This window comes from Dermacentor albipictus, chromosome 6, assembly GCF_038994185.2.
Source record: "Dermacentor albipictus isolate Rhodes 1998 colony chromosome 6, USDA_Dalb.pri_finalv2, whole genome shotgun sequence".
Taxonomy (NCBI): domain Eukaryota; kingdom Metazoa; phylum Arthropoda; class Arachnida; order Ixodida; family Ixodidae; genus Dermacentor; species Dermacentor albipictus.
Genome location: NC_091826.1, coordinates 119,350,261 through 119,422,349, shown reverse-complemented (window position 1 = coordinate 119,422,349; position 72,089 = coordinate 119,350,261). Strand labels below are relative to the sequence as shown.

The 72,089-nt window shown below is 45.3% G+C and overlaps 1 long non-coding RNA gene across 2 annotated transcripts; it reads right to left on the bottom strand.

The window, feature by feature from the left end:
• Window positions 1–36,492: 36,492 nt before the first annotated feature.
• LOC139061354 (uncharacterized) lies at window positions 36,493–50,766 on the bottom strand. 2 transcript variants are annotated; one of them, XR_011515389.1, is made up of 4 exons: window positions 50,699–50,766; window positions 41,100–41,323; window positions 36,790–37,073; window positions 36,493–36,710 (listed from the first exon to the last, which is right to left on the bottom strand). It is a non-coding gene; the product is annotated as an uncharacterized lncRNA (long non-coding RNA). The 2 variants fall into 2 exon arrangements; XR_011515388.1 differs by lacking the exon at window positions 41,100–41,323 and having other exon boundaries at window positions 50,699–50,765.
• Window positions 50,767–72,089: the final 21,323 nt, after the last annotated feature.

Here is a 72,089-nt window from a genome sequence, read left to right as displayed (position 1 = left end):
TCAAAATATGGAGCTCGCTTAAGCTTCGCCTTTAAGTGTGGAACGCGATAGCATTCAGAGATGCCTGACTGCTTGTCGCGCTTCCCTGCAATCGCAGCTTTCTTGCGGACGCGCAGAGCCGAGCTCGATGGTGTTGTTGCAGGGAACCTAGCGGGCCGCGCCACTCTATGAGTGGTAAAAACACTGGAAAAGGGCTTGTGATTGAGTGCCCGCGTAAAAGAATTATGTTTTCTGGTGCATATTCAAATTAAACTCCAACGCTATCGTGTCTATAGGTTGTACACAGGTCATGCTTTACAATTTTTCTGACGCATTTTATTTTGAGGAATTCAATTAGTTCAGTAACGCCTCTGCGTCACGCGGAGAGCCTGAGTGGTTGTGGTTCGAATTGCTTTTTCGTAAAACCACGTCCAACCGTGACAACGCATTTTTTGCCCCACCGGGCACACTTAACGCTATCGCGGCCCTAATAATAGCAATAAAACATGGGCTCTTATTTGTGTTCACCGTGCGATGTCACAAGAATTGTCCATTTTGCCATTTATTGGTTGCTGTCGCGAATTCTAGCAAAAATAGGCAGTCTTAGCGTGTTTTGGTGCAGCCATGTTTTTAGGCACTCACGGAAATCTCTGCGGTTGAAAACAGTATACAAGGGGCATGCGCAGTGGGCCTCATATTTGCCCTCTCAAAGTAACATTTGACGTCAGGTTATATGTCCCCAATAAGTTACGGTGCACAAGGCTTTCCAAAGCTATATGAAGCAATACTTTAGCGTCATACATTGCGAGCAATGTTTCTATAACTACTCTCACCCAACCTTTACTGCGTGATGACTGATGGTGTACTAACGGTAGCTGTCATTAGGTCCGCTGTGTTTTCTATTTTTACTCCTTTAATTATGCGGACTTAACGCACACGTTGGGGGATGTGAAGTCATGCTGTCATGAAGCGGTCAATTAGAAGTTATAAAACCAAGTACGATGCGTATACTCGTATCTTTTTTACCTTTTTAAAAACGTGTACTTCATGCAATATCTATGTTTTTCCACCACACAGGTCACAATATGTTTTCCATACAATGTTCATGTTTATGTATAACACCATTAAAGAATATTCGGATATTTTACCTGCCAGAACCGCGATATAGTGATGAGGCATGCCGCAGTGGGTCACTCCGGATTTATTTTGATCCCCTCGAACTTTTTAACCTGCAGACAGTGCACGGTTCACGGGCGTTACTGCATTTCGCCCTCAAAGAAATGCGGCCGCCGCGGTTGTGATGCGACCCCCGCCCTCAGGCTTAGCAGCGAAACAAGAACATATACAATTTATATCGAAATGCATAAAGCAGCTTATGTGGACGCACACTATCAGTAGTCGACGTATCTCTGCCTGCCTCGTGCGCTGGGTACCTCAATCTCCCAAGGTAATTATACGTTACCGCTTGTTTACGTTTCGCCAAAACCGGGGTCAGGTTAAGTACATTGCGTGGTGAAACTGTAGTGTTCCTGAGGGAGAATTATATATACATATATATATATATATATATATATATATATATATATATATATATATATATATATATATATATATATATATATATACTTTGTCATGCAGCGGACATAGTTGATGTATTATACAGGGCTCTGAAATATGATACTAAATTTTGAATAGGACTCTCTCGCGAAGCTCTCTAAACGCTGTACTGTACGACTTACGCAAGCTGTTAATCAACGTTTCCAATTCTTCCGCTTTAGCTGCTCTGAAACATGCAGCTTACAGAATGGCGATATCTGTTCTGGTGCAGTTAAATCTTTGTTCCCTTTGTAGTTCTAGTTCGTGGAAACTTCCCGAACGTCAGAAATTCGCCTGCTCGCTACAGTCACTAGAATTAACCTTTTATCTCAAATTAGACGAATTTTATTGAGATTTGTTCAGACGTTGTCTAACTGAAGCATATCTTCATTTGATGTTTAATTGATTGTAAGGCACGGAAGTTGGCTGTGAATTGAAGCTTCATCGTAAGGTGCTAAGCAAACATGTTTACGAGTGCCTGAGTTGACGCTCCTGTATGTTTTGATCCGCGACGGTGCTACAAAAAACAAAAAACAGAAAAAGTCTAGCCTCATTGTGCGTTATTTTGGTACTCCCTGAATCGATCCCGAAGGCATCTTCCAGACTTCCATGTATTCCTCCGCAACTTAAAAGAATGAAATACACATCTCAAACCAAAACTTAGTTTTATGGCTCTTAGAAACGCTTTAAGGGAACACTTTTATTGGACATGCTCCCCTTACAGAGGCTAAGAAGTTTGCTTAGGTGCACAGAACGCGATCAATACCCGCGCCCTTCATGCTATCGCTTTCAGATTATGCAATTTCATTGATTGTAAGCCATAACGATTTATCCTTTTTTCGTTTGTCTCCTCGGTGCACGTTTCAGTGTACGTCGGAATACTTTCCGAAACGAAGCGTCCTCCACAGTGACCGATAGATTCCTCCGAGACTGAAGTTTTATTGAATTCATGAAAGTTTTAGTGTTTAGCCCTATTTCAGTCCATGACGCCCCGAATCGCATTTTCATGTGACATAGGAAACCTTCATTATTCTTCATTCCTTAACAGCCTGGTATAGCTTGTTTGGAGGAATCTATTGATTTGTTCAGTAATGTTGTCGCCATGAATGCTGCTGACACTCAGGTCAGAAAGTTCCTGTAGTCGCATAGGTTTACTTTCCTTTCACATTTATTGAGCGGAGTATTGAACCACACCTGTTAACAACATCATTTGTGCTCACCATTCTATACGACTGACATAAACTTTTTGCCTAGGCAAACTTCATCAGGTAATTCAATATTGATTTGAACCTACGAATGTGGTGGGAACTTTTTCGGATTTACCATAACTTTCTGAATTTCCTTAACTTTGACCATCACTTACTTGACTCCTGTGCCCCTACATTCTTTTTTTTTGGCGAATATTGTATTTCTGTACGCTTTTTCATTGTGAATAATGTATACGTCCAATGTATACAAATAATAATAATAATATTTGGGGTTTTACATGCCAAAACCACTTCCTGATTATGAGGCACGCCGTAGTGGAGGACTCCGGAAATTTTGACCACCTGGGGTTCTTTAACGTGCACCTAAATCTAAGCACATGGGTGTTTTCGCATTTCGTCCCCATCGAAATGCGGCCGCCGTGGTCGGGATTCAATCCCGTGACCTCGTGCTCAGCAGCCCAACACCATAGCCACTGAGCAACCACGGCGGGTAATGTATACAAATACCGTCCTCCTGACAAATCATTAAACAAACATCAAGCAACTGAATGAAGACTTCTACAAACAAGCACCTTGACTTCACCACTAGTCATGCACCGAATATCACGCTGCAAGACCACGACGAATATCGCACCACGTGCAGACCTCCGTCGAATTATATGGGCATGTCCATCAGCTCCAAACAGTATCACACACAGCATAAACCACACTGTTAATATAAAAAACCCTGTGCAGTGGGAGGTTATACTGCTCAGTGAATGCCCAGAACACCAGCTCTGGGCTGTCCGCTTGGCGGAGGGCACTGCTACGGTTCAAGGCCTGGCCTACGTGTGACGGAAAGGGGAGCTTTACGGGGCTAGCCCTCCCGCCTCTCCGTTCCCCTTTCGAACCCAGCAGGGACCTTTCAATAGTGTTGTTTCATTTCACTCTCTCAGCCTCTGTTTTGTGAACCCGTCGTAATATGAAGAAGTAAGCCTAGGCTAATAAGGGACTTCATTCAACAAGCATGGATGGGCAGCCTAAAGGCACTCGGGGCGTTAGTGCGCCTTCTTCGTTGTCGAAAAAAAAATGAAGTGGTGCTTCTAGGGTTAGGTCTAAACGGATACATCATTTTCACATTCTGTCTACCACATGTACTGCGCCATAAATTCTGCATATAAAGGTTCGTTCCACATCTTTCAATCAAGTTTATGAATGCAGCGCTCGCGTGCGTCTCATTCCTTGTACTCTTCCGTATTAACGTTCGTGCTGCATATTTCATTCCGTGCCACCGAGACCAGCCTGCTGCTCTCAAGAAGCGGCTGGTTAGGTCACTGCTTGGATAACACATGACATATTTAATCAATTATCTATAACTCCAGAATCAAATGGCAGTCTGAATACCGGAGGTAACGTACCATAGTATAGTGACCTGCTCCGCAAATAGAAGTCTTGACAGCTGCCGTAGAATGGCGAAGGTTCGTCAGGCAATTACCTGCTCCTCAGCTCATGTGCTACCTAAAGCCAACGGGTAAAAAGATGCCCCGCGATTACCGCCTTGGCCGTGAGCGGTACTAACACTCCCCGGGCTAGTATTTTACGCACACGCAACTACCCAGGAAAATGGGCCAGTAGATTCCGCTGAAGTAGTTTAACTGGTGAAGTACCGCACGTGCCATGCAGATGATATCTGCTGCACACCCACCAACGGAAGGATGTGTTTTCACCTACTTTCGTTTTTCAAGGTTTCAACACATCTGCATTTGAAATAAACAGAGAAATTAGGTTTCTCTGTGATTTCATAGAGATCGTGCACTGTCCTCTTTCTTCACACGATTGCAAATAACAAAACATTTAGCGCCTGAGAACTACTTAATCTTCTCGTATATCGGGAGCTATAAAAGGACACAACCAATAATTTTCAGAAATTCTAGATTTCTGAGTGCCAACAACACATTATGAATATAAGGCAGGCCGTAGTGGGGGACTCCGAAGTACTTTTGATGACCTGGGATTCTTGAATGAACACCTCAATTTATGTTCACGATTGGCTTTTGCATTTCGTCCTATCGAAATGCGGCTGCCACAAACAGGACCGAACCTGTGCCCTCATGCTTAGCAGCAAAACGTCACAGCCACTGGGCCACTGTGGCGGCTGAAAAAGCTAACAAAATATAAGGTGTTCTTACAGATGCACCAAATTTTTGAAAATTTCTTTTGGCAAATAGCATAATTCTAACCCTGCCGCTAAATAGCCTTATGAGTGGGTCATTACTTCTACGAGCAATCAAAATGCTAATTTGAATCATTAATCGTATTACACTAATTAACCCTTTATTTATTACTTTACGGCACATCCTTGGCACAAGTAAAAACACACCTGCTGTATTGAAAATATATTAGGCATAACAGTCATCCGTTTATGTGTATCACCGTTCGGGTATCCATTCACGCAGGCACCAAGGAGCGTAGGTGTTTGTGTGTGTGCGCGCGCGTGCCTGTGTGTACGTACGTGTCTACAGTTGGTGTGTGTGTAAGTGTGCGTGCGTTCTTCACTTGACTGATGTGTCTTCGCGATTTAGTTGCATGCAACCACTTACCTATTATTATTGACCTATGCTAAACAGTGATGCTGTGCTTCACTGGCATTGCTCTCAGTAAAAATGTGACTCCGAATCGCCAACGAATAAGCATCCATGCGAAAGGAAGGACGCATGCATTGCGAACGCCACCGTCTCTTTCACACAAGATGACGGTATCACAAAGCAAACTAGGGAAGGAACTAGGCTAAGCTGCAGAATAACAGTGGTGCTAAGATCGATGCAATCGCGTTACTGTTACCAGGAACCAGTATTGCTTAACACGATATCTCCTAACTAGGATGGCAGTAACATAACTGCCCTGGTCGGAGCGGCGGAGGCGATGCTTGACTACACGCAAATTTACTTCAACCTCGAACGAGTGGGCAAAGCATCAATATTAAATAAGAGAGTACGCTGCGTCGACACGAATGTACGTCGATACTTTTGCTTCATTTCGGAACGTTTCGAAGGCCACAGGTCAGTGCGTCCGTGAGCGCAGTGTGCCTGTGTGTGTGTTCCCTTAACAGTCTTATGACGAATCCATGTTCCTTGCCCTCAGCAGTAAAATTAGTGTTCGGGAATATATCAGCCCCTTTCTTTATGAAAGTTGCAATTTTGATAAGATTGTGCTGTTTATGTGTCCGACAGTTATGCACAAGGGCAGTACCATTTCTCATTGTGAGAACACTTGCAAGTGAATTTTAGGTGACTCAATGAATGAGAGGAATCATAATTGAAGCAATTGGCAATAAAGTTATGATGGGAAGAAAGAAGAGCTACAGTTAAGGCACAATCACAAATGAGTTCTTTAAAAAGTACGATTTGGTTATGAGGCAAGCCGTAGTTGGGGCCTACGGAATAATTTGGACCATCAGGGGCTCCTTTTTAACGTGCACCTAAATCTAATTACAGCGGTGCTTTCCTATTTCACCCTCATCGAAATGCGACCGCCGTGGCGAAGATTCGAGCAACCCAAAACCATAGCCACTAAGCAACCACAACAGGTGGAGTTCTATTTTGCGTCTGTGCGTCGTGCGTTCTATCGCATTTTTTGCCCCCGTTGAGTTTTGCGATTTCTTCTAGTAATGGGGCCATTCCACGCCAACTGTCCCAGCCTTGGCGATCGACCATCAGCGATTTCTTTGAAAAAAAAAATGACGACTATCTACTTGAAGCAAGAAGCTTTTCTGTAAAACATTTCCGCGAAAAAAAAATTTTCAGCACCGCTAGGAATATGTGAAGTTTTTTAGAAAGCTCGAAGTAAAACGCATTGTCACAAAATTTTTTCTTCTTAAATTAGGCGAGCACATGATTTTCTCTTGAGAATGAAGATAGGCTTTTAACCTAAAAAAAGGTGTTATCGATCTTTACGTTTCCGTGAGTTCATTACACGGCAATAAATCTGCAAAATTTGGGGCATATTGGGAGTTATTTTGCAGAACGATAGCTTTTACAGAAAGATTATATTTCATGGTAACTAATTGCCAGCAAATTGTACGGTAAGTTAAAAATAATTTGGGATGCATATAACGTGAAATGGCCTGTACAGCTGGCGATAAAGTTGCAAAATAGAGAGAGGAAAGGGAAAAGGCAGGGAGTTTAACCAGAGAAAAAGATCCGGTTGGCTACCCTACGCTAGGGAGAGAGGGGAGGGGGAGGTAAAGTGGTAACAAAGTAGAGATAAGGAAAGGAAGGAGCGTAGACGCACAATCACAATCGGTCACTGTAACCGAATGCTGGCATCGCACAGCACAGTGACACTTGCCGCACTATCAACAACTGTTCAGGCTACAGCCGCCTGTCCAATTCTGTCGCCCTCAATAACCGCAGCAGTGCCCTCGTCGCCCTCTGCTGCGATGGCTTATGATAGCGGTATTTGAAAATAAGTTCCTCTGTGAGAGGCCTTTGTTCAAAAAGCGCTATCGCGGTTGCGAGTGATTGTCTCTGTAAATTATATCGAGGACCGTCACAAAGAAGGTCTTGAAAAGTCTCCTCGTTACCAAAGTCCTCACACGAGGCGTCGTCGGCCCATCCAATTCGGCAAGCGAAAGACTTGGTGAAAGCCACCCCTAGCGATAGTCGAAAAAGCAGGGTAGCTTCGCGACGGCAGAGTCCAGGTGGAATACAAAGGCGTAGAGAGGAGTCAAGATTGTGGAGTCGGTAGTCGTGAAAACTTCCAGCGTTCCACAAGGAGAACGCGGTGTCACGGCTGGTCATTCGAAGTTATCGAGCGGCACCTGTCCTTGATAACGGTATCGGCTCCTCTTCGTCCCCTTGAAGAGCCGACCGAGCAGCGTTATCAGCGTGTTCGTTCCCTATGACTCGGCAGTGACATGGAAGCCACTGAAATGTCACGTGGTGTCCTTTCTCAGTTAAGGTATGAATGAGTTCTCTAATCTCAAATACCAGTTGCTCGTGTGGTCCGCGCCGCAGGGCCGATAGCAAAGATTGCAGTGCAGCCTTCGAGTAACCGAATATTGACCATCTTCGAGGTTGTTCTTGGCTGACGAGACGAAATGCAGCGCGAAGGGCTGCGTGTTCCGCGGCCATCGGTGTCGTTGGGTGACATGTCTTGAAACTGATGGTGGTGGCTTTCGCTGGAAAGACCACGACTCCAGAGGAACACTGGAGAGTTGCCGATCCATCAGTATAAATATGTACGTGTTCGGCGTACCTCTCGTGCAAACAGAGCAGAGTTAGTTGTTTGAGAGCAGGTGATGACAGCTGAGATTTTTTCCTGATTCCTGGTATGGTGAGGTGCACTGCGGGTCGAGCCAAACACCATGGAGGAATCGATGGCTTAGTTGCAGGGGTGAAGCCTGACGGGAGGCACGTGTAATATTCTGAAATCGTAGTACAAAATGCTGCCTGCGGCCTTTCTGACAGTAGTGTTGCCAGATGGTGGGAACAGGCACGGGCAACGTGCCTAATGTGCACTCACAACACTTCTAGTGCAATGTGTGTTTGTATAGGTTGGTCCCGAGCAATCGCAATAGTCGCTGCTATCGATGTGCATTTTGGCAAACCAAGACAAACCCTGAGAGCCCGAGCTTGAATAGCCAGTAGAGCACGAAAATTTGTCTGGCAGGTGTTGGTCAGTACGGGCAAACTGTATCTCAAGAAGCCCAGAAAAAGAGCCCTGTACAATTCCAACATTGCATGCACTGACGTTCCGCAAATCTTTCCTCCCAGAAACATGAAAAGTTGGGAGATTGCTGTCAGACGCTTTTTCAAGTAGGTCACGTGCGGGCTCCATAAGAGATCTCTATCAATGATTATGCCAAGAAATTTGTCGGTCTTCTCATAAGAAATTGTCTGGCCATTTATTGATATGGCGTAGGGTGTCATTGGTTTGCGAGTGAACGCCATCAGTGCACATTTGTCTGACGAGATTTCAAGACCTTGGTTGTGGAGGTATATATCTGTTAGAGTACCAGCTTTTTGAAGTCTTGCACGTATCTGAGGACGTGTCCCACCTGAGGTCCATATACATATGTGGTCGGCGTACATTGGTATCTTGATCGTTGCTGGCAGATGATCAACGAGACCAATGAGTGTGGGGTTGAATAGGGTAGGGCTTAGTACACCGCCTTGAGGAACACCTCGGTACGTGTAGTGTAGTGCAGTTTTACCATCACCGGTAGAGACAAAGAACGATCTCATCAAAAGGTAATGAGATATCCATTGGAAAACTCGACCCCTAGGCCCACCATCTCAAGAGCATCGAGGATAGCCTCGTGAGATACGTTATCGTATGCCCCCTTGACATCCAAGAACAAAGCTGCAGATAATCTTTTGCGTGACTTTTGAAGCTGGACGTACGTAGCCAGATCACCAACACTGTCTACTGAAGAGCGATCTCGACGAAAACCAGCCTTGCAATTCGGTAACATGTTGTAGTGCTCCAGGTACCACTCCAAGCGGGCAAGGATCATCTTTTCCATTATCTTTCCCACACAGCTGGCCAGCACTATTGGGCAGTATGAGGTGGGTTCAAGTGGGGACTTGCCTTGCTTCAGGAGAGGGACCAAGCGACTTATCTTCCATTCTTTGGGAACCATGCCATCCTGCCAAGATAAGTTGTAGAGACGCAACAGTTCTCTCCGTGCGCCATCAGTCAGGTTGTTCAAGGCGCGGTAGGATATTCCATCTTGTCCCGCGGATGAAGAACGCCTGCATAGAGCAAGAGCCACTTCTAGTTCCTCCATTATGAAAGGAAGATCCATGCGGCCGTCATGTGAAACAGGGATGTGACTGAGGGCTCGAAAGCCTGGACTGGTTGCTTGGCCAGCGATCCTTGCACAAAAGTCTTCTGCAACACCAGCCTCTAGCCGCCCCTGGAAGAGTGCCAGTGCTTTGAATGGGACTGAGCGTTGTTTAGGGAAGGAACGTAGACCACGTATGGTTCTCCAGATATGGGAAAGTGGCTTTCGGGGGTCTAGTGACTGGCGAAATCTTGCGTAACGTCGAGATGCCAATCTATCCATGCGACGTTGAAGTTTCTTTTGTAGTCGTCTGGCTGTCCTAAGGTCCTCAAAGGATTTTGTACACCGGTAACGCCGCTCCGCACGACGACGTGCCTCATGAAAATGAGGCACGTCTAAATATATTGCTTGTGGTAAAGATAGTATGATCAGGGCAGAACACCTTATCATCCTCAAGCATGGGATTGGGGCGAGAGTGAAAAAAGAGTATCATTGTGGAGATGCTTGAACGAAGATAAGTTCATGCCACTAAAAGAAACCAGTCAGGCGTGTCACACGTGATGCGCTCTACATGGCGCATTATGTGCATTTCAATAAAAACGGAGCGTATGTGTCGTGTGTTTCTTTCACTGTAAGCAATAGAAAAGCTTTCTTAATTATTTTTTGAAGTTGTTCTCTCTTATAGCTACAATTTTAAAGTATGGGTTCTCAGGTCGTCATATTTCCTATGATGCTGCGAATAAACAACACAGGTGCAACTCCTGGAGCCTAAAGGACCGCTTACTATTGAGTCATTGCACGCCAACTGTCCCAATCTTGGCACTCGACCATCAGCTATTGGTTTGAAAAAAATTGAAGACTATCTATTTTAAGCAAGAAGTCTTCCTGTAAAACTTTCTTGCGAAAAAAAAAATCAGCACCGCTAGGAACTTGTGAAGTTCTTCAGAAAGCTCGATAGTATGAGTCGTAAAACGCATTGTCGAAAAGTTTTCTCTTCCTAAATTAGGCGAGCACAATTTTCCTTGAGAATGAAGATAGGCTTTTCTCTTAAAAAGGGTGTTATCGATCTTTACGTTTCCGTGAGTTTTTTATACGACACTAGATATGCAAGATATGGTACATATTGAAAATTATTTTGCAGAGAGATAACTTTTACTGCAAGGTTATATCTCATAGTAACTCATTGCCAGCACGTTGTAGTGTAAGTGAAAAACAATTTGGGACGAATATAACGTGAAATAGCCTGTACAGCTGGCGACAAAGTTGCAAAAATGTTAGTTTTAGCCTATGTTTAGTCGTAAATTTAGCATTGAGGTGGTCGCGGTAAAAATTCGCTATATAGTGTATCTATTAGATACATCCATTGTCTACAAACTGAGAAACGTTTCTCAAAAAACTTTTTGTTTTAAGCAAGAAAAATTTTCTTTTGAATTTGTGTTATACTGGTCTCTGTGCTAGCACGTGTTTCCCCTTCGTAGGAAAGCGTCGTAGCGGTAAGTAAAACTTGCGGGGAGGCTGAATTTCCTGAGATGATTGAGGAACGTCTAGACAAGATAATCACCTCCTCATGTTTTTACTTGAGTGCTTTATTAGAAATTTTCAGCATGGCCAATAAAAAGCGCGAGCCCCAATAGAGCGCAATTAACCGGATGTCGCCGTACACCGACGGCCTGCATAGTGTCGTCACGCGGCATCCAAAAGTTACGCCGGTGAGTACAGAGTGGTGTTACGTACACTAAGATTAAGAAATGGGCGAAACTTTGTGAATAAGGAGAGAATCTGTTGCTTTATTACGGCAATTAGGTAGCAAATATCAGCCAACACAATCTTGTTTAAGCGACCATGTTTGCAATGATGTTACAGGAGTGATGTCGAGTCGTCATTATATGTTTTGGCATGCTTCAAATTACAGCATTTCAAACGATGATGGAGAGATATAAATACGTTTAGTTGCTCGCTCTCTCTGTCTTTCTTGTTGTTAAATGTTAAATTCAGACCGAATGAGGCAGTCCGCTGACCTTTGTGAAGCGCAGGATATAAAATCCAGTTTGCGATAACTGAAGAAAGAATAGGATGGATCGTACGAGTTGTCGACTGTAAAAAGGTTGCGCCTCGAATCAGTGGTTCTGCAGCTCGCCGGAGCAGATGGGAGCGAAGTTTGAACTTGCATTGTTAGAAACCGCCGGAAGTGTGTGCTGCCGACGCGCGTCAAAACAAAACCTACGAAACTTCTGTAGCAGTTTTAGTGAAGCAGATGTGCTCCTGTTTTTTTCCGTGACACGTTGAAGAAGACGACGAAGACCCGCGCCGTGTTTGCTTGGGTGCATATGTTGCTGGCTGACACTCACCCTCACTGACCCAAACACAACTTTCAAGCTTACACACCACATTCCAAAGTCAGCTTTTTTCGCGAACAAAATGTGCTGCGAAAACGACACTGTCGGAAAAATCTTATCTCACTTTGCAGAGAGCGAGAGAAGAAGCGAATGCCTTGTGAGCGCGGTTGCAATGGTAATGTTAACATTTGGGGTGCTCGTCCCAGTGCTCCTTTGCGATAAACAGCACGTGACTTCCACCACACTCTCTGCAATACGTTCGTTCTGGTCGGGGCCTGTCCTGAGTTTCCTTCCACCATGTCGGATGCAATAAACGTGTGGGAAATCAATAGCATGCGTTTTTTATTCCTGCGTTCCGACATATGAATGAATGAGTGCGACCACTCTAAACACGCATATACAAAAAGACTATTAACCACAACCACGAGGAAAAGTATCTGATGCCCTTCTTACTCTGTAGCGCAAAAGTGGCAAAGTCAAAACTTTAATCCTCTAGGCGGATCTGGATGAGTCTTTCCACGCTTCAGCATTTATAGTCTGACTTCTCTGGTAGATACCACCAATAAAACTTCTGATGTCTTGCTAGAGCCACTACAAAAATACATTGTAGTTGTAGGTAATGGAAATATTTGCACTTGAAATTTCCCTCCTTTTATTTAAAGCAATTATTGTGGCCTGTTAATGCCTAAGAGACGTCATTCTTTCCTTATTCTGAGCATTGCTGCAAGAAGACAACCAGGCGATGTGCAAGCATTGAAACATACTACGTTTTGTGCGAAAAAATAGAGGAGCATAGGAGCACGTTTTAGGATTATAGCCGCAATCATTTTAAAGTCGAAAACTCGAACGAGCCTTCCCATTTTTTTCTTCAGTTATCGCAGACTAGATGTTAAATCCTGCGCTTCACAAAAGTCAGCGGACTGCCTCATTCGGTCTGAATTTAACATTTAACATCAAGAAAGTCAGAGACAGCGAGCAACTAAACGTATTTATTTCTTTCCATCATCTTTTGAACTGCTGTAATTTGAACTTACGCATGCCAAAACATTTAATGACGAGTCGACATCACTCCTGTAACATCATTGCCAACATGGTCGCTAATAAACGGTTGCGTTGGCTGATATTTGCTACATATTTACCGTAAAAAAGCAACAGATTCTCTTCCTATCCACAAAGTTCTCGCCCATTTCTTAATCTTAGTGTACGTAACTGCACTCTGTACTCACCAGCGTAACTTTCCCATGTCGCGTGACGACGCTATGCAGGCCGTCAGTGTACGGTGACATCCGGTTAAATGCGCTCTATTGGGGCTCATCCTTTTTATTGGCTACGCTAATAATTTCTAATAAAGCACTCAAGTAAAAACATAAGGAGCTGACTATCTTGTCCAGACGTTCCTCCATCGTCTGAGGAAATTTAGCGTCCGCGCATGTTCTACTTAGCGCTAGGACGCTTTCCTACGAAGGGGAAACACGTGCAAACACAGAGACCGGTATAACACAAATTAAAAAAAAATAGTTTTCTTGCTTAAAACAAAAAGTTTTTTGAGAAACCTTTCTCAGTTTGTAGACAATGGATGTATCTAATAGATACACTATATAGCGTATTTTTACCGCGACCACCTCAATGCTAAATTTACGACTAGACATAGGCTAAAACTAACATTTTTGCAACTTTGTCGCCAGCTGTACAGGCTATTTCACGTTATATTCGTCCCAAATTGTTTTTCACTTGCACTACAACGTGCTGGCAATGAGTTACTATGAGATATAACCTTGCGGTAAAAGTTATCTCTCTGCAAAATAATTTTCAATATGTACCATATCTTGCATATCCAGTGTCGTATAAAAAAACTCACGGAAACGTAAAGATCGATAACACCCTTTTTAAGTGAAAAGCCTATCTTCATTCTCAAGGAAAATTGTGCTCGCCTAATTTAGAAAGAGAAAACTTTTCGACAATGCGTTTTACGACTCATACTATCGAGCTTTCTGAAGAACTTCACAAGTTCCTAGCGGTGCTGATTTTTTTTTTTTCGCAAGAAAGTTTTACAGGAAGACTTCTTGCTTAAAATAGATAGTCTTCAATTTTTTTCAAACAAATAGCTGATGGTCGAGTGCCAAGGTTGGGACAGTTGGCGTGCAATGACTCAATAGTAAGCGGTCCTTTAGGCTCCAGGAGTTGCACCTGTGTTGTTTATTCGCAGCATCATGGGAAATATGACGACCTGAGAACCCATACTTTAAAATTGTAGCTATAAGAGAGAACAACTTCAAAAAATAATTAAGAAAGCTTTTCTATTGCTAACAGTGAAAGAAACACACGACACATACGCTCCGTTTTTATTGAAATGCACATAATGCGCCATGTAGAGCGCATCACGTGTGACACGCCTGACTGGTTTCTTTTAGTGGCATGAACTTATCTTCGTTCAAGCATCTCCACAATGATACTTTTTTTTCACTCTCGCCCCAATCCCATGCTTGAGGATGATAAGGTGTTCTGCCCTGATCATACTATCTTTACCACAAGCAATATATTCAGACGTGCCTCATTTTCATGAGCTGCAACTGCGATGTATACGACCTTTCTGTTGCAAGCAGTGTTTTGTTAGTATTTTAAATGCCCATGTGCATTGGTCACATAGGTTGTTTTGTGGTCGGCGAGTTTTCTTTTTTTAATAAGGCACGTAAGATTCAGTCATACGTCACCGTCGCCTTGCCGCAGTTTGTAGAAGTTATATGCCGACAGGACATACATATGCGTATTTATATATGTTTGGCAATGTAACTGTGTCCATTACTCTGGCCGTACTCATCACGCATATAAAAATAAATAACGCGTACTACATCAACATGACCCCCACACACACCATTGCCACGCATAAGACATTCCGCACCTTGCCGATGACCTAGCAGTGCTATTGGGATGCAGTAGATGAACACCACAAACTGCACATGAACATCCCCAGCAGCACTAGCATCGTCAACGTATCACGCAAGACCACGCTGAAGTTACGGTTCAGAGCGCTGCCCGGCGTAATTGCTCTAGACGCCTGTTCCGGACAATAAGCCTTTCTTACATTTTATTTCGCGTAGGTGCTGGTATCAACAGTCAAGAATTCGTTCTATAACTCTGCGGCTAAATGCTGCGGCCCTGTGTGACTGAAGACGCAACCATGCCCCCTGCGTCCGTCATCGGCTCTGGGGTGCCCTACCAGAGGGATCCGGTGGTCATCAACGACAGTGCTGTCGAAGACTGGCTATCGTCTAACGATAGGATAAGCGTCCAAAACCAACAGGATGACACCACTAAACTCAACAATATCATCTTCTATTTTAAATGCGTGAGCATTTCTATGCTTAACCAACAAGAAAATTTGTCTATCAGGTAAGACGAATCACTATAAAGTAAATAATGTACAAATTATTCTTTCTCTGAAGGATTTGTTGAAATATTTGGTGATGGTGGAATAAAAGCCATCCATAGAACCATATTTTGCAGAGTCGACTTGGTTCTTTGTAGACATCAGGAAAATTCCGATCTTGCGTAAAATAATGCCAAACATGCCATACACGTGCCCTGTGCGTTTGGGTGGTCGATGATATATATTCGTTGGGGCATTTCTTCACCTACCGAAATGCCACCACTCTACTAGAGCTAACGGCGCGCAAGACAGAAAGATAAGCAGTCAACGATTTCATAAGGATGATAGGGAGAGATGAGGTTATATGGGTCTCATCAAGGTTGATAGTGGTTCGACGAGGATGTGTAACCTGCTAGCGCAATAATGGCTTATAACGGTAGCATAAATTCTGATTATGTTATTATGCACTGATAACGACTGATAAGGGTCGGATAAAATCTGATAAGGTTGAAAAGGACCGATAAGAGCTGAAAAAGGTCAGATAATGTCCGATAAGGTTCATAAGGACGCGTAAGGATTGATAAGGGTCTGATAGCTAATCCCAAAAGGTTGATAATGACTTATAAGGGCAGATAAGCTTTATACTCGTTGACACAAGTTTCATAATATTGACAATGACATCAGGCTGCATGGAGATGGGCAAGCGCCACAACGTTTACGCATACTTGGACAACTCCCATAGGAGCTCCTGTGTAATTTTTTTTTCTTTTCTAATGAGGCTAACCACTGGTTCAAAAAAACACGAGGCAGATTTTCCCACTTGTTTCGCATTCAAGACCGCCCTTATAGAAGTGTGTAAACGCCCCGCCATACGACACTTGCACGTAAAACAGCGTATGCGCGAGCGGTCATAACAGCGGGGCGGGTCATTCACAAGGAATATTGAGGACGCTCTCGACCTCTCGAAGCGAGTCAATGCCTCCAAGCTCGAATCTGACAAAATCAAGCTCATCGTGAAAATAAATGACGATGACGTCTTTCGGATGGCGTTGGCAAAAAACCAGAACAGCGTAGCGCACCTCATCAAGTTGTGTCAGAGCTACGACGAGCTCCGGAAACAGCGGGCTGAGAACCGTCGCTTGGGTAGAAACGACGAGAGCAGCGCATGCCTGGCCGTCATATAGGACCTGTCAGCACTTCTGTCACAGGTCAAGGCATTCGTATGTGAGGAAGTAGCTCGGCAGCTCTCACTGGTGCAGTTTGCTCAGCCGCAGCACCAGACGCGGCCTGTTGCTTACATCTGACCCACTATTTGGCAGGTGATCGAAGCAGAAACTGCCGACTCTGTTCCAGTCTCCCATCAGCCGCATCCTGTAGTTGCTCCTATCATGTACGCCAACGTTATCACAAAGCCTCGAACGCACTATGCTTTCACAGTGCGCCAGCCATTGCAGGTGCAGACTCCTCCCCGCACCCGCTAGGCCTGCCTCGGATCTATAGCTGCAAAGCGTTGGCGTACTTGAACGACAAATCAATTTTGTTTGACTGTGGCCACTATGGCCATATAGTCCGCTGCCGACACCGCCAAATGCTACTGGCCGTCTCATACGGCTATCAACCGTTGACTTGCTATGCTGATCAGCAACCGCTCCGCTACACTCCAGGATCACCTCCAAGCCCCCGTGAACGCCATGTCTCCTTAGGCCAACGTTTTCCGTCACCACACCGGTGCTTTCCCTCCCAATTCCGTTCTCGTCTCATGCCTGCAGAAGAGGAAAACTAAATGCAGCAGTTTATTAGGCAGGAACTCCGTCCTTATCACAGTGTCCAAGTTCTCACTTTTCTCTGTTGAACGTCATTGAAATTTCTGTTGAATGTGTCTGAACTTTTGCTCTCTTGTATAGTGGAGTGTGTTATGAATGTAATACTTGTCCCTCCTCGTAGGAATTGACGATGCCAGTAGCTGGCATAGCTCTCCGTGTAGCAACAGCGCAACATCTTCAGCTGTTAGTAGCTTGTACGGCCCAAGCTGTAATTATAGACGTTTTGTGTATCATTGAGTTCATTGTGCCACCTCCTGCTGTAACGACGTCATTTTTGTATAGGATTTCCTCTCACGACAGGACGCCATCAACTGCGAGCGGCCAGAAGTCTAAATTTCTTCTTTATACGACCTCCGTTTAGACGATTCTCCGACCACATGCCTCCGCATGCCGCTGTTATTTTACCTGCGCCTTACGGAAGCATCTCTGACGCCTGTGTTTTGCTGGTCCCTTCTGAGATATTTATCTCGAAAAATACTATACTGCCCCTCTTTTTGACTCTCGATATCTCGGCTGATTTCAGCCAAAATTTTCTATGCAACCCTTTCTCCTTTCCGCTCACATCATCATCATCACCATCATCATCATCAGTCTCGCTACGCCCACAGCAGGGCAAAGGCCTCTCCCATATTTCTCCAACAACCCCGGTCATGTACTAATTGTGGCCATGCCGTCCCCGCAAATTTCTTAATCTCATCCGCCCACTTAACTTTCTGCCGCCCCCTGCTACGCTTCCTTTCCCTTGGGATCCAGTCCGTAACCCTTAATGACCATCGGTTATCTTCTCTCCTCATTACATGTCCTGCCCATGCCCATTTCTTTTTCTTGATTTCGACTAAGATGTCATTAACTCGCGTTTGTTCCCTCACCCAATCTGCTCTTTTCTTATCCCTTAACGTTACACCTATCATTCTTCTTTCCATAGCTCGTTGCATCGTCCTCAATTTGAGTAGAACCCTTTTCGTAAGCCTCCAGGTTTCTGCCCCGTAGGTGAGTACTGGTAAGACACAGCTATTATACACTTTTCTCTTGAGGGATAATGGCAACCTGCTGTTCATGATCTGAGAATGCCTGCCAAACGCACCCCAGCCCATTCTTATTCTTCTGATTATTTCTGTCTCATGATCCGGATCCGCAGTCACTACCTGCCCTAAGTAGATGTATTCCCTTACGATTTCCAGTGCCTCGCTGCCTATTGTAAACTGCTGTTCTCTTCCGAGACTGTTAAGCATTACTTTAGTTTTCTGCAGATTAATTTTTAGACCACTCTTCTGCTTTGCCTCTCCAGGTCAGTGAGCATGCATTGCAGTTATATCATCAGCGAATCGCAAGTTACTAAGGGATTCTCCATCAACTTTTATCCCCAATTCTTCCCAATCGAGGTCTCTGAATACCTCCTGTAAACAAGCTGTGAATAGCATTGGAGAGATCGTATCTCCCTGCCTGACGCATTTTTATTGGGATTTTGTTGCTTGCTTTATGGAGGACTACGGTGGCTGTGGAGCCACTGTAGATATCTTTCAGTATTTTTGCATACGGCTCATCTACACCCTGATTCCGTAATGCCTCCATGACTGCTGAGGTTTCGACAGAATCAAATGCTTTCTCGTAATCAATGAAGGCTATATATAAGGGTTGGTTATATTCCGCACATTTCTCTATCACCTGATTGATAGTGTGAATATGATCTATAGTTGAGTAGCCTTTACGGAATCCTGCCTGGTTCTTTGCTTGACAGAAGTCTAAGGTGCTCCTGATTCTATTTGCGATTACCTTAGTAAATAGTTTGTAGGCAACGGACAGTAAGCTGATCGGTCTATAATTTTTCAAGTTTTTGGCGTCCCCTTTCTTATGGATTAGGATTATGTTAGCGTTTTTCCAAGATTCCGGTACGCTCGACGTTATGAGGCATTGCGTATACAGGGTGGCCAGTTTCTCTAGAACAATCTGTCCACCATCCTTCAACAAATCTGCTGTTACTTGATCCTCCCCAGCTGCCTTCCCCCTTTGCATATCTCCCAAGGCTTTCTTTACTTCTTCCGGCGTTACCTTTGGGATTTCGAATTCGTCTAGACTATTTTCTCTTCCATTATCGTCGTGGTTGCCACTGGTATTGTATAAAACTCTACAGAAATCCTCAGCTACTTGAACTATCTGATCCATGTTAGTAATGATATTGCCGGCTTTGTCTCTTAACGCATACATCTGATTCTTGCCAATTCCTAGTTTCTTCTTCACTGTTTTTAGGCTTCCTCCGTTCCTGAGAGCATGTTCAATTCTATCCATATTATACTTCCTTATGTCAGCTGTCTTACGCTTGTTGATTAATTTCGAAAGTTCTGCCAGTTCTATTCTAGCTGTAGGGTTAGATGCGTTTATACATTGGCGTTTCTTGATCAGATCTTTCGTCTCCTGCGATAGTTTGCTGGTATCCTATCTAACGCAGTTACCACCGACTTCTATTGCACAATCCCTAATGATGCCCATAAGACTGGCATTCATTGCTTCAACACTAAGTCGAATACCTGTTCTGTAGCTTCATCTGGAATTCCTCTATTTTCCCTCTTACCGCTAATTCATTATTCGGCTTCTTATGTACCAGTTTCTTCCGTTCCCTCCTCGGGTCTAGGCTAATTCGAGTTCTTACCATCCTGTGGTCACTGCAGCGCACCTTGCCGAGCACGTCCACATCTTGTATGATGCCAGGGTTAGCGCAGAGTACGAGGTCTATTTCATTTCAAGTCTCACCGTTCGGGCTCCTCCACGTCCACTTTCGTCTATCCCGCTTGCGGAAGAAGGTATTCATTATCCTCATATTATTCTGTTCCGCAAACTCTACTAATAAATCTCCCCTGCTATTCCTAGTGCCTATGCCATATTCCCCCACTGCCTTGTCTCCAGCCTGCTTCTTGCCTACCTTGGCAATAATGTCGCCCATTAGTATAGTGTATTTAGTTTTCACTCTACCCATCGCCGATTCCACGTCTTCATAGAAGCTTCCGACTTCCTGGTCATCATGACTGCATGTAGGCGCGTAGATCCGTACAATCTTCATTTTGTACCTCTTATTAAGTTTCAGAACAAGACCTGCCACCCTCTCGTTAATGCTATAGAATTGCTGTATGTTACCAGCTATATTCTTATTAATCAGGAATCCGACACTTAGTTATCTTCTCTCCGCTAAGCCCCGGTATCACAGGACGTGCCCGCTTTTTAGCACTGTATATGCTTCTTTTGGCCTCCTAACTTCACTGAGCCCTATTATATCCCATTTACTGCCCTCTAATTCCTCCAACAGCACTGCTAGACTCGCCTCACTAGATAATGTTCTAGCGTTAAAGGTTGCCAGGTTCATATTCGAATGGCGGCCTGTCCGGAGCCAGTGATTCTTAGCACCCTCTGCTGCGTCGCAAATCTGACCGCCGCCGTGGTAAGTTGCTTCGCAGCTGCTCGGGACTTAGGGCCGGGGTGTGATTTTTGTGTTCATAAAGGAGGTTGTGGGCAAGTACTGCACCAGGATGGCCATTCCTGCTCTGGTGAGGGAGTGCGTTACCGGTTCTGGTCGCCGCGATCAGGCCACACTCCAGGGCTGTTCGTGCAATTTTATCAACTCGCGGATTTTTTTGTTTTTTTTTTAATCCGGTGGTAAATTGCCGGCACCGGGATTCGAACCACGGACCTCTTGCACGCGAGGCGGGTGTTCTACCTTTACGCCACCGCTCCACCCGCACTTAACTGCACATAACTCCGTGGCCAATATCTGCGCCATGTCCATGCCATTCAGTCTCTGCACTTCATCGACGTGCCAGATGCTACTTCTGTCGACGACTTCGCTGACATTGGTGCTCTTTGTGCTTCCGACAAGTTTTCAACCATGTTCTTTAGCCCATCCATCGCTGACCATTTTATACCAGAGCAAAGTTCAGAGCTTATCACCACCATGTGCAATTTTTGTTCTTCTTTCGATGCTATTCGGTATTCCCTTGGACACACGTCCACTGTGATGCGGCACATCGACATGACCACGCATCAACCGCTGCGGCAACAACCTCACCGCTTGTCTTCTACGGAGCTTTCTGTGATTGGTAAACATGTCAACGACATACTTCGCTGCAACATTGTTCACCCCTCTCGCACTCCATGGGCCTCGCCAGTCGTTCTTGTTAAGAAAGATGGCTCTGTACGCCTCTGTGTTCACTTTTCATGCCCAACGGAGATCACTCGCGAGGACGTGTATTCTCTACCAATATTAGATTATGTGCTTCACTGCTTACAGGGCTCTGAATCTTTCTCTTCACGTTACTTGCGGCCAGAGTATTGGCACCTACCCATGGCCGACGCTGACAAGCACAAGACTGTATTCGTAACCCCTAATCAGCTTCATGAGTTCAACGTATTTCCTGTTTTCATCTGTAATGCACTCGCAATGTTGTAGCGAATGATGGACACTGTTTTGTGTCGCTTGAAATGGCAAACATGTCTGTGTTAGACCGATGATATTGTCTTTATCGCTCCTGATTTCACGGCGCCTTTTGACCGCCTCAGGTCCCTTCTGACATACCTAACCCACGCTGAGAGCCAACTGTGTCTTCACAAGTGCCTTTGCCACTCGATAGTCGAGCATACTCGGCGACGTCTTGTCTAAGCATGTCATACAACAGGATACCGCGAATTTGCGTGCCGTTACTGACTTTCCAAGACCGATGAATCTAACAGAATTTGGCAGTTTCGTCGGCTATTGTCCGTACTCTAAAAGTTTTATTCGCTACTTCGCGTCTACCATGAGCCTTTTGACACAAGTTCTGGGTAGCGCCGGTAACCTTTCCTTATGGTCTTCAGACCGCAGCGAGGCGTTCACAACATTGCAAAGTCTTCTCATCTGGCCTCCTATCCTGCGTCACTTCGACCCTGCAGCTGCGACAGAGGTACAGACTGAGAGATACATACGCCAGCGTAATCAGTCTCGACGCCATTCTAGCACAAGGAAAACCCGGGCATCCTGAATAGGTTGTTGCTCATACCAGCCGTACACACCCAAGCAGAGACCAACTATAGTAAAACGTACGGGCCCTTAGGAAGTTTTGCCGTTATTTGTACGGCCGCCTTTTTGACCTCGTCGCGGTTCATAACGCCTTTCGTTGGCTGTCAACCTTGAAAGACCCACGTGACCGCCTTGCCCGCTCTTCGACTTCAAGAGTTCAACATCACTTTCATCTACCGCAATTGCCGCAAGCGTTCCGATGCTGATGCCGCGGGAACTGCAGCACTCCCCGCAGGCACGGTATGCGACGTCGCCTCCTACCTGCTCCCCTGTTTGATCCTCCATCACGGCCCACCTCATGAACCTTTCAGCGATAGAGGGCGCATCTTTTCGTCTGAGATTGTTGAAGCTCGTCAGCTCAGTGCCACGTGATTCATCTAAATACAACCGCCTACCACCCTAACACCAATGGGCTCACCGAACGCTTGAACCGGACCCTGTGTGACATGCTGGCCGTGTACGTTGCATCTCACTACACAGACTGAGGCGTTATTGTACAATTTGTTACATTCGCCTACAACACCGCAACCCAGAAAACCAATGGCTTTTCTCTCTACTATTTGCTCTATGGCCGTTACCCAACCCCATCATGGAAACCCTACTGCCCTACCGTCCCGATGTTTCGGAGCGCGTGCCAGTTTCGACTGTAGCACAACATGCCTAGTAACGCCGAAAGTTAGCGCGGCTCTTCACCACCACTGAGCAACAGCGCCAGAAAAGGGTCCATGATGCCCGCACTGTACAATGCGTTTTCTTTCCCGGCGACCTCGTCAGGATATCGGTAGCTTCCAACTTTCCTAGCCTGTCTTCAAAATCCTTACCCGTTTCGGTGAACCTTATCGCATTGTCGAGCGCACGTCTTCGGTGACTTATCTCATCTATGACCTCCTTCGTCGCGGAGGTGAAATTGTTCGCGTAGATTGCTTGAATCATTGCCGTGAGCCGCTCTTTGTTAGTAATGCTTGACACGCCAGAATGACCACTTTTTCTCCCAGGGGTGATTGTGATGAAGAAGAGGAACACCACGAACTGACAATGACGAACACCACCAATAGCAGCAGCATCGTCAACGTTTCACACAAGACGACGCTGAAGTTATGGCTCAGAGCGCTGCCCCCAAACCAACATCAGCAACGTAACCGCTCTAGCTGCCTGTTCCGAGAAATAAACCTCATTTTAATGCGATAGCATTAAAGGGGCACTACAACGAAACTATAAATCAGTTTAGACTAATGAAGCATTGTTTGAGAACCATGCAGGCAGTCATTTAAAAAAAAACAGTTTGATTATTAGATGAGAAAATGAAGATCCAAATATCAGTATTTGAACTTCGCGCCGAAACCCCAGCGCCGGTACGCCACCGTGACGTCAGGGATCGCAATGTATGTTTTCGCATTTCAGCCGCGTTGACTGAATAAAGGTGCCAGAAACGTGCCATATTTAATACTTGGTTCCTTTAGAACACAATGTAGTCAGCCTGTACCACTATATATAATTTGTAGGCCCTAGAAGATGCCACCAAAATCCCAGACGTCACAGCCCCGAGGTTCAGGAACTTAAGTAGGCGTCGCCACCCGTATTTCGTTCTTGCGCTTTTTCTGGCTTACCGAACGTCTTATCGTTGTAAGAGTGGTGTTTTTGAAGTTGTAGAACGGTGATTTACTGATGCAGAAAAAATCATTTTTCACTTTAGTGTCCCTTTAAGGAGCCCGTGTCGCCGAAAATCAAGCTTCGGCGTTTCGCGTCGGCGCCCAGCCCTGGACGTCGCCTCGCAAAAAAGAATGTCGCACCAAATTCCGAACCACGCATACGCAACAACTTCTCTACCACCAAAGTTGCTCATACCTTGTCTTTCATTCTCTGCAAAGTTATTCCTCAGAATTTTGAGAACGGCACTTCACGAACAAATGTAATGGGAAAAAAGAACACCGACAGCATGTCCTTTATGTTAGCTATTTTCAGATTGAAATATCAAAAATGCGAAACAATAACAGGAGATCGCCCAAATACAATAGACCGCGTTTCTAGCAGAAAGCTCTCCTTTGTGCATAGCGTTCGCAGCAGCGTGTCCCGGTAATCGTTAGAATTACATAAGCTGCAGTTCCCAAGAAGCATGAAAAGCAGTAAGGGGTCTTTGAAGGCTATGGTGTTCCAGTCTTATAGGTGAAGCTTAAGCGTCCTCTAAATTTTTACTATTCATGTTTTGGTCAGTTCCCGTACAGGGAAAATCGGTTTATTTTTTTACGTTGCCGCGCTTGAATAAATAATAGATAAATTCAAGAATCGAATATGACAACGTAAACCATGCCATTGTATTGCTGTGGGGACAAAATAGCTGCGTTTAAAAATTTCGGTGCGGCAATTTCAGGAGTAGTTTTGCCCCTGCTGCTGCGATATATCCCTTTGCTTCTACAGTAGGCAGAAATAATAATTACTACAAATAAGTATACCATAGTTACACTGCACTTTAAATTGACCTACCCGACATCGGAGCGTACAAGAGTACATTATCGCAAAAGAGAAAAAAAATACCGCATTTTCAGTAGCAAGTTAAGGAAGGCACTTGTCTTCTATGTTCAAACGAAGGGCAACAACACACAAATGTACTCAAGTAAAGGAACATTGTTTTATTTCCTTGTTTGCCTTTCGGCAGATATATTGCTAATGGACGTCACGATAACGAAGCCCATTGCATTCAAGGCCCCACCGAGTGAGTGCATTCGGATCCATTGCAATATCTCCCTGCCGTCTAACACTAAGGGCGTCCGGAAGTTTGAGGCAGCGTATACCAAGGTTGAGTTCGCTCTCCGAATTCTGCGTGGGTTTGTACTGTGCCGTCTGCGCAGGAGCATTTGCAGCTGCTCAGAGGACGGCCGTGTTGGGATTCGCCGAGTCGCTCCTCGTGTCCTTAATAAAGAGCACAGCGGGAGGTGCCTGCACGGAATCTCGTAACCTCTGTCCGCACACTATAGCTTGGGCCTATAGCTTAGACTATAGAAGGAGGCTCGGCTGTGCAGGCAGCCCTCAAATGGCGTTCCCAAAACAGACCAACATGCGCTAAAGCACTCAGCCATTAACAGTCAAAACGACAACCGAGCAGATTTCGCGTAACGTCGAGAGAATAATAAAAATGTATTTGCTTCTTAATGTTTACCGTTTGTTTGAGAGTGGTGGGTCACGGTTCTTTTTTTCTTTTCTGTTGTCAGACTTACATTAGCCTCCCTATATTACGTTGTTGACAACGAACTGTATAATTAACCAGAGAAATTGTTTTTCCTCTGGGATATGCTTCTTCTTTCTCTTTCCGTTTGTCTCTTCCAAGATAGCCCAGTTACGTTGCTTTGTGTGAACAACTAAAGAAACAATGATTACTTAAATGACGAAGTTGCATTACTCCATTTACTAATAAACTATGAATTCCTTGAATAACACTGGCTGTTCTTGCACTGCTAGAAAAAAAGATTACTACTATAATAAGCTGAAGATGAACGAAACAAACGATTATTATGAGGGCCAATTCAAATATTTCAGAGATCAGTCCTTTAGGATGATGCATAAAAGCAAAAATACCTATTTTTCTGGTCTTATTAATCGTTGCGACACAAAACAAACGTGCCAAAAAAACTTCTGCAATATAACTAGTCTTACTAATTATTATAATAATTACATTGCTACTGGTGGTGACTGTGCTAAGAAACAACTTAGCAGTTCACAGCCCACCACTCAAGCTGAAAAGAAAATGAAAACGCGTTGAGTTTTCAGCTCATAACAGAGGAAGAGGTGACCTCTGCTATAGTGGACTACCTGTGAAAACAGGCCACAGGAATCGACGGCATATAAATTAGTGTACTGAAAGATAGTACGCATACTTTGAGTGCTCCACTTGATCATTTATTTAACCATTCGTTACCTGCCAGATCCAGATATAGGAAAAATCGGCCATAGTCCTGCCAGTATACAAAAGCGGCAACCACAACATTCCCGGTAGCTGCAGATAAACAAGATATTAAGCAAGATAAAGAATATTTTTTGAAAAATTGGTCGCACTACAGCTGAAGAACTTCCTGAGCAAAAACAACGTGAGTTGCTTTGAGCATTATGGTTTGGTCCTAGGAAGGTCCACATCTACTGGGTTCCTTAGTCTCCGAAACCATCAACTCTGTCCTTAACTAGCAAATGATTGTTATCGGAATTTTCACCGCTATAGAGAACGCACTGAGTACCATTTGTCACTCGGCACTGTTAGAAAAACTTATGTGCTACGCTATTGTTGGTGGCTCTCATGACTTATTTTCTTCTTATCTGCATCGTGAAAGCAACAAGAAGAAATTGACGGGTTTATATCCACATCAAGTATGGTCACATGTGGTGGGCTTCAAGGGTTTGCATTGGGTCCCATTTTTTATCATCATGCGTTAATAATTTGCCGTCAGTAATGCAGGCGTCAAATGCTTTTATTTATTTATTTATTTATTTATTTATTTATTTATTTATTTATTTATTTAGTTAGTTATTTATTTATTCCTCAAGGGCCCCGATGGGCATTACATGAGGGTTCGGCATACATACGGCACATCGGGTTATCGCGAAACATCATGGGCGTGCTTCAATGATTTGCTTAAAACACTGCGAATCGATGATAATAGCGGTTCCGGCTGGCAGGTCATTCCAGTCTCGAGTAGTGCGCAGAAAAAACGATTGCTGGAAAGCAGTGGTGCGGCCATGCTCAGAATACACTGCATTGGGATGGGTGGTGCGAGAAATGCGGTGGGCTCTTCTGATGTACTTATTTTCAATGGGCAAAGAATGAAAAAAAAAAGCTTGTGATACAGGTAAAGTCGTGCGATTCTGTGGCGGGAAACAAGAGTGAAAAGGTTAAGCTGGGTTTTCAGGTCGGAGATGCTTGAACCACGAGAGTACTCGGAAAGTATGCATCTTCTTGCGCGATTTTGGACGGATTCAAGAACATTCATCAGGTTAATTTGGTGAGGATCGAAAACAGCACTAGCATATTCAAGCTTAGGTCGGATAAAAGTTATTTAGGCGAGTAATTTAACTCAAGGAGACGTCAGGACAAGATTACAGCGGAGATATCCAAGCACTCGGTTAGCGGAATTTGCTAGATGATTAACGTGAGTGGACCCAGTTGAATCAGATGAAATATAAACATCATGTTATTTTAACGAAAAAGTAGTGTCGCTCAGCTGGTTGTTAGTGATATAATTCGATAAGACGTAATTACAGCGATGCCGAAAAGATATTAGCTTTGTTTTAGAAACGTTTAGCGACATGAGCCAAGCGTTACAGCACTGTTGGATGCTATTAAGATCGTCTTGAAGAGCAGTGGTGTCAGAGCTCTTGATGATTGAACTATAAGTTACACAATCGTCAGCAAAGAGACGAATACCAGAGGAAATATTAGAAGGCAAATCATACATATATATTAAGAAAAGAAGGGGTCCCAGGACCGTACCTTGCGGTACACCTGAGAGTGCAGGTGCTAAAGATGACGGGTGTGAATTGGCATAAACGAACTGCTGTCGGCCTGTTAGAAAACCACGAATCCAGTTAAGTACGTAGATGATACTGCGATATCACAGGAAGTGGACTTGAATTCTTGCAACACACTGCGTCCAACATACTGCTAGCTGTTTCATATTGGTTTCGCAACAATCGAGTGTTACTAATTAGGACTAAGTACTTTATTTTCAATTCACGAAGGGAAAACTTGAATTACACTTTAAATAATAATCACAAAACATTGTCACAGTAATCATAAAACAATCGAACAATTAAACGTGATCACATGAATAAATACCTGGGAATTATATTTGCAAGTAATCTTATTTAGAAGGACCAAGTGAACGCCGTTTGTAAAATGTAGTCCTTCAGCTCTTACGCTTTCATATCGACAGCACTTTGAAATTACTTTGCTACAGTTTGTGATATGAAGTTTGTAAACAGGAATAAGGTGCCTCGGAAAGGCTGTCCTACGTTTCGGTGGTATTTTAGCCTATTTCGCTGGCCACGTTAGCTGTTGTTGTGAATCGTGTACTCAAGCGTACGGAACTACCTCATACTTACACTGTTTACAAAAGCAGGCTGTGCGTATCATGAATTTTTGCCCGCTGCGCCATACCCCAGTGCTTTCATTTATTACTATACGGAACTAGTAGATATCCTGCTTAGTAAGCAAGGTAACAAACGCTAATACACCTCTGCCTCCTAACGTCTTCATTTTCCTATCGCTAAACACATGACACGCAAGCAACGGCAATCTTAATATCGATGTGTGCTTCAAGATATGCGGTGAAAGGCTGATTGTAATATACCGGTGCTCAGATGTCGAATAACTTACCTTTTCAAAAAAATTTGCAAGAAAATTTGGCACAATTTTAAGCGCTACTTCCTCTCCAACCAAGCGCTGTCTATACCGTAGCCTGGTGTACTTTTCATTTTGTGTACTGCCCATAGTTCGTTCTCTTTATTTTTCGTTTTCCTTAGGTGTGAGTTTTGTTGTTAGCGTACATTAATATGTGATTATTCATGTTGTAAAAGTAATTGTTTACTAATTAGTAATTATGTAAAGCAATTATCTGTATTTATTACCAGTAACAGTTTGTACAAGATTGCTCATCCTTTTTTTTATTGGGCCGGCCACTAGCCAATGGGCCAGATATTTCCGTATCAACTTTTCCTAATCATATATAAAGTTTTCTTTTTGATTCATTAATTGACTCAGTGATTGATGACCGTTTCAGTTGCTCAGTTCAGGCTACACCTTGAACTTCCTTCGCGACGGCGCCATGATCAGCTACTGCGAAACCGAAGAAGACCTGTGTGGGTGGCTGAGGCACGCGGAAGAGAAATGCTAGCGCTTCCGGCCTATGTGGGCGCGCCTCCTATAGGTACTATATCGCCCTCCCAGAATCATCGGCATCAGGTGGCCGGCTTCAGTAAATTCAGCTCCGCCTCCACCGATTAGATGACCTTCGACGTCGGGAAGATGGCGCAATGAGCCTACGCAAACTCCCTGTGGAATAAATGTTATAAACAGGGACAAAGCACTTCAGAAAGGCTAGCCGACGTTTTAATAGGAGGATCTATCTTTGTCAAAGGCTAGATTCTCATTCTCGGAAGGTTAGTTTTAATGGTTAGCAGCGTGACGTCATGTGGGATCGTTGTCAGTGGCAGCTGTCACTTGGCGTCGCTAGGCGTGGCTTCTAAAACGAAGGGAGAAGAGCGGGAGAGTGGAAGGCGGCAGAAAAGATGGAAAGAGAAAGAAACGTTTATTATTCGACACATTGACCCGAGCGAGGGCTGATATCACCGAAAGGTTCACCCTAAGTATCACCTATCACCCTAAGGCTTCTTAGTCCAGGAACCCTCTGGCTTCGAATGCCTTCTTGGCCCTGGCGACGAGTTGTCGTTGGTCATCCAGGTTCCTGAGGGCGAGCTTGGCCTCCCACGTTTTGAATAGGTGGTTTGGTTCTTGCGCTCGTTTTGCGTCAGTTTCCGGTTGCATTTCACTGCCTTCCTGCCACGGGCATTCCAGGAGCAAGTGTGCCAAAGTGTCGGGCACGTTGCATAGTGGGCAGAGGTAGCCATGGAACGTCAGGTTGAAGTAACGCATTATGGTTCCGTGAGTGTACGTGTTACTTTGCAGGTGTCTGAGGATCACGCTTTCTTCTCTGCTGAGTATAAGGTGCAGTGGAAGATACACTCGGCGCTCGAGCCTGTCGTGCTGTAATATGGCCGAATAGTTGGTGAGTACGGCCTCCGCTTCTTCTGTCGCGGATCGTAGAGCGCGTGGGGAGAGGGGAGCCCAGCTGAGGTGCTGGTGGGCAGCGGCGTGGACCGTTTCGTTCCCCTCTAGTCCCTCGTGCCCGGGTATACGGCAGCGGAGTGTTCCGTCTTTTTAGCATCTTGAGTGCATCGGCCGAGATACGGCCACTCGAGAAATTTCTACAGGCGGCCTGAGAGTCGGTGAATATAACCGCTGCTTCTGTGCATGTTGTGGTGGTGAGAGTGATTGCCACTTGTTCAGCTGTTTCTGGGTTGCATGCCCTGACGGTTGCCGATGCTAACTCGCAGCCTCGGGAGTCTACGATGCTGAGTACTTACGCGTTTCGATCGGGATACTTGGCCGCGTTGGTGTGTCGGGAATTCGGGTCGTGCTTGAAACTTCGTTTGATGGCGTTGGCTCTAGCCTGTCTTCTACTCTTGTAGTATATGGGTTGGATGTTCCGCGGAACAAATGCGACGCAAATGCACTCTCGAACGCTCGGTGGGATTCGCTCTTTCTTGTCCGTGTCTGCGACGTGCACCTCGCTGTAGTTCAGGTGTCGGAGTACTAATCTCCCTGTGGGCATGAGCTTCAATCCTTCCAGTTGGCTGTTCTTGTGCGCTTCGGTGAGCGCTTGCCACTTGTTATGGACGCCCATTTTAAGGGCACGTGAAGTGGATACCATGGTGGGGAGTCCCGGGGCGACTTTGATTGCCTTCCTTATCATGATGTTGAGCTTTTCTATTTCAGCGTTCTTCAAAGCTGGTGAGGAGTGCTTGTATTATTCTTAGCGTGTCTTGCCCCTTGAGCCCGCTTCTTTGGCTTGAGATTCGTTTGACGAGGTGTATGAGTTGCGAAAGGGTGCGTTGTAGTCTCGTTAAGCTGGCAGCTCCCGCTCCATCCTTGTGGAAGGAGCGGGAGCCGCTCCATCCACAAGTGCCGAAACAATGCCGAAACAACAATGCACAACATCCACAACAATGCCGAAAGTCGGCAACAATGCCGACTTTCGGCATTGTTGTCCCGTTGATGGTGACGCTCGGGTCGGGCGTATCATAGTTGGGTGGCCAGCCTCTCGTTCTTGCTTTCAGGACGAGGTGCTCAGACTTCTCGGGGGCACAGCGGAGGCCGCATTTTCGGAGATAGCTTTCGATGGTGTCTACGGCTTCTTGTAAGCTGCTTTCTTGCCTTCCAGTGTTCGTAGCTCTGGTCCAAAGCGTGACGTCATCAGCATACATCGCGTGACGCAGATCTGGTATGGTCTTGAAGAGTGTAGGTAGCTTGAACATAGCTACGTGAAAGAGTAGCGGTGAAACGACCAACCCTAGCGGGGTGCTTCTGTTTGGAAGTAGGAAGCTTTCGCTGCGGATGTTGCAGATCCCGACTGTTGCCGCGCGGTCTCTCAGAAAGCTGGTGACGTCCGTGGAGGTCCTGGTGCCGCAGCCGGCGCCTTCGAGGTTGTTGAGGACCGCGTCATGGCTCACGTTATCAAAGGCTCTCTTAGCGTCTACTGCCAACATTGAGCATGTGCTTCGATTGTTTAGGTTATCTAGGAGGCCTTCTTTTAGTTGTAAGAGTACGTCCCGAGTTGAGAGGTGCTGCCTGAAGTCGAACATGGTGACCGGTAGGTGGCCGGTGTCTTCCAGGCACTGGGTAATGCATTCGGGCTCTATATGTTCGAAAAGCTTTACCACGCACGAGGTGAGGGAGCTCAAGCGTAGGTTCTCCAAGCTAAGAGGTTTGTTAGGCTTGGGGATCATGGTGATATCCGAGTGCTTCCATACTGCAGGCAGTTTTCTTTTTTTCCCAACACTCGTTGTAGTAACGGAGGAGAGCCTCGGTAGCCTGCCGCGGTAGGTTGCGTAAGTGTTTGTTTACGATCCACTCTTTGCCAGAGCTAGTATTTCTAGTCAGCTTGGATAGGGCTACGTGGATTTCGGCCTGGGATAAAGGGTCGGTTGAGTTCTGGATTCGGTTTTCCAATGTAGTCTTTGCTGAGAGTTGACGTGGGAGAGGGTGCGTTCCCGCATAGTTTCTTTCGTATTTCTAGCAGGAGGTGTTCTTCTGAACCGGCGTAGTTGCGGATAAGACTGTGGAGGTGTTGCTTCTGTTTTGTTTTGGTGGGTTCAGTGGCCAGGAGTGCGCGTATGAGGTGCCAGGTCCTCTTCGTGCTCAGAGTCTCCTGTAGCTTGTCACAGAAAGCGCGCCAGTTCTGTTGAGCAATTCGTGTCTTTAGCTTTTTGTTAAGCTTTTGTAGCTTCCACCTCTTCAGGAGGCCACTTCTGGCCTCGCAAAGATGGAGGAGGTTCGCGTCGACCGTGGGTGTATCGGCATCCTGTTGTATGATCTTGGTGTGGCGTTCTGCTGTGTCTAATACGTTTTTGAGCCACTCGTCAATGTCAGTAATGCTTGCTTCGGAATCTAGCTTGTCCCTAAAGGATTTCCATTCGGTTAGCCGTGCATTTGTGGTCTTGGTCTGTCGACGGGTGTGTGCTACATCTAACTGGAGGATATGGAGGATATGGTGATCGCTACCTAAGGCTTCTTGGAGATTACTCTACTCTGCCCAGTGGACGTCCGCAGTGAAGGTAAGATCGGGGTTTGTGTCCCTGGAGACGCTGTTTCCGTATCTCGTAGTTTGGAGAGGATCATTCCAGGGTGTGAATCTGTGTTGCTGGGCTGCATCGTGCACTCTAGCACCCTTTTTTGTGGTGGTAAGATAGTCCCATGCCGCGTGCGAGGTGTTGAAGTCCCCTTTATGACGAGTTGGTGCCCATTCGTGGATTTCCTGATTTCTCATACAAAGTGATCGAAGTCAGGTAGCTGGTCGCGAGGCGGGCTGTAGACGCCGGCCACGAATAGGCTTTTCTGCGTCTTTCGTTCCGGTAAAACCTCGATTGAGGTGTGTTCGGCCTGGGTGCTCTCTACGTCATGTTTTTGGGCTGTGAGAGTTTTCTTCACCAGTACGGCAGTTCGTCGGGTTTGTGCATATGTGGCATACCCTTGCAGTCGGACGTTCAGCGCGTTGGTTTCCTGCAGTGCTATGATGTCAGGTTGAATCAGCTTGACGAATTCTTGCACCATGGCGTATCGAGGGCGGTATGACCGAAGTTCCATTGCCACATGCGTATAGTTGAATGCTGGTACTTTGCCTTGTGGTTAGGGGTCACCATCATCGATAGATTCGAATTCGCGCCTGCGATATGGACTGAGCGAGACTGAGTGAGAGTCGCTGTGGCTGTTCACCCGCGCCTTCTTCCTTGTCGTTGGGCGCGAATGGTCTAGTTGTGCCTTGGTGATATAGTTGTTCTTTACGTGCGCGATAAAATTGTTGAGCTGTGGCGTGATCCAATCGATTTTGGGGTCTAACGTGGCGATCTTGTTTTCGAAGGTTGTGGATGTTCTTTACATTGCTGAATGTACAATTTTTTCATTGTGGCGTGAATACTCTTCACAAAGGTTTCTTGAAATAGCCGGCACCTTGCATCTACTATGGCTTCAATGTCGGCTTTGGTCAACGTCGTCCCCGACTGTCTGCTTATGTTTTCGAGCTCCTGGCATTTTTGATGCAGCTTGTCTGTGAGTTCATGTTGTTCTTTGCACTTTTGAAACAGTTTGTCGGTGAGGTCTTGCTGTTTCTGTTGACTGCGGAGTAGCTTGTCTATGAGGTTTTGCTGGCTTTGCAATTGGCTGTGCTGATTCTGCAGTTTGCTGGTTCTGCTGTTGGTTTTCAAGGAGCAGTATGACTGCGGCTTCGGACGATGCATCTAAGCTGCTCGTACCAACCGAGTATCTCGAACCGCTTACCGCGTCAGCGTATCTCGTGTGCTTGACTAAGCGGGAGCGAGAGGCAATTCGCAGTATTGGCTTGGCGCTGCGGCGCCTGTGGCAGCTGCCCTCACTGACACTGCTAGAGCTGGTGGCCGAGGTGCCCAGTTCCGGGAGCGCTTCACTGCTGGAGCTCCAGTGGTTGTCTCTTTCTTGTAGTCTGTTGAGGCGCTGTTGCCGTATATTGTAGGGTAGAGGATTTGGCTTCAGTTTTTTCTTGCACACTGTACTTGCCGTTCCCAATCTTCCCAATCAGCTTCCCAATCATGCTTCCCAATCATAGTCTTGTGGTTGTCCATTCTTGCCGCATTTGTAGCAAAAATCTCGGATCAGTCTCGGACAAACGTCTTGGTGGTGACCCGTGTTGCCACAGGTGCGGCAGTACTGGACTGACTTGCGACATGGTCTGCAGCGGAAGTCTACGCTCTGGAAGATGATGTAGTAGGGAACGTGCCGTCCTTCGAAGAATACGACTGCCGCGGGCAATTGACCCATCATCGGGACGTGAAGAACGGTTTACTGTGCCGGTGCTCAGATTCCAGCCATGAGTTCTGTGGTGCTTGTTCCTGGTATGAGACCATTGATAACGCCGCGGCAGACGGGGTTCGTATGTTGCCGTTGACGTTGTGGTAAGTGCCTCCGAGCTGTACTCTGCTGATGTTGACCAGCAGGCTGGCGTCTTGCTTGTCAACCGTGCTTCCGATGATTAAATTTTCCATTCTCTGTACTTGTACGTGTACTTTGTCATTGAAGTACTGCTTTGATAGTCCACTCGCTCTACCAAAGGCGTCCGTGACTGTGACGGTATTGCCTTTGGCGAGGTCGAGACCTGCTTGTGGGCGGTAGGTAATCTTGAAGTCATCAAGTGGCAGGGGTGGCATCCTGGGTCTGCGTTGTTTCTGTGGTGGTGCTGGATTGACGTTTGCAAATTGATTTTTTTCCCGGCGTCTTTGAATTCAAGGTGCTCTTCTTGCTTTTCTTTTTTCTTCTTATCCAGGCGCTTTCCGTTTCGATTGTTCGGCCGATTTCTGCGTCATAGTTCCAGGGAGCTTCCCCAGTGTTTTCTTCCGCCCAGTTTGTTTACATTGCATTTACTTCATCTTCTTTCTGGACCTTTGACATTTCGCTTGCCGCAGCTGCTTCTCGGCTCATCGCAGGGGCTCTTCACCGCGGCTTGGGCAAGCGCTCGTGTGCTCGTGCTGATGCGGCGCGCGCCGCCAGGGTGCTTTCACCGATGAGATTGCGGTAGCTGGTTTTGGCGTTAGGCTTAACCGGCCGGATGTATGGGCGGTTGTCGGGAATAACGTTTGATATATTGAGATAAGGTGCTCTCACCCGGAAGTGGCTAGTGTACGCCGATTTCTCTCGTCTTGTCGGTTGCACCAGTGCAAAACTTGGGTTCGTCACTGGCCTTGTTGCGGGGTGAGAAGCACGAGAAGCGGGAGCTCATGAGAGACGCCTCTGTACTCCACGGCCCCTGGCGGGTTTTCCCGAAAAGAAGGAAAGGAAGAAGAAAATAAGGCCCCTAAAACTACGTAAAGTAGTGAGACGCCTTGAAGAACACCGCCTTTTCGCGCGCTCTGGCCGAGGCCAACGCCGCGTCGCTCTATACGGCTAAAGGCGTCACGTAGGCTCTCGCGCCGGCTTGGTTTATTTACGGCTGCGCTGCACCGCATCTTCGCTTGAGAAGCATCTACCGACTGGAGGAGGAGCGCAGTTTGTCGCCGTTGCTGTTCCGTCTAGTTTAGGTGGGCGAGCGCCTTAAACTAAGTTTTGAGGGCGATTGCGACGTCGCTTCACGGCATTTTCCATCACCATGACCTCCTAAGCCTTCGTATGCAAAATAGTTTCAGAAAAGGCAATAAATTCTCCTCGATATCGTCCGGTAAGCGCGGCGGCTTAAGAAAGACCTGGATTCATCGAATTGGAAGGGGGAACTTATTGAACAGTTCGCTGAGCGTCTTGCCATTTGTGTGCACGCTTTAACGCGATTACTATGCGACATCTAGTTGTATATATAAGCAGTGCGTGGTCGTATTTGGTGCCCTTAATTGTGTTGCAAGCCAACAGGCTTGAATACACCGCATTGCTTTGCGTGCATTCACCCTAAGATTGTCTGCTATGCTCAAGCGTTGTAGGAGGCGCCACGGTCGAGGAGGAAGCGAGGAAGACAGGAGAAACTAGGAGGAGTGAAAGCGAAGGAGGAGGATGTCGCTACTTTACGAACTTTCGAGGGCCTTAAGAAAAATGTCATAGGAGGGTGTTGGGGAAGGGAGAGGTTAGGGAGCCATCAGAGAAATGAGAAGTCGTAAACATCGTAGGCGACGTGCATTTGTGGTTTTCGAAGAGCCGGTCAGCCGGACAGTGCGCTAGTAACACAAAAAAGCTAGTTGAAAGAATGACTTGAGCAGCGTAGCAGTAGTTCGTCGAGTAATCATGAAGGTTTTAAGATGGCGACATGAAGTCAAAGGGCTATGGATGGGGTAGATGGAACGCAGCGGTTTGATCTTTCACGGGACGTTAGTGTCAGTAGTTCGGCGTAGGCGTTGTCCCGGTGGTAGGCGGCGAAAAAGCTATTCTCGCGTGTCGTACGATGGAGTGTGCCACTGAAAGCTTTTAGAAATATATAAAGGAAAAAATTAAAGAAGGAAAAAAGAAAAATCATGAGCCATTCCAATGTGTGAAGGTTGATTACCTGCGAAGCTGTTTAGCACACTGCGACATAGATATGACAAAGAATTTAGATCAAAGGCATACGCAAACTTTATTTCTCTTGAGCTTTGACGGTGGTCATTCCGAAGAAAGACACACACACACACATAAACGTACGTTTATTTTGATCGGTGGTCTTCATCGGCAGCACACAAAAACTTGATAGGCGGTGTCTGCCGTCCGCTGCCACCGATCAAATTCTCGTCTTTGTTCTCGTCGTCGTTCTTCGTACGCGGGCTGCTGCTCGAGAGAGTGCACTAAACACGACCTCCCCGTGATGAAGAGAGAAGAGAATCGAAATTCATAATGGAGAATGGCAGCTTGTCTTTCTCGTATTATTTACATACCTGGGCGGCGAGACGCCCACCGGCGCAAAGTAGACGCGTATGACAGTGCCGCCGCCGCATGACCTTGGAACGAAGACAATGAGAAGGCGGTGTGAGGGTAGGAGTGGCCGATGTGGGTTCCATAGTGATGACAGCTTCGCTGTTTACGCGCACGACTGTGCCTCCAGCCCGGGCGAGTGGTAGGAAAATAGGGACGCAAGCGGTTGGAAGGAGAAAGAGAGGGCAGATGACTTCTTGCTCGCAGGCGGTAAAATTTTCCAGAAGGCTTGCCATATACAGCTTCACTGTAAAAAAATAAAAGAAGAGAAGAAAACAGAAAACAAATGAGAGGGTAACAGCAGGAAAAGCGGGAGGGGGCAGGTGTACATAATAAGAGCTGTGTTGTTCGCGAGTGTAACAACCTAGATGCATCTATAACTAACACAGTATCGCAGTCTGATTTTGTTAAGTAATTTGAAGTATAGATAACTAGTTAGGAAAAAAATAGTTCTTATGCATATATAATCGTCAGAACTGCTATTTTCTGAAGTATAGTTAAACATTTAGCGCCTTAGTTCTTCCTTTGTCTTTTATAACATTGTAGTAATTTTACGTACATGTAACCTGAAGTGTACTATTTATGTGAGTGGCTCTTCTTATTCATAGTATTATTGTTCGAAAATTGTGCATTGAACCTGTTTGATGTGTTTCCATTTACATGTTTTGATGTTCTTAGCGTTCGGTTTATCAAACATGCATTGTACGTATAATCATATGCCCACCTTCTATGGTCTCGATATGAGACTGGCAGTATTGTAAATGACCAAATAAATAAATATTAATTAATGGGGTCGTAAAAGCGTGGAAGAGAATAATAAGTGAGTGTTAGGAGCGATGCAGGCAAATTTTATGATTTCTTTTATTATTGCATTATTCCCAGGTACTGTTGGCCGATTTGTCCGTTACATTGTTGGGGTAGAAATATGGCACAAAACCCATCATTCCTAACATAAAGCAGCAATGTGTAGCTAATAAATAGAATTACAAATCACGGCGTGCCATTATACGTAACTATAATAGAACGTCTGACCTAACAACCGGCGCGTCAAACATAAAGTAGCAATGTATAGCCAAAAGAATGCGTCATGATACTACTTTCTGCAACTTACGTGATACATCACATGAATCACAAAATTGCACATAACAATACTACATTCTGCAACATACACGAGATATGTAAGGTCATAAGGATTCACTTAGAAAATGTTTTGTAACTTTGGTTTCAAAATGTTTTGCAGTTTGGGAATCACATATAGCATATGGTAAATCATTCCAACCTCTTTAGTAGAACTTGTTGTTGGGCGAGTTGGTAGATATTAGCGAACATTGTTAAACTGCGCGAGCAAAAGAACCACAAAGACAGCGAGGGACCGTCCTGTCCCGTCCTTGTCCCTCGCTGTCTTTGTGGTTCGTTTGCTCACGCAGTTAAACAATGTTCATTTCAACCTCTTAGTGTTCTAGGGAAAAGGCACATGTGTTCACATGAGATAGAGAGACCAGGAATTTCTGCGGTGGTAACTTCGTAGGCTTGAGACGAGGCTAGGGGGCCAAACAGAGCGGTCACACTTCGCATGAGCTCCTGCCCCGATGCCTCATTTCACCCGGAAAACCTCGACGTCGCCGAAAATGCAGTACTCTATCGTCGTCTACTAATCAAGCGAAACCCGTGGATAACGGGTTTTCAACAGTAAGTCCATATTTCCGTTCTCTGCTTGGTCGAAGATCCGCGGAGAAGAACGCTGCTCTAAGCCTAGGCGGCATCGGGCTGTCGGCCCGATGGAACGCTGCTCCAGCTCGTGCGGGATGCGCCAGGATGGCTGACGGCAATAGGCCTCGCGTGCTCCCCCACCAAGTCGGAACTTCTTATTCTCCCCCTCCCCTAGAGTCGCACAGACCCAACTCCACCCCCCAGCATCCGTAACCAGATGAGGACGCGCTCCATTCCGGAGGTCACACAGCTACGAGTGCTAGGCATGGTCATGCAGAACAACGGCAGACACATGGCAACCGTTAACAAACTCACCACCACAGTATGCGCCTGATTAAGCAGATAGCCAATAGACACAATGTGATGAGAGAGCATGACTTGAGAAAGTTAGTGCAGGCCTTTGTCATAAACAGAGTAGTGTGCTCGCTCCCATACCTACATCTCAACCGGGCGGAAACGGAAAAAGTGGATGCCCTTATACGTCAAGCGTATAAGACAGCACTTAACCTCCCCAGGCAAACGCAAAATCAGCGCGTCCTTTCCACGGGGGTACATAACACATTTGATGAGCCCACGAAAGCCCATCGCACATTCCAAACTGAGAGGCTGTCCTCTACCACCACAGGCCGGCACATCCTGGACAAACTAGGACTAGTCCCAACTTCCAAGCCTATCAGACATGTCCCTTGCCATCGGACATAAAAAACTGCGTCCTTATTCTCCCCCTGTCTAAGAACATGCACCCCGTGCATCACGAGGCTAGCAGGCAGACCAGGCCAAAAGCCCTCTGCAAACAACACCAACACGACCACCTCACTGTGTGTGTCGACGCCGCTAGCTATCGAGAGAAACCGGCCTATGCCGTGAGTGCATTGTCACATCAACTTGGTTACATCACAGTTGCCACAATACAGGCGCCTACTTCCATAGAGGCGGAGGAGGCTGCCATAGCACTGGCCATCTCAACCACCATTACCGAGGTTATCCTTAGCGACTCCAAAACTGCAATCCGCAACTGCTCGAAAGGCCAAGTTTATGAACCGGCACGGAAAATTATCAATCATCAGATCACCCTCAGACCAATTAAGCTCATCTCATCATCTCATGAGATGGCCCATTCTATCACTCGAGTAGCCGTCAACCGAGCCACGCCGTCCGAGGACCTGGATAACGCCAGAGACCGATTGGTAGAATATCACAAGATCACCCTCCACTACCGCGAAATGCGGTTGAGATATCCTCCCCCAGATAGATGCTTAACGGAATTCCAACAAAGTACCTGGCGCCAGCTTCAGGCACAAACTTACCTTTCTCCAGCTTTTCTCACCCTGGTTCATCCAGGCCTATATCGACAGGAATGTACACTCTGCAGCGCGCCTAGAGCCAACTTCCATCACATAATGTTCTTATGCCCTGAGCTCCAGCCACCCTCTGAGTGGCAACTCACCGACGTAGAGGAATGGGAGATCGCGGTGACCAAACACGTCTGGTGGACTGGGCTCTGAGGGTCGTCGAGGGCCACAAACCCCCGGACACCCTACGCGCTCCTGAGCCCCCTCACATGTAATGTTGTAAAAAGACTCAAGTAATAAATGTTAACCACCACCGACTGACGACGACACGTCTGCGACGATCGGAGCCACGACGCCGTTCGAAAAGAACCCCCATCAAGAAAACAACGCTACCGACCTCTCGCAAAAGAAAACCCTTGACAACGGGGGATAGTTCACTGCAAAATACCACAACTCAAGGCTGATCGCCGTTCCGGATACCGGGACCGAAGCGGTGGACATATCAGCACCGAGCCATCCCAAACTAAAGGAGAGTCCCATTCGCCAAGAGAAGCTACCTACACTGCCGAAGACCGATTTCAAAGTCATCATTAGATCGAAGAATGAGCTGAACATCTGTCAACTGAGCACGCATCAGATGGCACGGGCTATAACCCAGACATGTGCAACGAAGACAACTTGCTTATACGGTTGCTCGACGGATCGAACATCGCCATAATCAGCACGCCCAGCATGAAGACTGCCAATGTAGTGCAGAGCGTACCAAGTCTAAGTTTTGGTGCGAAAGACTATGCAGTGACGGCTTACGTGGCAGCGCCGGACAATTCGTGTAATAGAGTGATTCACGGACAGGACGCGTGTAGAACTCCGACCGAATTACTAGCCCACCTTCGGTTACGTACTAATGGAGGCAAAATACCTTACGCAACAATGGTTGGAAGCTCCTAAACCGCGGTATTTACCTTCGAGGGCAAGAGCGTCCCCCGCTACGTTTACTACTACGGCGGCGAGACACGTTGCTACCTCTATCGGTCATCGCGGCAAGTTTGCTATGTATCATTATTCAAAAGACTAGCACAAAATAGCAGGGACAAAGACAGAGAAGACGACAGGACTAGTCTTTTGAATAATGATGACACACCAACTAGCCCAGCTTTCTGCCTTGATTGCTATATATGCTTCAAGCTTGGGCATAGGGCGGATGTATGCGCGACACCTGACGCCGTTGTCTGCTCGAACTGCGCCGAGCCAGTAATCGAGCACGGACACACCTGCTATCGCAGATGTGCGCTGTGCAAGGAAGTGCACCCCATATGGGCAAAGGAGTGCAAGGAACGCCTCAGGAAACCGAGGAGCCCAAAGGCGAAAAAAAGGGAGGAACCGGACGACGAAGCCAGGGACGCCGGCGGACGGGGCCGGCCCAGGAAATGCTGGTTCAGTAGGGACTCCAGCAGGTCCAGATCAAGGACGGGATCCGCGTCCAGGACCAGGCAGGCTCCGAAAACGAAAAAGAAGCAGCAGAAGAAGACACCAAGATGAACTGGAAAGCGCATCTTTTCTCAGCCTCTGACACTTCTCCAAAGAACACGAACACGCAGAATGACGAAGTAAATGAGCTAAGCGAGCTCATAGATGAAGCTCAACGAGCTCATAGATGAACTTAAGGCACTGAGAACAGGGCAGACAAACTCAAATCCGCAAACAGACGAAACCCAGTCGGCCACCATAGGATGGCAGGAATTCACAACTGCCATGGTAGCCATGATCGATGCACTAGCGAATCTTAGCAACCTCATTTCAAACATCCAAGAGGAGACGCGCAAGGATAGGGAACGCCTAGTACAATTTACGGGCATGAAATCCAGAACTAAACCCTATACTAGGTCGTCGGCTGAGTATGGCGAGCAGACGTAAACGCTCGGTTAAGTAGGAAACCCTCAATATATGGCAGTGGAGCTACCGTGGGATCAGCAGAAAGCAGGGCCTTCTTAAACAACATATCACTAACTTCACAGCTCCGCCAGACATAATAGCCCTACAGGAAACTGGCTGCTCAGCCACCCTTGCGGGCTACTCAGTCTGTGAAGCGCTCGGCCAGAGTAAGGTCGCGACCCTGGTTGCCAAAGCTGTCACCGTAATTAGACACGACATTGATGCAACGGACATTGACCACGTCTTTATTGAAATTATTACCCAAAAAAGAAGCCAAGAAAGCATCTTTCTCCTGAACATTTACAGCCCGCCCAGCCAGAGGAAAGCCAACTTCAGCTACCTGTTACGCAAGGCAGAACAAGGAGCAAGCAAGAAGGGTCGCGTCATTCTGGGGGATTTTAATGACTGGCAAGAAAGCTGGCGCTACGTTAAGGAAACTAAAAACAGCAGGGACGTAAGCAGAAAAACGGATCGCAGAAGGCTCAGTCTCATCACAGACCATACCCAACCCACGAGAGTGGGGAACAGTATCAACCGAGATTCGTGCCCAGGCTTGGCATTCATCGGAGGGGTAAGGGATGCTTGATGGAAAAAGGACGGGGAAACGCTTGGCAGCGAGCACTTCATTTCGCGCATCAAGATAGAAACCCTCCCGATCAGGAAAAGACTTGGCCAGGCTAGGCTCACCGACTGAGTAGCCTATAGAAAAATTAGGGCGGAGTCCGAAGACACTCAGATCACCGACATTACGAGCTGGGTCGCAGAAATCAAGGCAGACTGCAAAAGGCTAACCCGAGAGGTCGCCCTCACCACGAACGCACCCGAGGTGGTTAAGCATCTTTTACACCTAAAGGACGCCCGACGGGGGCTACTAAGAAGATGGAGGCGGCAGAAACACAACAGAAAACGCAGACTAAAGATCGTTGCGGTCACCAGACAGACTGAAGAGTATGCGACGGAACTCTCGGGGCGAAACTGGGACCACAAATGCAACGAGCTACAGGGGACCCTAGGCTGGAAAAAGACATGGGCCTTGCTAAGGGCTTTTATAGACCGAACCATGACCAAGTGCAAAAATTGTAAAATGACCCAACGGATCGCCACCGATTCCAAGGCACAGACCGGGAAATGCTAGAGAACACCAAGCAGTGCTACATTGGGGACACAACGGACGTCGACTGCAGCTTGGCATGCACGGGCGAAGTAATCCCGCTCTAGATGAACCCATTACCACAGAAGAAGTGAGACAGGCTGTGCTGTCTCCCACAATGAATACCACACCCGGCAAGGATGGCACCACGAACGCCATGATAAGGAACCTGGATGAAAACTCTATCAAACGATTTACAGAATTCGTAAATAAACACTAAGAATGGGGGACTATCCCGGACGACTGTAGACATGGGAAAATAGTAATGATTCTGAAGTCCGAAAAGACTCCCTGACTGGAAAGCCTGCGACCCATTTCGCTAACGTCCTGCTTGGGAAAACTACACGAGAGAATTATGCTTCAGAGGTTGGAGAACCACCTGGAGGATAGTGAGCTCATGCCACACACTTTGTTTGGAGCCAGAAAATGCCTCTCAATGCAAGACATCCTCCTGCAAAATTAAGGGGGAGGTACTTACTACCATCCCGAGATACGCACAAAATATCTTCCTTGCACTAGATCTTAAGGCGGCCTTCGACAACGTAGGTCATAGGGCTGTGCTGGAGGTTCTCAGCAACATTGGTTGCGGGCAGAGAATACGCAACTACGTCAGAGCTTTCCTCAGTGACTGAGCTGCCATCATTGGTATAGGAGGCATCAGGGCTCACACCTTCAACATGCCCAAAAAGGGAACACCGCAAGGCTCTGCGATATCCCCTACGCTTTTTACATTGTTATAATCGGGTTAGCACGGAAGCTCGAAAAAATCGAAGGACTCAGGCGTTCCATATCCGCCGACGACGTCACAATCTGGTTGACTAAGGGATCCTTAGGAGAAAAACAAGACCTTCTGCAGAGTGCAGCAGATACTATCCACGCATACACTGAACACTGCGGACTTGCCTCCTCCCCGGAGAAATCCGAGGTTCTAGAGTCTACAGAAGAGGATATAATCTGCAAAACTTCATAGACATGTTCATAGGGGGGAAGAAAATTCCGGAGTTATCCCAAGTTAAGATCCTTGGCATGTGGATACAGAGCAACTGTCATGTGGATCACACAATCACACAGCTCGCAAACACTACAGCTCAGATCACGAGGATGATCGCAAAAATCTGAAACAGATGAAGAGGTATGAAGGAAGAGGAAACATGTAGGCTAATGCAGGCCCTCGTGGTCAGTACGATTGTATACAGTGTCCCCTACCAAACACCGCTCGAGCAGGAAAACGAACAATTAGAGGCAATTCATAGGAAAGCTTACAAATGCGCTCTCGAATTGCCGGTCAACACCTCCACGGAGAAATTCCTTAAATTGGCGATAAACAACACAGTGCAAGAACACATGAAAGCCCACCTTATTGCGCAGAAAATGACACTCATGCTGACTCCAATGGGCAGAAACACGCTGGAGATACTGGGTATGAGGGATGCTTGCAGAGAAATTAACAGCATGGAAAGCATACCTAAAAAGATTCGAGAGATCATTGCGATCAACCCAATACCGATAAACATGCACCCTAAAACACACAAGGCCAGGAGAAAGGTAAGATCAGAGGCACACAACAGATATTTCGCGGGGAGAAAAGACGTGGTATACGTCGACGCGACCACATACAAAAAACACTCCGGGGCGGTAGTCAGCGTTGTTGATCACCAGCTTAGAGAAATGAATTGCGCTTCGATCAAAAGCAACAGCATCCTCGAGGCTGAGGAAGCGGCAATCGCACTCGCCGTCACCCACTAGGGCTAAGAGGCCACTACAGCAACACTTGCCGACTCGCAAGAAGGGTCCAGAAGGTACAGCAGTGGCCGCATATCCACTTCGGCCATCCGCATACTCAAGACGAGAAAAATAACCTTTTCGAGATGCTTCATTACGTGAACACCAGGCCATGAGACTGTGACAGGGAACCAGTGTGCCGACGCCAACGTCTGAGCACATGCCAACCGAGGGGTGCACAACGGGGAAACGGACACAGTCACTAGACGCTATGGATCAATTTTAGAAAACCTAAGCGCCCTAAAGAGGATCTACCCGCCTCCCCACAAAGACCTTAGTAGAGAGCAGTCGGTTGCCTGGAGACAACTGCAGACTAATGCATACCCCAATCTGAGTCTACTCAGCAAAATCTATCCGTCAACATATGACAATAAATGCCCGCTATGCGGGGAAGACGCAAGGTTTTACCACGTTACATGGGCCTGCCAAAAACCAAAGGTAGCGGCAGTACACAAAACACCAACACCAGAGCCGTGGGAAGCTGCGCTGTCCTGTTCGAAGCCTGAAGAACAGCTCGAGCAGATCGACAGAGCTAGCAAGATGGCAAAGGCCACAGGGGCCCTGGACTGAGGGCTCCACCTTCACCGGTATACCTCCTTTGTGAAAATAAAGTTTTTTCATTCATTTCTTTTTCGTAGGCTCACGACTTGTCGCGGAATTCGGCACTGTGCTGCACCAAAGTCAAAGAAATTTTGAGAAAGCAAAAACAAGAATTTTAGTCTGGCTATGCCACGGCGTTCCATGAGGGGAGATAAATGAAGTTTTTGCAGGATCTCTTTTATAGAATCAGTACGGGAGCACCTTGAAATAATAAATCTAGCCGCCCTTTTTTGCACCCGCTCAATTTTATGAAATAAGCCTTTTTGGTAAGGGTCCCTGAAGATGCTGGCCTATTCCACAGTAGGCCTTACTATTGTTAAATGCGCTGTTAACTTTACGGGGCCTAGACAGATTTTTAATTTGTGACCTAGGGATCATAACTTCTTTTCAGCGGTAGAGCAAATATTAGTGATATGTTGAGTCCAGTTGAGGTCTTCAGATACTGTTACTTTTAAGTATTTACACTTGTCAACGGTAGTTACACAGTGGACCTTAGTTGATACTGAAAATTTAGGACATGCTTAACCTTGTATGTAACACGTAAAACACCTGTTTTTTTCTTTATTTACTTGCATTTTCGAAGTTTCACACCATTTTTGAATAGATGCCAGTGCATCGCTGGGTAGCTTTTGATCATTGTGGTTAATAGCGTCGTTATAGCTTGTCACTTATTCTTCGATGGCGTATCGGGGTCCAAACCCTAACACGGTCTACGGGCTTCGCAGTATTTTTTTTAAGTTTGAACTTTATTCAAAATAGGAAAGTACACAGGAAATGTTGTACAGGACATCTGGATCCCTAGCTCAAGGCTAGTTGGGATCCATGCTAGTTATTAATTCACATTCTTAACATCAATACGAAGAAGTATAAGTAAGTCATATATACATAAACATTCAATTAGAACACAAGGCAGGGTACGTCTATTAGCTACGAGAAACCGACAAAAAGGAATTTGTATTTAGTAAATTATACACTGCAAGTGAAAAGGGTAAACATGTGTACACAATCGAGATGAAAACCATGCAGATAATAGTAATGAGTGATAATGGGATTTCACTGATAGTGAAAAACCTTTTGCTTGTTTTACTTCTGTTGGTAAGCTGTTCCATAGGAGTGCTCCAGTGTTGCTTAACCTTCGCCTTCCATATACATTATGCATTTTTGGCAAGAGAAAATTTTTAAGAGGAAGCTTTAGCTCGGGCCCAACTCCGACGCGGCCTATTCAAATACATGTAAAACGCAAAAACGTTTTTATGAGATAACCCCTGGACCGATTTTGATGAAATTTGTTGCATTTGAAAGAGAAAGCTAAATTCTAGTGACTGTTGGAAGCGGAATTTCGATTTAGGGCTTGAATTTTCTTAAAACTATTTTCAAATATTTGACCATTTGGAAAAAATAGAAGCACAAAGTTTACAAATTCATATCTCTGCATCAAAAACTGATATTGCAGTTCTGTAAACGGCATCCATTAGATCATTCAAAGCGGACAAATTCAGTATGTCATTTTACATCTTACATGAATTTGTTACGTTGGTTACAACGGTTTTGCAAAAGATGTATTTCCCTATAATTAAAATTTTTTATATTCATGTGTAACATATCAATTTTGTCCGCTTTGGATGTACTACTAGATGCAATTCACAGAATTGTATTATCATTTTTAGTAGTTGAGTTACAGAGTTGTAAACGTCATAGTTTCGTTTTTTGAAAATTTCCGATTTTTGCCAATTTTTAATAAAAAATTGACGACCTAAATCGAAAATTCGAAACCAACAGTCACTAGATTTTAAGTTTTTCTTTTAAATGCAACAAACCTCGTCAAATTTGGTGCAGTGGTCGCCGAGAAAAACGAATTCTCCTTTTACATGTATTTAGATAGGAGCACCCGAGCTAAAGCTTCCTCTTAAGTGCGCTGCGTGTATTGCTTCTGGAATGTAAAATATGTGATGCACTCAAAGGACAGTTAGTGGTTATGCTGTTATGAGTATGCAATGTAGATTTAAGATTCAGTAATAAATTAAAAGGCAGTATATTTAAGCTTTGAAACAGCGGCATTGATTTAGCATTGTAGTCCGAAAAAGTCATAAATCGCAAGGCCCTTTTCTGAAGAAGTATGATAGGTTCAACGTATGAAACGTACGTATTACCCCAAGATGCAATACAGTAGGATAGATGGCTATGGAATATGCTAAAGTAAATTGTTCTCCGAGTGGCAGTGTCGAAGTAATAACGGTATTTATACAGCATAAAACAAGCCTTGCTCAACTTTTTACACAGCAATGCAATGTGAGGCTTCCAATGAAGATGCTCGTCTAGTGTGACACCCAAGTATAGAATTGAACTCACCCGCTCAAGGATATTATAGTTTAGAGAAAGCGAATGACAGTCTTTTAGTGGTGCTTTCCACGAAGAAGTAAAGAGAATATATTTAGTTTTCTTGATATTCAGAGTTAGCTTATTTGACGCGAACCACTGGTTAACAATCCGAAGCTCGTTATTAGCCACTTGAAATGTTTTGTTCAAGGAGTCCAGCGCACAAAGTAGAACAGTGTCGTCTGCATACATCACAGCAGAGAAATTTTCTAAGGTATCAGGAAGATCGTTTGCAAATAAAGAAAAAAATATTGGCCCTAGTACTGACCCTTGTGGGACCCCTGTAACAATGGCAGAAACGTCGGACTTGGTATCTGCAATGGAAACTAGTTGTTTTCTGTTATTGAGATAGCTGCGGAAAAATGGAAGAGTTAGACCTCGGAAACCATAGCATTCTAACTTATTTAGCAGTATGTCATGATCCACAGTGTCAAACGCTTTCCTCACATCTAGAAATATGCCTAGGACACTTTTGTTGTTGTTCAAGTTAGAATTTATGTAGTCGGACAGAGCTAGTACCGCTGTGCTTGTCGATCTTTTAGCTCGAAAACCATGCTGGCAATAAGATAAAATTGATTCACGTTCAAGAAATGAAGTGATTCGTTGGGCGATAACTTTTTCAAAGACAGTGTTTAAGCAACTTAAGACGGATATAGGACGGTAGTTTTCTAATAAGTTATGGTCCCCATTTTTGCAAATTGGAATAACCTTAGCAATCTTTAGTAAATCTGGATATGTAGCAGTATAGAAAGAGAGATTGAATATTTTTTCTAATGGCATGCACAGTATATCAATACAATGCTTTAAGGCCACTATGGCTTTGCCATCGTGACCAGTAGAATGTTTGAATGGCATGCCGTTAACTACAGACACTATCTCCTCCGCTGTAATGTCCACAAAACCAAATGAGTTTGTCGTCCTTTCTGGGTAAGTAATGGCTGAAAGAAGAGGTACGTTATTCGATATTGCTTGGCCAATCGCACAAAAGTACGAGTTAAACGACGAGACTAAGGATTCCATAGCTATTCCTAAGATTTTCAAATCTGGCATTGTATATTCTGTAACCGCTGGCTTAATTACCGAGTTGATAATGCGCCATGTAGCCTTTGAATTACCAGAATTACGGACTATTAAATTTGTGTATTACTCTTTTTACGAATACGTATAGCGCTAGTTACTAAATTTTGAGCTATACGAAATTTTTGTTCATAATATCTGATACCCCTATGTGACTTTACTTTAGTGTGCCAAAAGTCTTTATCTTTAATTAATTTTAGCAGTCCTTTCGTCATCCAGGGACAGATAGGAGTGCTATAATATCTTTTTTCGAAGGTGCTTGACGATTGCGCTAATGCATCACACAACGCTTTGCTGAAACGGTCATATTGCTGATTTGAATTTTTCTGCACATCTATAGTTAAAGAGCAAAGGCATTCACGTAATACTGGATAGTTAACTCGATGAGAAATATGAGAATGGCCCTGAGAATGAGTGGATCGATGAAAAAAGGGCAGCAGCAGAGTGATCTGCTACAGCCGAATCATAAACATTACACCAGCTTGAATCGGTGTTAAAGTTGCACAATATATGATCGATCAGTGTGGATGTCAGTGAAGTTATACGTGTTGGGCTTTTATTGACGTTATGGAACCCATATGATCTAACAAGATTAAAATAATCGCTGTCATGTTCCTTTATAGCATCAATAATAAAGTCTCCACATATTATTATTCGTTTATTTAAATTGGTTAAATAAACTAATAAATGTTCAAATTGTTGCATGAAAGCTGATTTGTTCTTGTTAGGAGCACGATAAATTACCGCTGCAACGAAGCATTGAGAATTCACAACAAGCATATCAAATTCATTCGCGTATGAGTAAGAGTACTCATACTTTAACGACTGAGCACGATAAAGAAGACCTCACAAATAGTGCAACGCCGCCACCCCTAGTTCCCGTACTTCGAGGAGTGGAGAAGAATGCATATACGGGTATATGGTACAGTTCGTCTGAACGCAGCCATGTTTCGGAGGTAGCAATAACATCAAATGGGACATTATGTAATGACAGAAGAGAGCAAAGATTGTCAGTATTTCTGAGCAAGCTACGCACATTACAATGAATTGAAGTATAACAGAAGGAACTGTTGAGGAAGTCATTAGCATACTGAACTATGGTAGCCATGTTAATGCAAAAAACTAATCAATAAGCGATAGGTCGTTATTATTACGAATATTGACAACACGTGCATTCTCAGCCTTTCGGGCGAGAATTTTTCCTTTTGCTACCCAGACAAATTTCCAGTTGTTTGTCCTTTTCTTGGTGATAGCTTTCCCTAATAGTGTTTTCATTTCGGGGCAGAGGTGCTCGTTAATGTACACATTCGCTGAGCCATCGTATCCAAAATCCTGAGGGCTTATCTTTTTCTTTTTGAAACCTTTAATTATGCGTTCACGAATAGAACGAGACATGCACTTAACTACAACATTTGGCCGATCCTTATCTTTACTGGGAATACGATGAATCACGTCAAAGTCTGTTTCACTAACAGAAATGTCATTCTTTTGACAAACAGATGTCAACACTTCGACGAGGGTTTCGTTTCGTTTTAAGGGAAGTCCTTTGATTTCCAAATTTTGTTGTCGTGCATATTGCTTCAGCTCAATTATTTCATAGCGGGTGCTTTCAAGCTTACTTCGTAGTTCATTATTGTCTTTTTTTAGCAACGCTTGATCTTTCTTCATAGCATCAACTGCTGCCTTGAAACTTTCAAAGTGAGAGTTCAAGAAATGAAGGGATTCCCTTATCTGTTGCATCTCATCTCTCAGAGCAGATCCATGCGAGTCAACCTTGCCTGATAGATCAGTAAGCAACTTTGCCAATTCCTTAATTGTAGTCGGTGGCTTGTCCGTCATTATCAAAGGCAATTCGCACTGGACAGACCGTCAAAGAAATGCGCTAAAAGAGCAGTCACGGAGCGATCCAGGCACTTCTGGTGGGTTATTATGAAAAGATCCAAGTTGATTTACCTGCACAATTTGAAGAAAACGATTAACGTTTGCCGATGCTTCCAGTTGCCTGGACGGCTCCGTACCGACGATTTTCGCACATGTTACAGCTCCTTTTAGAGCTGATGCGAGGGGGCGTCCATGATTTGACGATCAGAGCGCCATTCCATGACGCAGGCGCAGTCGGTAGCTACCATGGTGGCAATCTGGAAGATGAGGGCTGATATAGTTGATCGGATGAAACAGCTGGTCGTTTTTTTACTGTACAACCAGCAGCGAATTGTCCCCGGAATCTGCACGATTTGAAAAAAACGATTAACGTTTGCCGATGCTTCCAATTGCCTGGACCACTCCGTACCGAAGATTTTCGCACTTGTTACAGCTCCTTTCATAGCTGATGCGAGGGGGCATCCATGATTTGACGATCAGAGCGCCATTCCATGACGCAGGCGCAGTCGGTAGCTACCATGGTGGCAATCTTGAAGGTGAGGGCTGATATAGTTGATCGGATGAAACAGCTGGTCGTTTTTGACTGTACAACCAGCAGCGAATTGGCCCCGGAATCTGCATGATTTGAAGAAAACGATTAACGTTTGCCGATGCTTCCAGTTGCCTGGACCGCTCCGTACTGACTTTCCACGCAGGGTCGTCGGAGATTGTACTGCCCGCTGTCGGTCCGCTGCTGGTTCTTGAGGCGCAGGCGGGCGAGCTGTCGAGCTTCGGCGCGCTGGAGACTGACGGCGACGTCGAGGTTCTCTTCGTCGGTGACGTGAGCCAGCATTTTGTTCGAGAGTCCTCGGGTTCATTCTGTAAACCAGCTCGAGTTCCTTGAGCTGCGTTGTTTCTTGCACGGCCGTGTTGTAAGCGAACGTCACATACGGAACGACGACATCCCACGTCTTGTATTCGAGCTCTACGTACATTTCAAGCATATCGGCGAGGGTGTTGTTCGACGCTCTGCAAAGTCTTTCTTCGGCAGGTGGTGGGCATCGTCCTCCCGTGGTTTGTCTGGCTGTACAGCAAAATTGTTTGGGTGAGCTCTGCAGTGAAGGACGTTCCTCTGCCATTTTCTTCGTCGGTTACGTGCGGCAGCATGGCATCGAGAGTCGTCGTCGGGTTCCTTTGTTGTTTCCATTTGCGTGGTTTCTTTCACTGTCGCCTTGTAAGCAAATGCGACAAACACGAGCACGGCATATTACGCCTTGTGTTCGACGTCGACGTGCATCGGTAAAGGCCCGACCACAAGGAGATGAGAACAGTGCGCCGCCGGTTCACGTTCGCTCGGCGCCGCAAGACTGAGCAGGCCAGACTGCAGCGCCGACGGCGGGAGTGGCGGTAGAAGCACGAAGGAAACAAACTCTGATCACCGAGACGGCGCCATGCCCCCTGTTAGCAAGCTCGGGTGCCATTCACAAGACCGAACTTTGGGCGTCTTCACGGAAAACATGGTGCTTGCTCTAAGTGAAGAGAAGCGGGGACGCAAGGCTTAAGTTACACCCGCGTCAGAAATAGTCTATTTTTCTCGTTCTAGTAAATTTTACCTCAGTTATCGAGCAACAACGGAGATAGTTATCGAATACAGCCAGCCGGTGCATCCTTCCAGGCCTCATCAGTGCGCGCCATCGCCGACAGGAACGGACGAAGAGCAGGAAGTGTGTTGTGGTTAGGGGAGCGCCGGAAGAAATATTTTAAGCCGTCGACTTCGTAATTTTCTGCGCCGTGCTTCGCGTATGCATTACAGGCAAGAAGTCCATCATGTACACGAGCATTCTGAGCACGAAACATGTTCAGGGCGTGGCGCAATGAAAAGTGCCTGATCGGTGCACCCAGCGTACGCGACTTGTATGTGTTTTGAGTGTGTGGTTCGTTAGAGCTGCGTGTTGTCTTATATATATATATATATATATATATATATATATATATATATATATATATATATATATATATATATATATATATACAGTGAAGTAGACGCGCGTATGAAGCGGTTTATTGACGTTTCGGCCGGACCCCGGCCGAAACGTCAATAAACCGCTTCATACGCGCGTCTACTTCACTGTGAATATTTACCCGGACCCAGAACTGCTTTTTTTCTGGTATATATATATATATATATATATATATATATATATATATATATATATATACATTGTAGGTAACTATAATATATATATATATTATACATACATGCGATGCGTCACGGTGTTACTAGGCGAAAAAGTGCTCCTTTTGTGCAATGTGCGTGTGCTCAGAAGGGAACTGCGCAGCGCGTAAGTGTTGCCGATCACTCTAAAGCAAAGTTTGCCGTTACTTTGTAGATCCACCCAAGTTCATTCAGCGGTTCGCGTCGCCCATTTCGGCACGAGTCTTCTCTTTCATGCGAACACAATTCATTACTGGTACCAGCACGATCTGCCTGGGAAGTGACTTAGCTTATACCCTTTTGTTGATTCTACCGAGTCAGTGCCGAATAATGTGAGCTGAAAAGACTTGTGTCTGGAAATTATGCCCATCGGGTGTTTTTCCAAGACTCTTTAATCCAGCTGTAAGCGCATGCTACAAATCAGTTGTGGGTGTAGGATATTGGGCACTTTAAGTGGCCATCTCGTTGACCTTTATTTCGCATAGGCCACAGTTCCACTCATTATCGAACCGTTTTCAGCTGCACTGCAAGATAATGGAAAAATCTGGTTGATTACACGACAGGCTCGGTGGCTGCGCCAGGACACTGTCGTTTCATCCACTGGTTTTTGCCATGCAGATGATCGCCGCTGCCCTTTCGCAACGTGCTGCTGCCCGCACTGGCAGCTGGTTGTTCAAGGACTCCCTCGGAGCATGCGCCCTTTCGCCACCGATTTTCGGATCAGCGGGGCATCGCACATGACTACGCCCTTCCGGATACCCATGAGCTGCCAATACAGCAATGGATGCTCGATTCGTCGTGGGTTCCTGCATTGACATCAAAGTTCTCCAGTGCTATAAAAGACAGCGTACCGCCCCGGCCGCTCTGTGGGCTCGGTCACTGTGCCCCGACACTATCGTCTAATCTACTGGTTTTCGCCATTTAAGTTGGTACAAGGCACAGCCTTTTTGCTTTGAGATGTATGCGACTATTAATTGGTGCAGCTCCCGAGCCCCCATTGCTGCATTGCTCTTATAGTGAACGTGTTGGAGGGATTCACCAGTTATTAATACTCTCTGGCGACGTTGAAACTAACCCGGGTTCCGAGCTGAACGATGTGTTGAAGGAATTGCAAAAGATTTCAGCCTGTCAGAATACACTAATCAGTGAAGGTCAAGGCTTAAAAAGTCAGATTTTGTAAACCGATAAGATTCTAATGGACTCGAACAAAAGAATGACTGAACTGGAACATCATTACCAGGCCATGATACCACTTCAAAATAAATTAGAAGCTGTCATATGTGCCACTGCTGAAGTTGCCAACCTGGTATCCGACCTCTAAAATCGCCTAGACGATACAGACAACCTGTCCTGACGGAATGATCTAATTTTCTATGGCCTCCCTGATACTAACCCAAAAGAAACCTTCGCGCAATCAGAAAAGCTGCTTATTGAAAAAATCGCGGATATCATCAAGGTAAGCCTTGAGTCCAAAGATATCGAACGTGTTCACCGCCTTGGTCGCAATTCACCAAACCGGCACCGTCCTATCATCATCAAATTCGCGTCATATAAAGTCCTGTCTAACGGCCGCAAACTGAAAGGCATAAATTATAGCGTGAGCGAAGATTTTTCACCCGCAGTTTGGAACGCCCGCAAACACCTTATCGCTTACGCTAAAAGTCAATCTATGCCTTTTTCCATGTGTTTCAAAACGCTCGTTATGGGTTCCCCGCGCTATAAATATGACGATTTGACGAAATCACTGAAAAATATTCAGTAGCAATCACTGTACAAACTACGTGCAGTTAAAGACCGCCCTTCCGCCCCTAAGAACAACCTTTCCTTATCTGTAACCCGCCATGGTTGTTCAGTGGCTATGGTGATGGGCTGCTGAGCATGAGGTCGCGGGATGGAATCCCGGCCACGGCGGCCGCATTTCGATGGGGGCGAAATGCGAAAACACCCGTGTACTTAGATTTAGGTGCAGGTTAAAGAACTCCAGGTGGCCGAAATTTCCGGAGTTCTCCACTACGGCGTGCCTCACAATCAGAACGTGGTTTCGGCACGTAAAACACTATAATTTATTTAATTATCTGTTGTTTACACTAATGCCCGCAGTTTCGTTCCCAACGTGACCCAACATCAAATCACGCGATGTCATCTAATAGCAACTTTCTAGTTCTAACGGAAACGTGGCTCACAAGTGAAATTAGGGACGATGAAGTACCCCAAGACTTGCCAAACTTCGATGTTTATCGCTTTGATCGTCAAGGGGCACGTGGCGGTGACGTTCTTATTGCCTCCAGTCGTAAATTATGCTGTAAACCAATTATTATTTCTTCCAACTTCAACATACTACGGCAACTTATTCGCTATTCCGCTCCATATGTAATTCTAGGCATGTGCTACAGGCCACCTACCAGTAATAACTTCTCGCCAGTATAACTTCTCACCAGACCTTAACAGTGCTGTAGGCCAGAATTCAGCAAGCCATCCTAATGCTCATATACTTCTGTTCGGTGACTTCAACTTCCCCATTATCGATTGGAATAACCTGACTTGCGCAAAGACCAACACAGAGGTGAAGGACTTCGTCGACATCTGTTTGAATTCTAACTTATCGCAGCTTATCTCAAAGCCGACACGAGTAACACGCCACTGCGCAACCATTTTGGACCTTATACTTACTGACCATCCAGAAACATCATCGGTTACCTACCTTCGTCCTATCAGAGACCACAGTGTCATTCATGCCACATTTAACCTTGCCCCAGCACCGCGTGTTCTTTCCAGCAAAACTATCAATCTACATGAAAAGCAAACTTCGAAGCTATAAATGAAGAATTGTGCACTTTTTTCCAGTCTTTGATACCTCATTCAATGGACGATCTGTTCAAGACAGCTTCGAACTGTGTAAAAATAAGATTTATGAAGTAGCAAACAAGTATATTCCGAAACTAACATTCCTTGCGAATTATCAGAACCGCGGGTTCAATAATAATTTAAAGAGGTTGGAAAATAAGAAAAAGATACTTTTTCGTAATTCCAAGCAGAAACCAAGCCCAACTTCATGGGATAACTATTACGCCACTGAAAGGGAATACTTACGTGTTGTCCGCAATGCCAAACGGTCGTTTTTTCAGTAATGACTTACCTAAAATGTTAACAGAGAACCCAAAGAAATTTTGGAAAGATATCAACCCAGGCAGCACACGCACTATAACCCTCAAACTGAGTGCGCACCTATATTGAACAACGCATTTTCTTCAGTATTTTCTAATAATATTAACGTTCCATTGTCTAATGTCCCCTGCAACATAGTTTCTAGCATGCTGAGCGTGGTGTTTTATCCTGGTGGTGTTTTGCGCATAATTAGAAACCTTAAACTTTCATCCTTAGCAGGTATAGATGGTATAAACTATAAACTGCCAAAAAATTCAAAATATATTTCTTCATCAATTTTGTCTTATATTTTCGCAGTCACTTTCTACAGGTTCCATGCCTCACTACTGGAAGGTGGGTAAGGTCGTTCCCATCTACAAATCTGCTAGTAAGAACACACCGCTAAATTATCGACCCATCTCTCTAACTAGGCTTCCGTGCAAAGTCATGGAACACGTCATCTACCCCCTGATCATGAATCATTTGGAGGCGAAACAATTTTTTTTCATTCTGCACAGCATGGGTTTCGTAAGGGTTTCTCTACCGAAACGCAACCAGCTTTGTTACCGCACGACTCGCACGTAAACCTTTACTGTAACCAACAAATTGACGCTATGTTTCTGGACTACGAAAGCTTTTGGCAAAATTTCTCACTGCCACTTACTACTAAAGCTTTCTTCATTGAACTTACACGGTGACGTACTCAAATGGCTCGATGCATTCCTTACTGATCGCAACCAATTCGTTTCTGTAAATGCCAAATCATCCACTCTGTAACTTCTGGCGTCCCTCAGGGATCAGTTCTCGGTCCTCTTCTCTTTTTAATTGATATTAATGATTTGCCCCAACACGTATCTTGCAATAAACAAATTTTCGCTGATGACTGCGTGATTTACCATCCAGTTTCTAATGCTACTGACGAAAACACCTTACAACAAAGTCTTAACAACGCGCAGTCTTGGAGTGAACATTGGCTGACAACTCTTAATCCCAACAAATGTAAAGATATATCTTTTACCCACCACCGTAGCCATTTCCTGTCATCTTATACAATAGGAAACGTGCCCATAGAATCAGTAGAATCATTACTTGGGCGTTACACTTTCTCGTGATCTCAGTTGGGGTACGCATATTTTCAACGTACTTTCATCAGCTAACACACCTTTTGGCTTCATGAGACGACACTTGCACGACGCCCCGCCGAACGTGAAACTCTTACCTTTCAAATTCCTTATCAGACTCAAAGTTGAATACGCATCACCCATCTGGAATCCATATCAACTCTATCTAGTTAACGCGCTCAAGTCCTTCCAAACCGCGTCGTCAGATGCATCCATTCGTCCTTCTCATATGGTGTAAGCGTATCATCCGTAAGAGCGAAATCTGATCTATAGCCCTTTGCACGTCGCTACGCTACAGCCAGCATTTGCCTCTTTCATAAGTTCTTTTACAATTCTCCAATTCACGAGCCGTATGTCACACCACCCGCACGCATATCGCTACGAAATGGGCGCCCATTACAAGTCTTACGACCACGTTCCCATACAGCTACATTTTCTGGTCTTCTGTTTCCCACACCGCATCAGACTGGATTGCCCTTCCCCACCACGTCGCCTAAATCACTTGCCTGGCACTGTTTTTCGAAGATGTGTCTTTGTTAGCTTAAGAATACCCTGCTTTATTCATGCGTTATTCTTTCTGTTTTCATGCACTTGCGAACATGTAGCCTTCATGTACAGCTTTTCTATATGTCTGTGTTTATGTTGCATTATCAGCTGTACCCATCCCTTATTATATAAGGGGTGGGTATACCCGTAGCAAAGGGGTCTTTAAGGAAATAAAACTGAACTGAAAAGGCGCCTCGCTTCTTGTCATTCTCTAGCATGTTCGTTGCCACGGTGCATTACGCCTGAGAATTCAGCTGATATCACAATATAAAAAGTGCCTATTGGCTGTCATATAAATATTCCGCACACAACATCCTACAAATATGTAACCATTATTTATGTGATTGAAGCCAGACAATGAGGACGAAGTGCTGACAAAATTTTCATTTGACTCTGCCGGCGGAATATCTGCTCCCTGTATTATATTAGCCCAGCTGTTTTGGTCAATGTGCTACATTTCTCTCTCGAAATAAGTTTATTACCTATCCCGATAAGATATTGTCAAACCATCAATTTTAGAAACATACACACGGATACTTGTTTGTTTTATCATATTCTGCAAATAAAACCTCAGCCCAGCTTAGATTACCAACATCAGCTTAACTTTTACACACAGTTGACTTATACCAGTTGACTCGTATACCATCACTGAAATACTCAACACAGCTACACTAGTTTGTATACTAGTGCTGTCATGTGTTCTTGAGTGAAACATGGTGACAGCATTTGGTGTCTTGAGTTCTAGCTCCATTTTCACTTGGGCCTTTTGATCAAGTGAAATTTCCCTCTTCAACAGTCAGTTTAGTGGACTAGCACAGAACCGATAGTTCCAAGACCAATTTCAGTATGCTGTTGGCCAATCAGATTGTGTGCAGAAACTGTGACTGATACATCACTTCCCGTACTTCAATAACCACACAGCTCAACCACATGTACTTTTACATGTACTAAAGTTGCTGACAGAGGCAGAGGAAGATGTTGCACTTATGCAACCGTGACTCATCACTTGAAATGTGAATGGGTGGCCCAAACGTTCCTGAGAATATTGCTGACAACCATACCACAGTACAAGGAGGAACGAAGCTTTAGAATAGTGTCATCATCTCAGGTGGTTCGTCATGACGCTCTTGCCTGCAGGTTTCGTGTTTGTATTTAATTGGCTTTCTATTTTGGAAATTCACAGTTTTCAGAACACTTACTGCACTAATGAAGGCACCGTACACATACCGCTACCGAAGGAGGTATCTGCTCATGTAGAGCAGCGATAGCCTTAAAGTTAAGAATTTACAGATAAAAATAAGTAGATCAATGTATTTTCCTATACGAAGATATAGGAAAACTTATTCAGAACTTGCAATAAGTAGCATGTGTGAAAAATAGAGAAGTGTGATTCCAAAAACCTGTATGCTTTTTGAATATTGATGTAAAGAAATATTCCAGTCTGGGCGATTGTCTTCTGTGTCGGAGTGCAGAATATCAAAGGCCACGTGCAAAATGGACGGTGTATGTAGCACTGCTTGAATAAAGGCCTGCTGCTTCGAGCTACAATAGTGCATATATATATATATATATATATACGTATATATATATATATATATATATATATATATATATATATATATATATATATATATATATATATATATACACACCCTTCGAGGAATAGAAGTACTTAGGAAAAATGATGTGACTTTACTGACGCTTCGCAAGGCCGGACCCCGGCCGAAACGTCAATAAAATCATGTTATTCTTCCTACATGCTTCTATTCTTTTAACTACTGCTGTGCCAGATCCTTTGATTCATTGCTTCAATGATATATATATATATATATATATATATATATATATATATATATATATAAAGTCTGCAAAGTTGAGCAATGCGGAAAGAAATAACACTATATTTGTGATGTGGGGATTCGAATAGTACATGTGAATGCATACCCAATTTCCCGCAGCACATGTTTTTTGTGGAACAGTTTTTCATATGGCATTGTGGCCCCTTGACTTCAGATTTCTGTGCTCTCTTTCACATTGCTCATGGGGGTACCATTTATTTGGCTACTTGAGTAGTCGCTAGGTAATGGAGCACACCGATCTTGTGGCTTTATGCAGAACACATTGTGCATTAGTCACCAGTAAGCGTCAATTCATCTCCTTCCCACATAAACACAAGTCATACCGGTTTGAATGTACATGAGATACTGTACAGTTTTCACGAGTGAATGAGTAGAACTAGCTTGGCGCTTATTTTTTATCCTACTTGGACTAAGCAGGTTGGCTATGTTCATGCGCTCTTTGGCCATAACTGGCCCTTCCGCCATGAAACTCCACGTATCGTCATCATCATAATCATCAGGTTGAATATGTAGCAGTGAGAGTTTGCGAAATGAAGAATATTGTCAAATCTAACTGGAAAATAATAGGCCGGTGCATAAAAACATGCGATCAGAGATTCCTTTCAAAATTTATTGTAGCGTGGTTAAAGTAGACAGGGAAGGATGCCTCTTGCCTTCTCGTTTTACATCTCAGAGACGTGATCATCAATGGAAAATAAAAGAAAATGTATTGTGGAACAAATCTCTTTGGTGGCTCATTTTCTTTTTCATACACTATCAGTCGATGAAATCAACTGCCACACCAAATTACTGAATGCCGAACTGAAGTGTCGTTTTGAGCTTTGTCGATGGATGTATAATGGCGTGCGCGGAAGTTTGTCGTTTGCTCAAAGCTGGCCTTGTAATGTGTATTCTTACCCCCCTGAAATAATGCCTTTGAGCGCTACAGGTTTTAACAAAAAAAGCCAAACCCAAATAACTATCAGTTCGATTGCTCTGAAAATAAAAAATGGCAAAAAATGTTGCCTCACCTTTCCTGCCAGCTCTGTCTTGCGCCATATAAGCCTTCACTTCACTCTATTGTCATCTGCATGGTAAAGCAGCTAATAAAGAAATACCCACAAAAGCACTTACTACGTCAAACCTTTTCATACAGCGTGAGATCACGGAACTCGCTGCTAAGCTTAGCCGCTTCATAATCTTAGTTTGGTTTCAGGTAAACAACCTAATAAACATATATTAAAAAACAATTTTATTTGGTCCACTATATACGTAAGGAAACACAACGTAACGTGCCTAGACCCACTCGGGGACCATCAGGTGAATCCTGACGGCCCTCTCGCGCGCCCTCTGGACTGCCAGGATTTGAGAGCTCTGATCCTGGGTCCTAATTAGCTTTATCATTTCCTCTTGGGTGAAAGGGGGACCGGCAGGGGCGCAGCTCCACAGGACATGTTCGAAGTCCGTATAATCACCTCCGCGATTGGTCAAAAATTTTTTGGGCCACCACCCCTTCACCGGTCAGACACGCGACGTCACACAAACGGCTATAGCACCCTATCTGATATGATGTGTGCACTCTTATTATGCATGATTTCATGGAACAAAAGAAAAATTGTTCTTTGTGATTCAACGCCTTTTCGCCATTAGCCCTCAGCTATTGGTCAAAAGCTTTTAGGCAGCACCCTCTTCACCTGCCTGTCACGCACGTCACAAAACCACAAAAACTCACCGCGTGAAAGTGACGTGTACGCGTTGAAGACGCATTAATATGCCGAACAAAACTGAATTTCCTTCTGAATAGCAGCAGGCTTCCCCGTTTTAAAAGGAATAACACATGGCTGCCGCTGATCGCTGAGGCAGTAGCTACTCGCACCTGCAGGAGAGCATGGGTTTATTTGTTTATAATAAAACGTTCTGCGTGGCCGTGTAACGTTTTCGAGAACTTTCGGCACGTTTACGACCTCGTTCTACAAACTCCTCTTTGCTGCGGATCCGTTTTAGCGTCATTCTTAAGCTTCCGTTGCATGCCGCTGCAATTTTCGGCCAGCCCCAACAAGCTAAGTAAGGGAACGCGAACCAATCGCTGACACCGGCACCATTCTTTTCATCCAGTTATCGATTTCATTGCAGTGGCTCGGCCGCATCCAATCCCTCTCCACTTGAGCGTGATCCTCGCCTCTTGTCAGCCAATTACATAAGACAAGCCGCATCCATGTAGGCGATGTTATCTGTTTTTTCAAGCAAACAAAAGTGACCTCCTAAGAACGAGGAGAGCGCTTGATTGGTCTGTTCAGACAACGCTGCGGATGAACGCCCGAAGCTTGCGTCGGCGGTTGCGCAAATTTGACGTCAGGAGATTCGAATAAAAACATATAGCAATAGTTTTACGTTATAGGGCCCCTTGTTTGCTGTCGTGACTGAGAGACGGAGCATGCCTGTCGCGGTACGAATTAATCTTTTGTGCACTTCGGTAATGTGTTGTACATTGTTTAAAGGCAGAGAAAGGTATGTCTAATTAGTAAGAGTGCAAGAAATTGGTCACCCACCACGTCTAGAGAGAGTGTAATTATTTGTTTTCAATCTAAATAAGGTGTCTAATAAACAAAATAAATTATTTGCTTTCCTATAAATATTCTCCTTTAAGATATCTTATATATATCTGCATAAGGTAACATTAACATACATATTGCCTTTGTTGAATTGTGCACTCACTGCTTAGCCTTCACTTCCTTGCTGCATCAAGCTAACCATTTATACACAAGGTAGTTACACACGGTAAAAACTGAGCTGAGCTCATCTTTTATTCTTTTATTTATTTATTTATTTATTTATTTATTTATTTACCCTCAGGGCCTTTCGGCATTAGAGAGGGGAGTGGGTTATACAACAAATAAGGAGGAAACAAATCATGAGCTTATACACAATATTTGCTAATTATACAATGTTAGCTGTAAGTATGATAAATGCAGTAATAGAACTTGACATATGAAAGTAACATTAAACAAGAAAAAGGAAAACACCAGGCAGTTCACCAGCACCAAAACACCAGCAGTTCGTACAAATGGTTGCTATTATATATTGTTAGCTAGTGCTTTTCGAAAATGATCATTGTTATTATTGGAAACAATGTCAGAAGGAAGTTCATTCCAATCTTTCGACGTACGTGGCAAAAATGAGTGTAAAAAGTGTGTCGTGTTACATGTACCAATTCTAACTTTATGATGATGATCTGTACGGTGAGATAAGTAGTATGGTAGCGATATGAATTTTGGGTGAAGTGCAGGGTGGTGATACAGCTTATGAAAAAATGAAAGGCGGGAAATTTTTCGACGTGTTGCTAGCGGTTGAAGACCCAGATTCGATTTCATTGAAGAAACGCTCGCACCACGGTAGTAATTCCATAGAATAAAACGAGTGGCGTTGTTTTGGATGAGTTCAAGGGAATGTATTAGGTTTTCGTGGTAAGGGTCCCATATAGCTGCAGCGTACTCTAATTTTGGCCGTAACAGGGTTTTATAAAGTAGTAATTTTAAAGGAGTGGGAGCATGAGAAAAGTTACGGCGTAAGTATCCCATCAAGCGGTTAGCTTGATTAATATATGTATTCGACGTGATGATTCCATGTTAATTTAGATGTTATATTTAGGCCTAAATACTTATATGAGTTAGTAGATTCTAAAGCAACGTTATTCAAGTAGTACACAGGCGGATTATCGTTAGATCGGGATACTCTCAGAAATTTGCATTTGTTAATGTTGAGTTCCATTCGCCACAATCGGCACCATTTGCTGACGTTATTGAGATCGGCCTGAAGCAGGGAGATGTCGTGTTCGTTAGTTATTTCTCTGAGGATTACACAGTCATCTGCAAATAAATGTACGTCAGAGGTTATTGCTGAAGGTAAGTCATTAATGTAGATAAGGAATAATAGAGGGCCCAGGACGGAACCTTGGGGCACACCGGACTGAACGTCGCTATGAGGTGAGTCATGGCCATTAGCTGTTACGAACTGAGAACGGTTAGCGAGAAATGACTCAATCCATTTGAGAACGTTATGATCGAGGTTTAATTTGCTTAGTTTATAAAGTAAAAGTTTATGACACACTTTGTCAAAGGCTTTCGAAAAATCTAAAAAGATGCAATCGGCAAGAGAAGAACAGTCAAGTATTTGGTGTAGTTTGTGAGTAAATGTTAATAATTGTGATTCACATGAGAATGATTTTCGAAAAACATGTTGTGATGACGAAAAAAATGAATTAGATTCAAGAAAATCCACAATTTTAGTAAAAATAATGTGTTCTAGCAGTTTGCAGCCGGTACTGATTAATGATATCGGGCGATAATTTGTAGGTAAATTGTTTGTTTTACTTCAGTTAAGGTTTTATTGTGTTTGAAAAGTTACATGCAGCAAATATTTAATTTCTAAAGTGCACGTTTTATTCCGTACTTCATGTTTAATGATTTCATATATGTAAAAATGGAAAAGACATCTTGTGCATCAAGGTGACCTAAGCACGCTCTTGAAATTGGCAGAGTAAAAAAAAAGCATGAACAACCAAATGCAAGCAAATCAGAAAGCTGTGCTCGAAGTCCCACACGCGTGCTCAATTGTTAAGAGGAATGACTTGTCGACCTACGCAGCTGTATTCTGCTACAGTTATGCGTGTGTTGCGTGTTCTTGCAAGCTTTCCCTTGCACAACTAGAAACTGCGCCATCGCGTTGAACACAAACGAGTATAGATAACGACTTATAGTGATTCTCGGATGAATCACTTTTGCTTGACGCAGAACAGGGCGCGTCGGACGACTCGATAGGTTTTGCTCAACCAGCCCGTGCAGCGCGCTCTGAAACCGATCGTCCGAGAATACGTCCCATGTTGCGACATGATGCGATTGCAATTCGTTTTTAAAAGGTGGCGTGCATTTTTGCGACACGTTCCACCCTGCAGGCATCCGCCACAGTAGGCACGCAGGCGTCTGGGGCACGCCCCGGACGCGTTTTTTTTTTCCTCCTCTTCTATGTCCATCGAGTAACCTCGGTCGTAACTGCAGTGTAGGAAAAGAAACGTTGCGTGACAGCACTCGGAGATGGGGAGATGCAATAAGCAAAGCTGCAAAGTGCACGAAAGCGAGCACGACTGCTGCTGGGGATGCTTTGTCACTGCTCCTACGTGTATCAGTACAGACCAAAGGCAAAATACCGTACACATTTGTGCTAAACCTAGAGACAATTTTTAGCAAGTTTCAAAGTTACACGAAGTCTTTACGAAATAAAAGGAAGTGTTCTGATGGCACAATATCTCGCAATACTGGCCGGCTAAATTCGGGGCCTTTAAGAAAGGAGGACCTGGCCACATTGCACCACGCTTGAAATACGTTGAAGCCGAGAGTATCTGGTGGTTAAGAGCCGTCAATATACCTCGTTGAGCGTCAACGCCGCGGACCGTCGGCAGGTGCCGGCGCCGAAGATCCGGTGAAAACCGGTTCCTTGTGGTTGGGCCTTTACATGTCGGCAAGCGTCTTGTTCAGTCGTTCCATTAGGCCATTCGTCAGTGGCTGGTAGGCAGTGATCCTGCGGTGACTTGTATTTCTAGACTACAGGATGGCTTGAGTAAGTTCAGCTATAAAAGCCTTTCTTCTGTTAATAACGAGGACTTCTCGCTCACCATGTAGCAGCAGGGGGTTCCCGATGAAAAATTTGGCTACTACTGCTACACTGCCGTAGAGCAGGGATTTTGTTTCGGCCTAGCGGGTGAGGTAGTCGATGGTCCCAATGATCCACTTGGTGCCGGAAAGGGTCCAAACAAATCCATCCTTATCTGCTGAAACGGTCGGCAATAACGCTGGATTGGCTGTAGTAATCCCGCTGGCCTTGTCGGTGGTGTCTTGAGTCACTGGCAGTCTCGACGTGTCTTCACTTAACAGGCGACGTCGGCTGTCAGGTGCGGCCAATAGTACTTCTCTTGTATTCTTGGGAGCTTACTGGAAAATCTGAGCTTTCCGGCAGTCTTATCATCGTGCAGGGCGTGCAAGACTTCTGACCGGAGTGCTGCTGGCGCAACGCGAAGGTAGTTTGCGCTGGCTGCCGAAAAGTTTTTCCTTACCAGGACGTTGTTTTTGTAAAAAGAACGAAGACAAGCCAGGCCTAAATGCGCTCGGGACAAAGTATGCTTCACTTGAAAATACTCAAGAAGGATTCTCAGCTCCGGATCGGCTCACTGCTGCTCGGCAAAGTCGTCTTTACTTAGTGTACATAAAAGGTGTCCGCGTCTTGGTCATTTTGGGGCGGTGGCTCCAGGGGAGCGCGAGACAGGCAGTCTGCATAAGATCGTTGTCCTCCGGACTTATAAGTGATATTCTTCCAGTGTGAGGTTCCACTGCGCCACGCGTCGTGAGGGGTTCTTTCAATTCGCTAGCCAACACAACGCGTAATGGTCGCTGACGACTTTGAACAGCCTGCCATAAAGGTAACGTCGAAATTTTGTTGTAGCCCACACGATGGCGAGGCATTCCTTTTCGTCGTAGAATAATTGCCATCCACTTTTGACAGCTACCGGCTAGCGTAAGCTATCACCCGTTCAAGTCCATTTTTCCTCTGCACTAGGACGGCACCGAGGCCTAGGCTACTGGTGTCAGTGCGGATTTCGGTATCGGCATCCTCGTCGAAATGCGCAAGTACCGGCGGCGACTGCATGGGTCTTCTGAGTTCTCTAAATCCGTCGGCCTGTGGCGTTTCCCACTTGAATTCAACATCACATTTACTTAAATATTTCAGCGGCTCAGCGATGCGAAAAAATTCCTTGTCAAAGCACCTGTAATAGGCACACATGGCAAGAAATCTACGTACTGCCTTCTTGTCGATGCACTGCGGGAATATTGCGATGGCAGCCGTCTTTTGCGGGTCGGGGCGGACACCGCATTTGCTGATGACGTGGCCCAAGAACAGAAGGTCGTCGTAAGCGAAGCGGCACTTTTGCGGCTTACGAGTCACTTGATGGCCTCTAGTACTGCCGCAAGCCACCTAAATGATCGTCGAACTTTCACGACGAACTTTCACGTCGAACTTTCACGAACTTTCACGTCGAACTTTCGCGACGTCATCTAAGTAAAGAAGACAAGTCTGCCACTTCAATCCTTCTAATGCCGTGTACAACAGACGATTGAACGTTGCAGGCGTCGAGCACAGTCTGAATGGCATGACCTTGAACTCATAGAGGCCGTATGGCGTGATGAAGGCAGTTTTTGACGACCCCTCTCATCGACTTCTATTTGCCAGTAGCTAGTATTGAGAACCATCAACGATTTGTATTTAGCACTGCTGAGCCGATCCAATGCCTTGTCTATCCGGCGGAGGCCTATGCGTTCTGCTTCGTCACATTGTTCAGTAGATAATAATCGACACGGAAACGTAGGATTACTTCCTTTTTCTTCGCCAACACCTTGCCAACACTACAGAAGATGTCCACGGGATTTTTTAGCAGCTCGATGATATCTTCGCGCAGAATTTCGTCGACTTGTTGCCTTATTGTTTCACGTTCCCGCCTCGAAACTCGGAAAGGGCTCTGGCAGAGTGGTCGAGCGCCCCCTTCGGTTATTGCGCAATGCTTTGCAGCTGGTGTTCATCGAATCCTCAATCACGTCGAAAAGCGGCCTTTGTATTGTCGCAGAAGATTTCTGAGCTGTCGCTGCTTACTAGCGGGGAGACTTGGATTTATGTTGGTCTGGTTCGGGTGTATGGTCATCGGGGTAGGTGTGACAGCATCTGAGAGCACAACAGCATTGCTGGTTTCTGCAATTTCCTCGATGTGTGCGATCGTCGTGCCCTTGTTGAGGTGCTTGAACTCCTGGCTGAAGTTGGTCGGCGTCACCTTCGCTTTGCCTCCATGCAGTTGATCAATCCCTCTCGCCACGCAAATTTCACGATCGATCAGTAAACTTTGGTCACCCTCGATGACGCCTTCTACGCCTGCGGGTATTTCGCTCCCGACAGAAATGACAATGCTGGAGTGAGGTGGAATGCGGACTTGGTCCTCAAGAACACTCAAGGCATGGTGACTACGAGCGCTCTCCAGCGATATTGCTCCATCTTCGGATAGCGTTATCGACTTTGACTTCAGGTCGATCATCCTGTCGGTTCAGGCGGTCCGTGCCCACAATGACGTCTCGTGAACATTGTTGCAGGATAATGAAGGTGGCAGGACAGATCCGGTCATAAACGGCAGTTCTTGCCGTGAGGATTCCAGCATGTGTTATTAGGTGCCCTCTAGCTGTGCGGATTTGAGGGCCTTCGCATGTATTCTTAACGTCCTTCAACTGGCCGGCAATGGGTCCACACCTCAAGGAGTAGACTGCTTTTGTGGCCACTAAGGCGGTGACTGCGGGGCCATGTAGAAGCACGTCGAGGTCGGTGGTTTTATCTTGCTTTGCACTTAGGTTTTGGCATCGTGTTCACCTGTAGCTGGAATGACGCTTTGTCAGGTCCTTTGTCGACGTATTTGCTTCTTGGGTTCATCGGGATGGCAGCGTCTCATTGATATGCCGTCTAAATGGTCTTTTTGATGTCTTTGTTGGCTGTTTCGATGTCTTCGTTGGAGAATGTTTGTTAGTTCGATGAACAGCAGGCGCACCCACATCGGTTGCTGCTTTTAGTTTTCGGGATATGGGCTTACGGACCGGCGTTGTGGCTGGTAGGTAGCGACCTGGCGGCGGTGAACGGGATGATCGTCGAGGGCTCCACTGTGTGGTGGCGACGTAGTTGCCAATATCGCGTGGCCGTTCACCTTGCCGCGGGCGCTGAGCGCTGAAGCCGAACCCTCGTAGTCTGACTTTGCGGTGTGGGCACCGGTGTTACGGACGTGGTCCGTTTCTCGGCAGTGATAGCACAGTGGATGATGGTCGGGGGGATGGCAAACGACGGCCTTCCTCGGAAAGCTGCGCTGCGCGAAGGTCAGGCGTGCACATGCTGGTCTTCTAGGCAAACTTCCGTGTTCCGGGGCCAGTCCTAGCAGCCTTCTGCTAGCTCGGTAGACCTTGGCGACGTTTGTGTTGTCTTCGCGACTCGGGCTTGGCTGAAAGGTTTGCGGGGTGTTCGGTAGATGAACGCAGCCAGATCTCCACCGGATGTCGCATAGTAGTGACTGTAAATAATACAACGTCAAATCTGTGACTGACGAAACCTTTATTGGGCGAACACGAAACCGAGTTACATTCAAAGCACAGCGACAGCGGCGAACACGATCGGCCATCTTCGAAATCTGTTCATCGGGTCGAGCGCGTCAGCTTTTATACACGGGTCATCGAAGGTTCCAGAGAAACCACTGGTGCCTGCGTGTCTTCCTGAAAGTACTACACAATTCGCGTCACGTGTACATGCAACCAGATTACACAAAGTTCGGTGACAACAGACAGCGGAAGAGACATCGATACATTCGAGAAACTTCCCATACATACAGGCGCGTCCTGAGCTGAGCGATAACATTTGTTGGATGGTGAAACATGGTCACCCCATAAAGATGAACAATTACACGTGTCACTATAGAGCGTTGCTTTATCTAATACAGGGTAAGGTTCTTTGAAGTGGCTGGCTATTATGTTAGGCAAATTCTGCTTTGCACCAGCGCGACGGCCATTGAGTCTTTTATGAATTTATTGTCCAGCCTCATCTATGTATTGTATATTAGAAGCGGCACACACTAGACAGTAGATTAAGTTACTTCACGCACAGATGAAACTCGAAGTTACGTTGTGAATGTAATCCGACACCGTACTTTATTGCCGTAGCAATTATGTGGACCCCGCCAGCGTTCTTTATACCGTTGGTGTTGGTGTCGCCGTTAGGTGTCGTATACAGAAATAAATAGACGCCAAGCGTCATATGCTGTATGTGCGAGTGAACGTGTGCGATGTCGAGCCCGCAAACGCGGCTCAATCTCGCGCACGAAAGGGAGGAGGCGCAGTCTTCCTCACGCGCAAGGCTCCGGGAGGAGGCTAGGGAAGGGGCGCGCCTGGGCCTCCGCCGGCCCGTGCGACCGCGCGCGTTCGCTCGAGCCGCTGTGTCCTGAAAGCCATCTGCGAAGTGCAAAGAGTCCGCCGGGCGCAGCGGGTTTGCTTAGCTCGCGCTGATGCAAGCGGTAGCATGAAGTTCAATACACTTGCTGCTGCTGCCGCGCTTAATCACTCCAACGTTTTGATAGCAACTTTCTGCGGTCATCAAGTGACAGGTGTTCATGTTTGCTTGTGCGCGCGTGACACCATGCAGGTTATTAATTATCATGCCTATGTTTACAAATTTATACGGCCGGTAAAACTGCTATTCTTACTTTGTATTGCCGTATAGCTCTCCACTAATTCGTTATCGCAATCGACGTTTCGCCTATCAGGCGAAACTGCGACTTTCTGTACTGCAGTAGCATATTATGTTCGTATGTGGAGCACCTGGGGCAGCCACAGGGAGCGGATGTTGGCTTTGTCTTTCTTTCTTTCTTTCTTTCTTTCTTTCTTTCTTTCTTTCTTTCTTTCTTTCTTTCTTTCTTTCTTTCTTTCTTTCTTTCTTTTATTACACATTCATATTTATAATACATAAACATAGGCGATACTGAATAGACACATAGCCAAAAGGATAATAAGGGGTTTAAACTAAAGTATGTAAGTGCAAGCAATACACTTTACGTAGCAAACAATAAATAATAAATTTATTTATGGTGAGAAAGAAAATATAGGCCAAACACAAAGCATAAACGAGAATTATTTTGGCATGTACAAGAATGTCCTTGAAATTAGCGTTGAGTCTGTAGGCTACTCTGAGCGGGTCGGGAAATGCCTTATTAAGTTTGTGGTTGCTGGTGAGAATTTCGTATTACTTAGTGACGATATTCACGTTTGCAAGTGCACTTGACAATTTAATAGTTAGAAGAGGCATTGTTGTTTGTGTAATCGTAGGGTGGGTTTAAGGACCTCGGCTCGATCATGCTTGGTTGCTTCGTAGCAGGGTTTTTCAAGAGCAGTGTTCGGGTGGTTGCTGTTTGGTAAGGTTAGTTCAAGGGAATCGAGTATATCAATGTGGTATTGGTTTTCAATGAAAATGCGACGATTTCGGGTGGCTTGACCTTCAAAGATGCCATGTTTGCAATGTCTGGAATGATGGCTTGCACGAGGGCGAATCAGAAAGTTTTGCCCATTCGTTTACAGCTGCACGCATGGCTCCAAAAATCTGCCACTAAGACTACACTCCGCCTACGGAATCAGTGCCTAAAAATATCACCGGATAAATGCGCACTTTTGGCATTTACGCGTAAGTCCACGACGCACTAAAGTATATTAAACAATGGGCAGATGATACCATTTGTACGGTCTTACAAAATTCTTGGGTGTTTTATTTGACAGACATATCTCATGGAGCGCCCACGTATTGTACACGAAGAAGCGGTCGACAGGCATCTGTCACCTTCTCAAGTTCTTCACTAGAAATACCTGGGGAATGTGCACAACTGATTTGCTACAAATATATAGATTAATTTTTCTCAGCTTTTTGCGGTACAACTTGTGAGCATTACCTAACGCATCTAAAACAAGTCTATTACTATTCAAAGCGTTCAGGCTGAGGTGCTCACGCTTTGTCTGGGTCTTCCTCGAAGTGCGTCAATGGCGGTAATTATTGCACTCGCCAGGGACCCCCTCATCAAGACCCATATCACAGTTGAAGCACTTAGAGTGCACGTAAGGCACCTTGCCGTACATTTCGCCACCATCTAGCCTCCCTACCTGCGGAGAGACCACTTGTCTCGTTCTGCCGAACGGTGTCCGCACATCGTGATACTATACAATCTTGCTTCACTCCGGCCGCGAGACCTTCGACTCCTTCTTGATGCTTCATTCAGCCGTATCTCAACGGGACAATTCCTGGCATACGGAAAAATTAGATATGTCATAGCCGGCTCTTAAACAGCTTACCTTACTTCTATTAAATGAGAAGTACCAGTATTCAAGCTACAGAACAGGTATTCGGCTTTAACTCAGGAAGAGGACCTTAGTGTTCAAGCAATGAACGACAATCTCATGGGCATCATTAAGGAGTGCGCAATAGAAATGGGTGGTAACGCCGTTAGACAGGAGACCAGTAAGCTACCGCAGGAGACGAAAGATCTGATCAAGAAACGCCAATGTATGAAAGCCTCTAACCTTACAGCTAGAATAGAACTGGCAGAGCTTTCGAAGTTAATCAATAAGCGTAAGACAGCTGACATAAGGAAGTATGATACGGATAGAATTGAACATGCTCTCAGGAACAGAGGAAGCCTAAAAGAAGTGAAGGAGAAACTAGGAATAGGTACGAATCAGATTTATGCGTTAAGAGACAAAGCCGGCAATATCGTTACTAATATGGATGAGATAGTTCAAGTGGCTGAGGAGTTCTACACAGATTTATACAGTACCAGCAATACCCACAACGATAACGTGAGAGAGAATAGTCTAGAGGAACTTGAAATCCCACAAGTAACGCCAGAAGAGGTAAAGAACGCCTTGGGAGCTATGCAAAGGGGGAAGGCAGCTGGGAAGGATCAGGTAACAGCAGATTTGTTGAAGGATGGTGGAAACACTGTCCTAGAAAGACTGGCCACC